This window comes from Pleurodeles waltl, chromosome 10, assembly GCF_031143425.1.
Source record: "Pleurodeles waltl isolate 20211129_DDA chromosome 10, aPleWal1.hap1.20221129, whole genome shotgun sequence".
Lineage (NCBI taxonomy): Eukaryota > Metazoa > Chordata > Amphibia > Caudata > Salamandridae > Pleurodeles > Pleurodeles waltl.
In genome coordinates, this window is record NC_090449.1 from 913488068 (window position 1) to 913560156 (window position 72089).

Consider the following 72089-nt stretch of genomic DNA (forward strand, 5'->3'; position numbering starts at 1 on the left):
GTCAGGGCATTTCTAATGTAATCCTATTAGAAGGCAGCATTCACAACAGTGAGAAACCAAACAGGCTGTTTGACACTGCCAGGACAGGCCAAGCTACCAGGCTCATGTCCTGACTTCTACATACATAGCACCCTGCCCATAGGGCTATCTAGGGCCTACCTTAAGGGAGACTTACATGTAGTAAAAGGGGAGTTCTGGGCCTGGCAAGTAAATTTAGATGCCAGGTCCCCTGTGGCAGTAAACTGTAAAAACAGGTCCTGTGCTAGCAGGCCTGAGACAGGTTTGAAAGGCTACTTGTGTGGGTGGCGCAAGCTGTCCTGCAAGCCGACTAGTAGAATTGAATTTACAGGCTCTTGGTATAGGGATACCACTGTACAAGGGACCTACAGGTAAATTAAATGTGATAATCATACTACGTTCACAAGGGAGAGCACATGCACTTTAGCACTGATTAGCAGTGATAAAGTGACCAGAGTGACATCATAATGTCACCCAAAAAAGGGTAAAAAAAAATAGGAGGAGAAGACAAAAGGTTTGGGGAATGACCTGTTGTGAGAAAACAGGGCTGATTGCAGAGGCCCCCTAACTTTTTGCCCCCATTTTCCAATTTATGCTGGTGTTTTCCTGACTCTGATGGTGCCCTGGGTACTGCTAACCAGTCCCAGGGCATGTGCTCTGTGTAAAATCAATATGCAAATTAGGCAAATTATAATTGGCTTAGTTAACCTACCTATAAGTCCCTAGTATATGGTAGGGCATGTAGGTTTAGGGACCACAGCATAGGTGGTGCACACCTAGCTGCACTGCTGAGGTGCCCAGTGTCATTTTAAAAGCAGGCCTGCCTTGCTGGCTGCTTTTAAATTAAAGTTATATGCAAATTCGACTTTGGAATTAAAGGTAGTTCCAAAGTCTTAAACTACCTTATTTTTACATATAAGTCACCCCTAAGGTGTGCCCTATGTGCCCCTAGGGCTGGGTACCATGTAACTATAAGCAGGGACTTTATAAAAATAGATTTATAAGCCCTGGTGAGGTAAAAACAGCCAAATTTGTTTTTCCCTCATTGAAGTAAATGGCCTTCATAGGCTAGAATGGGGAGACTTTATTTTAAATTTTAAAGTCTCCTTAAATGTTGCATACCAAGAATTTGGTATCAAATTAATTGTTGTAATAAATCCCACAACTTCCAGTTGTTGGATTTAATATAACTTGTTCAGGTAAAAAGTTTAGACTTTACCTAAAAAGTTGCCAATTTCAGCTCTGCATTGTTTTTGCTGCTGTGCTCTGATTGGCCAGCCTGCAGCAGCTTTTGCCAAGCTGCCTTGATGAGGTGTGAAGTGGCCTGGTTTCACACAAAGGAATGTGCTTGGGGGAGAGAATCTCCCCTCAGCAGATGGTGAGGCAGGAAGGGGGAGGGCTGCCAAACTGGTCTTCAAAGGCAGAGAAGGACATCTGGAGCACCCAGCAACACCCCCACATCCTGCAACCCCAGACAACTAGGTGCCCCCTTGATTAGATTAGGAGAGGGCAGGAGAGGGGTGTGTTTATGATTTTTAGCCACACCAGTGGGTGGGCTCAGCCAGATGTAACCTCCAAAAATCAGATTCAGCCATGTTGGATTTTTAGAGAATGTTGCCTTTTGGGATGGATTTTTGCCACACTTCCCAGGAAGTGGTCATCACAGGGGGACGACCCTGTACCTGATTGGAGAACCAGGACCCCCCTGCTTTTCACCCAGGAGCAAGGATAAAACTGGCAGACCTGCCCCCACACCTCAGATCCCTGCCAGATTTCAAGAAGAAAAGAACTAAAGGAGAAGAAGGACTGCCCTGCTGGACCCCTGGCCTGCACCTGGAACCTGCACTCAGAAGGACTGCACCAGCTGCACACTTGGGCTTCACCACAAGAAGGACTTTGCCTGGCTTCAACTGGTTCAAGGAGGGACTCCCTGTTTGCTACAGGTAAAAAATTGCTATCCAGAGTCCCCCTGCACCAACTCCTGAAAAGTGACCAGCTGACCACTGTCCAGTGGCCAAAAAGGAGTTTGCGCCAGGTGCATTCTGGGAGTTGAAGTCCGCACCCCCCAAGGACCATCACAGAACTTCTGGACCCTTGGGGTGAGCTGTGGACCCCAAAAGAACCTTAAAAGAACATCTGGGTGAAGCCCCAGAAGTTTGGAGAAGATTTGAGAATTTTTGAAAAAAAGCTCCAGAGAGGGACCGACCCGCCGCGGAAATTCTAGCCGGCTTGCCTCAACCGCGACCCGGCCTGATTTGGTGGTTCGTCCCGGTAAAGAAAAATCTCAGAAAAAGAGACTAAGGTGGTCATTCTGACCTCGGCGGTAAAAGGCACCTACCGCCGGTCAGAAATCCTCCATAATTCCGCTGCGGTCGCGGTAACCCGCCACGGTCATTCTGACCCGCAGCAGCCAAACCTCCGAAAATCCGACAGCCACAACAGACCGCCAGACCAGCGGTCGGCGGAAAAGTGGAGGTGACCAAACTCCACCGTCACGCCAACAGAAATACGCCCATGCCATTACGACCCACGAATCCACGCAGCGGTCTTTCAAACGCGGTTTTCCATTGGCGGTACACACAGCCGCGGACAGAATACACACAAACAAACAAAACTCAGCCACATTGGCCGATTTGAATTCCACACACCTGATACACATACACACATCACTCCCACACACACAATACAATATAAAACACACACCCACATCACCCACAAACCCCTTTGACCAAAATCCAAAAAGAAGCACTGAGAGACACAGCAGCGATCACAGAACACCATCACACAGAGGCACACTACACCATCACCCACACAATATCCACACACAAAACAACACACACCACCACACTCAACACACTTAACTACACATACTCCACCCCACACATCATACACACCACTCCATGGCACCCCAAAGACACCCCCGCTTCTCAGACGAAGAACTCAGGGTCATGGTGGAGGAAATCGTTCGGGTAGAGCCCCAGCTCTTCGGCACACAGATCCAATACACCAGCATTGCCCGGAGGACGGAGCTATGGCAGAGGATTGTCGACAGGGTCAACGCTGTGGGACAGCACCCTAGAAATCGGGAAGACATCAGGAAGCGATGGAACGACCTACGGGGGAAGGTGCGTTCCATGGTATCCAGGCACAACATCGCCGTGCAGAAGACTGGCGGAGGACCCCCACCTCAAACCCATAATTTACAACATGGGAGGAGGAAGTCTTGAACATCCTGCATCCTGACGGCCTCGCAGGAGTCGGCGGAGGAATGGATTCTGGTAAGTTGAAGCTTCACTACTGCTTCCCCCCCAACTGCATGCCAAATCATACCCCAACCCTCACCCCCATCCTCGAACCCCACCCTCACCCCCACCCCCATCCTCACCCCCACCCTCACCCCCACCACCATCCTCACCCCCACCACCATCCTCACCCCCACCACCATCCTCACCCCCACCCCAGCACACCTATTCCCTGCCAATGTCTCACCATCACAACCCACACATCCCAAAACCTAGGCCTGCATGCGTCCACTAGGCATGGACACCCATCACCAAAGCATGCCCAATGCATATACACATCCCCCCCACAAGCCACCCTCACCAAAGCCCCCACACACGAATGCCAGCACTTGGGGACACGGGAACCCACAGATACACCCATATGGCACACATTGAAACTATAACCATACCTCTATACCCCTGCAGGACCCGACCGCCAACACACCGCCACGGAGGGCCCAGAATTCTCCACACCCCCCACCCAAGAGGCCGTCAGCGATGACAGCAGCTCTGTCGACCTGGACACTGATGACCAGCCCGGACCATCGGGGACCTCTGGACAGTCGGTTCCCCTCACACAGGCACAGGCCACTACAGACCCAAACCCCTCTGGGAACACCAGCACAGCTCCCACCCAGCGGGCCCATGCCTCTGTCTCCAGGGCGCGTCAATCTGCGGTGTGTCTACCACTACAGGGCACCCAGGATAACCCACCACCCCAACAACAACAGGGACCTGGGGGCAGTGGTAGTGGGCACACCGGCCAGGGGGCAGAGGCCCAGGGAAACAGGGCAACTCGGAGGGCAGCTGTGCGACAGGGGGGGGACGGGCCCAGGGAACCCACTCTCCACGAGGCCCTCACCACCATCATGGGAGCATACAACCGCTCCCAGGAGACGATGGCGACGGTACTGGCCAGGTTCCAGGAGGTCCAGGTACTGCAGGAGGAACACTATCGGGGGTACAGGGAGGACATCAGAGCCCTCACCTCCACCCTAGTTACCATGGTAGGGCTGCTGCAGGAACTCATCAACACCAGGACGGACACTCAACAACAACAAAGGGCCCCTGCCACTAGCCTGGACCAAGAACAGCCAACCACCTCCGCCGGCGCTAGTGGACAGGAGGCCCCCGCACAACAGCAGCCCACCAGACCCCCACCTCCTGCAGGAGAAGAACCACCCCGCAAGAGGGCCCTGAGATCTCGCAAGAAGACAGAGTAGGATGTCAAGACCCCCGCCAGCAAAGGATACCACCTGATGTCATCCCACTGTCCCACATTGTCACCCTGTCCATCCTTGAACTGCCCATGCTCCATCTCTCCACAGGCCTATGGACAATGCACCTGTGTGACTGTTACTCTGGACTCTGCCATGGACATTCCTTCACCATAGCCCCCACCCACTTGAAACCACCCATCCCATTTTGAGCACTGAAATAAACACCTATTTTGCACAAAACTATCTGGAGTCTGGCTGTGAATTCAAAATATTGTAATTGACATGACAGTGCAAATATGTCCTTGTACATAGTGAAGTCAACAAACAGCTGCCACAAAGCTGTAGTCCATGGGGAAACGAAGCACAGGACTCGTAGTGGGGACCCCAGATCTGAAATAGGGAGGGAAAAGCCACAACTCAGTCATCATACACTGGGGCAAATAGACAGGCAGCAGAGATGCAGGAGAGTATTTTACATTTACAAAATTATGTTTGAATTGTTACCTGTGTCCTATTGGAAGTACTGTGCAATGATTCTGTCCCTGTTGTCTGTTTCATCCCGTCGTCTTCCTCCTCTTCACTCTCCACAGGTTGCACAGCTGCCACAACACCACCATCTGGACCATCCTCCTGCAGGAAAGGCACCTGGCGGCGCAAAGCCAGGTTGTGAAGCATGCAGCAGGCCACGATGATGTGACACACCTTCTTAGGTGAGTACATTAGGGATCCACCTGTCATATGCAGGCACCGAAACCTGGCCTTTAGGAGGCCGAAGGTGCGTTCGATCACCCTCCTAGTACGCCCATGGGCCTCATTGTACCGTTCCTCTGCCCTGGTCCGGGGATTCCTTACTGGGGTCAGTAGCCACGACAGGTTGGGGTACCCAGAGTCCCCCAATAGCCATACACGGTGTCTCTCTAGCTGTTCCATCACGTAAGGGATGCTGCTATTCCTTAGGATGTAGGCGTCATGCACTGACCCAGGGAATTTGGCATTTACATGCGAGATGTACTGGTCAGCCAAACACACCACCTGGATGTTCATGGAATGTTAACTTTTTCTGTTCCTGTACACCTGCTCCCCGTCTCTTGGGGGAACCAAAGCCACATGGGTCCCATCAATGGCACCAATGACGTTGGGAATATGTCCAAGGGCATAGAAATCACCCTTCACTGTAGCCAATTCGCCCACCTCAGGGAAAAGGATGTAGCTCCTCATGTATTTCATCAGGGCCGACAACACTCTGGATAACACCTTCGAAAACATGGGCTGAGACATCCCAGAAGCAATTCCCACTGTTGTCTGAAATGACCCACTTGCCAAGAAATGGAGTACTGACAGGACCTGCACCAGAGGGGGAATCCCTGTGGGTTGGCGGATGGGGGACATCAGGTCGGGCTCCAGCTGGGCACACAGTTCATGTATAGTGGCACCGTCAAGCCGGTAGGTCAGGATAATGTGGCGTGCTTCCATTGTCGACAGGTCCACCAGCGACCTGTACACGGGAGGATTCATCCGTCTCCTCGCCAAACCCAGCGGACGGTGCCTAGGAGGGACAACATGGAGCACACAGTCAAGCAACCCACAGGTACGTACTCACAGCTTGCACAGTAAACGATTCTCCATGCAGTGAATGGCGTGTCTGAGTGGCTATGCAAGGCCTGTGTGACGCAGTTGAAATTGAGCCATGTGGACCCTCGAAATGGCGGCTGCCTGACCTGTGAAGTGTGACAATGGGATGTGAGGTCAATGCGCTGGCGTGGCACACCGCGGCGGTTGAAGACCGCGGCGCGAAGCCACATTGGTTAACATTGAAGCCTATGGGTTTCAGGAGCCAATGGCGAAGGGCGCCGGCGGTGGCGGTACGCACCGCCGCGGTACGCACCGCCGCGGGCGTGACCGCCATTTTCTATCTACTTATTCACTCGCGACTTGAACTTTCACAGGAGAGGACCTATACTGCAAGTGTTGCTGTGACCTCGGTCTGGAAGGGACAATGGCTGCTGCGCCTGGGGAAAGGGCCCCTGCCTTCACTGGAGAAGAGTTGGAGAAACTTGTGGATGGGGTCCTCCCCCAGTATGCGCTACTCTACGGTCCTCCAGACCAACAAGTGAGTTTAATTCAATATGGATTTGGGGCCACTGGCTGGCTTGGGGGCCTGGCGGGGGGCCTGGCGGGGATGGGGGGCATGTTGGGCCTGGCGGGGGGGCCTGGCGGGGGGCCTGGCGGGGGGCCTGGCGGGGATGGGGGGCATGTTGGGCCTGGCGGGGGCCTGGCGGGGGGCCTGGCGGGGACGGGGGGCATGTTGGGCCTGGCGGGGGGGCCTGGCGGGGATGGGGGGCATGTTGGGCCTGGCGGGGGGCCTGGCGGGGGGCCTGGCGGGGATGGGGGGCATGTTGGGCCTGGCGGGGGGCCTGGCGGGGATGGGGGGCATGTTGGGCCTGGCGGGAGGCCTGGCGGGGGGCCTGGCGGGGGGCCTGGCGGGGATGGGGGGCATGTTGGGCCTGGCGGGGGGCCTGGCGGGGGGGCCTGGCGGGGATGGGGGGCATGTTGGGCCTGGCGGGGGGCCTGGCGGGGGGCCTGGCGGGGATGGGGGGCGTTGGGCCACTGGCAACGAAAATGCAGACAAACTTGAACGTGGTATTTCTCCCTCCCTGTACGTGTCACATAGGTCCGCGCCCATGAGAAGATCGGGATTTGGCGTGCCATCGCCAAGGAAGTCCGGACCCTGGGGGTCCACCATCGACGGGGCACCCACTGCCGCAAGAGGTGGGAGGACATCTGCCGCGGGACCAAGAAGACCGCCGAGTCTCTGCTGGGGATGGCCTCCCAACGTAGGCGGGGTGCCTGCCGTCAACTGACCCCCCTGATGTTCCGGATCCTGACGGTGGCCTACCCTGATTTGGATGGGCGCGTGAGGGCAGCACAGCAGACACAAGGGGGTGAGTACAAGCATAATCTACTCTGTTGTCGCGCAGTGGAGGTGTCTGGGTGGGGGAGGAGGGCTGTGGGTCCCCCTAGGCCAGGGCGATATCTGTAGGCTGGGCACCCCCGTAAACCCCTGTGTCCCCAGCCACCACCCTCAGTAGTGTGACAGTACAGCCATCCCTGGGCCGTGTCATCCATGGGTGCAGTTGTCAACTCTAGGCGTGTAGGGCATGTTCCACGGAATGCGTAGGGGACCCCAAGTGCGCAACTTAGTGCAGGGGGCATCTGTGTCTGTCATGTCCGCTAACTGTACCGGTGATCCATGTACTCAAAATCTCTTTATTTCTCTCTCCCCCCCCTTTTTGTTTGTCTTTCTGTGCTTGTGTGCATCAGCATCATCAGGCGGAGGAGAAGTGGCATCGGGGCAGGAGGGAGCTGCATCTCACATGGCCCAGGAGGGCCATGCCACAGAGTCTGACTGGACCAGTGAGACGGAGGGCGAGGGGAGCTCCACAACGGGGACGACTGGACCCTGCAGCGACACGGACACGTCCTCGGAAGGGAGCTCCCTTGCGGGGGTGGCACCATCCGTGCCCCCCGCCATTACAGGTACAGCCGCCACCCAGCGCACCATCTCCGCCCTCCCAGCAGCCCCTCAGCGTTCGCCCCGTGCCCGCTCTGCCAGGAAGCCGGGCATCTCCTTCGCCCCAGGCACCTCAGGCCCTGCCCCTGTTACCCCCACTGCCCTCAGTGAGGAGGTCATTGACCTCCTCCGAACGCTCATTGTTGGGCAGAGTACCCTTTTGAATGCCATCCAGGGGGTGGAGAGGGAGGTTCATCGCAGCAATGCGTACCTGGAGGGCATTCATTCGGGTCAGGCTGCCCATCAGCGATCGTTCCAGGCTCTGGCCTCAGCACTGACGGCAGCCATTGTCCCTGTCTCCTGCCTCCCTCTACTAACTCCCTCCTCCCAGTCTCCTGTTCCTCTGCCTGTCCCACCCACACCATCAGACCAGCCTGCACACACCTCAACTCCCAAGAGCAGCTCATCCAAACATAAGCACCACAGATCACGCAGACATTCACACAAGCAACATTCCGATGCAGACATGCCAACAGTCACTACCACCTCTGTGACCCCCACCTCCTCGTCTCCCTCCTCCCTCCCTGTGACGTCTACACTCACACCTTCATTAACCTCACCATCAGCCAGTGTTTCCATCACCAGCACACCCTCCAGTACAGTCCGCACACGTGCAGTCACCACCCCCACTGCCATTTACACGTCCCCTGTGTCCTCTCCCACTGTGTCTGTCACCCCCTCTTCCACACCACACAAACGCAGCCACCCACCCACCCAACAGCCATCCACCTCACAACAGCCTCCCGCTCCTGCACCTGCACCCAAAGACAGCAAACTTGTCTCGCCTACAACCACATCCTCTCCCTCCACTCCCATACCCACTGTACCTACCACTATCCATTGTCCCAGGAAAATCTATCTCTCTACTGCTACCTTCTTTCCTGACCCTGAGCCCCCCCCTCCTTCTCGTCGGGGTAAGAAGAGCACCTCAGCCACCACCAGCCCTGCAGCCCCCTTGACAAGGGTGCAGGGGTATTGGAGCCAACCAGCCCGCAGGTCTGGATCTTCGCCCAGCAGCAAGGGGACAGCCAGCCCACCCCCTGGGAAGAGGAGCAGAAGGCGGAAGGGCCGCCGCAGGAGCCCGGGTTCTATATCCCCCCAGGACACTAGCCAGCCACCGTCAACAGCCACAGCTCCAAAGGGAGGAAAGGGCCACAGACTCCCGACTAAGGAGGGCAAGGGCAGCAAGGCGGAGAAGTCAGGCAGCAGGCCTGCTGCCCATGGAGGACCCGTCACAGCTGCCCAGGAGGAGCCCGCAACCCCCATAGCCGCTGCCCAGGGAGGAACCGTCACAGCTCCCCAGGGAGAGCCCACCACCCCCATAGCCGCTGCCCAGGGAGGACCCAGCCCAGCTGGCCAGGAGGGCCCCACCACCCACAGCCCAGGTGGGCATTGAAGGAGCACCATCCCCGCTGCCCAGGAGGGCACCACCAGGCAATGAGCAGTTGGCCATAGAATGGCCGCCGTCTCCAGCACCGCTCCGCTGGGGACCGCCGTCTCAAGAACCGCTGAACTGGGCCCTTCAAGGCAAGAACCGCTGAACTGGGCCCTTCAAGGCAAGAACCGCTGAACTGGGCCCTTCAAGGCAAGAACCGCTGAACTGGGCCCTTCAAGGCAAGAACCGCTGAACTGGGCCCTTCAAGGCAAGAACCGCTGAACTGGGCCCTTCAGGCAAGAACCGCTGAACTGGGCCCTTCAAGGCAAGAACCGCTGAACTGGGCCCCACCGTCTCCAGCACCGCTCCGTTGGGGACCGCCGTCTCAAGAACCGCTGAACTGGGCCCTTCCAGGCAAGAACCGCTGAACTGGGCCCCGCCCTCTCCAGCACCGCTCCGCTGGGGACTGCCGTCTCAAGAACCGCTGAACTGGGCCCTTCAAGGCAAGAACCGCTGAACTGGGCCCCGCCCTCTCCAGCACCGCTCCGCTGGGGACCGCCGTCTCAAGAACCGCTGAACTGGGCCCTTCAAGGCAAGAACCGCTGAACTGGGCCCTTCAAGGCAAGAACCGCTGAACTGGGCCCCGCCGTCTCCAGCACCGCTCCGCTGGGGACCGCCGTCTCAAGAACCGCTGAACTGGGCCCTTCAAGGCAAGAACCGCTGAACTGGGCCCCGCCGTCTCCAGCACCGCTCCGCTGGGGCCAGCCGTCTCAAGAACCGCTGAACTGGGACCTTCAAGGCAAGAACTGCTGAACTGGGACCTTCAAGGCAAGAACCGCTGAACTGGGCCCTTCAAGGCAAGAACCGCTGAACTGGGCCCTTCAAGGCAAGAACCGCTGAACTGGGCCCTTCAAGGCAAGAACCGCTGAACTGGGCCCTTCAAGGCAAGAACCGCTGAACTGGGCCCTTCAAGGCAAGAACCGCTGAACTGGGCCCTTCAAGGCAAGAACCGCTGAACTGGGCCCTTCAGGCAAGAACCGCTGAACTGGGCCCTTCAAGGCAAGAACCGCTGAACTGGGCCCTTCAAGGCAAGAACCGCTGAACTGGGCCCTTCAGGCAAGAACCGCTGAACTGGGCCCTTCAAGGCAAGAACCGCTGAACTGGGCCCCGCCGTCTCCAGCACCGCTCCGCTGGGGACCGCCGTCTCAAGAACCGCTGAACTGGGCCCTTCCAGGCAAGAACCGCTGGCCCTTTGGCATACGTGGCAGGGCAGGATCTGTCTCGGGCAGGGCTGCAGGATGTCCTCTGGCCAACATGCCTCCTCCAGTGGCAGTGGAGTCTGTTATGGACTGTTTTTCTTTCTGATGCCCCTGCAGTGTTCTCTCCGTGGAGTTCTTGTCGTGGGACTGGGCCTTGCCCCTTTGCTCAGGACCCCTGTGGTCCACGGACAGTGGTTGGACTACATATAGTAGATGTATATATTTTGTACATAGTTTATTTATTTATTTGGATTACTGCTGTCCATTTTTCAATATATCTGCCCGTTTAAGATCTCTTCTTTTGGTCTTTGCATTATTTCGGAGGGGGGGGGTTTTGGGTTGTGACAGTGATCTGTGGGAATGCATTGATGTGTGTGTTGTAGTGGGTGTGGGTGGGTGGGTGTGTGCCGGTAATCTTTTCCCTCCCCTGTGTCGTAGGTGCAGTACTCACCGATGTCTTCCGCGCCGCCGGGCGTGCTCCTGGTACAGGAGCAGGTATAGGAGTGCGGTGATGACCTGTAACTCGGGTTCCATACTGCCGGAATCTCGCGTGGAGTATGTGGAGGTGAGCGTTTTCCCGTTCGTAGTCTGTTTCCGCCGTGTTTTTATCGGCGGTGCTCCCGCCCCGGAAAAGGTGGCGGATTGGTGGGTCGTGATAGGGTGGGCGGTACATTGTCTGCCGTCTGGCTGTTGGCGGTGACCGCCGCGCTGTTTGTTTGTTCCGCCGTGGCGGGCGGAGTGTTAATGCGGCGGGCTGTGTTGGCGGTTCCCGCCAGGGTCAGAATTGCATATTTTGGACCGCCGGCCTCTTGGCGGGTTGGCCGCCGCTTTATCACCGACCGCCAGGGTCAGAATGAGGGCCTAAGTCCGAAGGTAAAAAGTTGACCGGGACCTCCCAGACATCGTATCCGAGAGGGGCTCCACGGACGTCGGATCAAGATCCAGGTTTACCCCGTTCGAAGGATTTTCATCTCAAAAAAACGACTAAGTCCGAAGGTAAAAATCTCCACCGAGGAAACCCACATCGCGTATCCGGACAAGGGCTCCAGGAGGTCGGATTCAACTGGCAGGTTCGTCCCGGTGAAGAAAAACTTCAAAATAAAGACTAAGTCAGAAGGTAACTTTTTAACCGAGGCCTCCCGCGACCTGTAGCCGAGCAGGGCTCCATCGCGGTCGGCCTGAAACTTTGACTTTGCCCCGGTCGAGGTGCAACCAGATGACCCGATTAGCGCTTTTTGTTTCTAAGCGCTAGAAAAGTAATAATTCTTTAAAAATTCATATCTCAGGTTCCCTTTATCCGATTTTATTCGTTTTTGTGTCATTTTAAAGATAAAAATATAAACTATTTTTATAAATTGGTTTTGGATTTTTAAACTGTTTCCAGTGTTTTATTTAATTACTGTTTTGTGATATTTGAATGCTTTACACACTGTCTCCTAAGTTAAGCCTTGACGCTCGTTGCCAAGCTACCAAGGGTTGAGCTGGGATTAATTTACTGAGACCTAACTGTACCTAGGTGGAGGTTAGTGGCTTGTTGCTAGGTGTATGTACCTACCTGCCCTTACCAATAACCCATTTTCCAACATTTTTGGTGGCAGCGGTGGGATCCTGTACTTGTGTTCAGTATCACGTTACAGTTTTAAGTAAAACAAATTAAAAATCCTTTAAATTGTCCTAGTGCAAACATTTTTTTTTTTTTTTTTTAATTTGGATTAATTTCAATTATTGAATTTTTGTAATTTTTCTAAATTCTTGTTTCCAATTTTTGCAAAAAGTTTTTGTTGACACAAAACTAGGGAACCATGGAGCTTGATCTGGCTAGCCTACCCACACTGACAGTAGTCAAGCTTAGGGGGTTGTGTACTGAAAGAGGGTTGCCTGCAACCACAGATCTCAGGAAGCAAATCCTGATCAAATCCCTGACAGCATGGGCTGAGGCCCAAGAGGTAGAGTCAGAGGAAGCTCCAGAGGAGGGAGAAAAAAGGGAGGATGCTAGCTCTAACCACTCAGGGGAGGGAAGGCATCTGAGCCTAAGTGAGGATGAGGAAGAACGGTCCTCAGTAAATACGGTCACTAGGGGCAGACCCAAAGCTAGTGGTGGGAGAGGGGTCCTTTCAGGAGGAGAGAACCCATCCATCAGAGAAAGAGAGCTGGGGGCCCAGCTAGCATACATAGCTTTGGAAGCGGAGAAGCTGGCCCTAGAAAAGAAAAAGTGGGCAAACAAAGAGAAAAGAGATGGTGGCAGCGAGAAAGAAGCTGAGGTGTCCCTGGGTGGGGGTTTTTCCCCCAGATTACCCAAGGGGGTGGTTCCTGCCTATGTAGAGGGGGATGACATAGATAAGTGGCTGGGGGCCTTTGAGAGGGCCCTCCAGATGAGGAGAGTCAAGCCTCAGTACTGGGGTTCACTTCTTTGGGAGTTAGTTCCCAACTCTGGGAGGGATAGGCTCCTAACCATGAGGGGGGAGGATGCAGACTCATACCCCAGTATGAAGAGTTGCTTGACTAAAAAGTTTGGTCTGACCCCAGAGCAGTATAGGCTCAAGTTTAGGGACACCCAAAAGACAAGCACCCAGTCCTGGGGGACTTTGTAGACACCTCACTTAAGGCACTGGAGGGCTGGATTATTGGTAACAAAGTAAATACTTATGAGGGGTTATACAATCTGATCATGAGAGAGCACATCTTGACCAATTGTACCCAAGAAAGGTTACGCCAGCATCTAGTGGACTCTAAGCAGACCAACCCTAGAGAGCTAGGGGAGGCAGCTGATGAGTGGTTGAGAACCAGGGTGGTTGTCAAATCCCAGGGGGAGACTCCAAGAAGGGGGGGTCAGGTCCCCAAAAACCTAAGGAGGGAGGTGGTAAACCCACCACAGTGACTCCCTCTGTACCCCAGAACCCTAAGAAGGAGGAGAGTAAATCCCACTCCCACTCTGACAAGCAGAGACAGGGAGACCCAGGGTTAAAAAAGCTCTTGGACAGTAGGGCTTGCTTTGACTGTCAGCAGACAGGTCACTTCAGAGGAGATGCAGCCTGTCCAAAGAAGGTGGTTAGCATTGGGCTGTCCAGTGTAGCCATGGAAGAGGACTCCTCAGATGATGAAGTCCTCCTAGCATTGAGCTGGGAGACAGGACCAGATGGTAAGCTGGTGATCCCTGAGGGTGGAAGTAGGCACTTCCACCCCATTCAGGTGAATGGGATCCCTACCACTGGCCTGAGAGACACCTGTGCCAGTCACACTATAGTGAGTGACCGGTTAGTGACCCCAGGCATGTATGTCCCAGGAGAGACAAAGAAAGTCAGGATAGCCACAGGGGAGGTCACCTCCAAACCTGTAGCCATAGTGTCCCTAGAGAGGGAGGGTATCCTTGACTGGTTTAGGGTGGTAGTCAGTGCTGACCTCCCCCTAGATTGTGTCCTGGGCAATGACCTCCCAGAGGTGGGTCTGGTCCCAGATGGGGCGGTCGCCCAGGGCGCCCCCCCAAACCAAAGTCCTGGGGAGTCAGTCCCTACAGTTAGGAGACAGGGGTCCCCAAGAAAAGGAAAGAAGAAAAGGAAGGATAGGCCACTCTTAAAGAGAGTTCCAGGGAGCCAAAGGCCTTCTGCCCCAGTAGGGGGGGAGCCCAGAGTTGGCACTGGTGAGGCCTCCCCTGACCCCAAGGAAGTCCTGAGTAGTCAGGCAGCTGTCCAGATGCAGGGTGTTGCCCCTGCACTGACAGAAGGCAGAGTGGAAGGAGGGTGTCTGCCACATGAGGTGGTAGCCCCCCACTCTAGACAGCAAGGGAGGTGCCAGGACCCCACAATGGCCCCTAAAGCAGCTCAGCCACCTGTCAGTGGAGAGCTTAGGGTGTGGTTCTGGGTACTGACAGCTGTCAGTAGCCTCTGCTGGGTGCTAGCCTTCCTGGCAGCACTGTACTTGGCCTGGGAGGCAGACCCAAGGGCCAATAGCAAAGTAGCCCCCCTAACCCTATTGGTCATGGTGGGGTTGCTCAAGTGTTGGGTGACCTCTTTGGGTAAGCTAGGTGTTGCCCTAGCAAAGTTAGGAGTAGGGGAGGTGGGCACCTCACTACCCAAGTTGGCAGAGAGAGAGGAGGAAGACCCCCCTAGAGGGAAGTTTCAGTTTGAGATGGGTCCTTTCATTGTTGGGGTGGGATCACTACCCAGAGGGAGTGACCCTGACAGGAGGATGTAAGGCAGAGTAGGCCCTGCAAAGGGACAGCCAGTTTTCTTCACTGTCTTCCTCGCCTAACAAGCCAGGAAGACTCTCCCAGGGTTGGGCTGAGTCTCCTGGGCGTGTGGGCTGGGGGGGGGCTGTGTGAGAAAACAGGGCTGATTGCAGAGGCCCCCTAACTTTTTGCCCCCATTTTCCACTTTATGCTGGTGTTTTCCTGACTCTGATGGTGCCCTGGGTACTGCTAACCAGTCCCAGGGCCTGTGCTCTGTGTAAAATCAATATGCAAATTAGGCTAATTATAATTGGCTAAGTTAACCTACCTATAAGTCCCTAGTATATGGTAGGGCATGTAGGTTTAGGGACCACAGCATAGGTGGTGCACACCTAGCTGCACTGCTGAGGTGCCCAGTGTCATTTTAAAAGCAGGCCTGCCTTGCTGGCTGCTTTTAAATTAAAGTTATATGCAAATTCGACTTTGGAATTAAAAGTAGTTCCAAAGTCTTAAACTACCTTATTTTTACATATACGTCACCCCTAAGGTGTGCCCTATGTGCCCCTAGGGCTGGGTGCCATGTAACTATAAGCAGGGACTTTATAAAAATAGATTTATAAGCCCTGGTGAGGTAAAAACAGCCAAATTCGTTTTTCCCTCATTGAAGTAAATGGCCTTCATAGGCTAGAATGGGGAGACTTTATTTTAAATTTTAAAGTCTCCTTAAATGTTGCATACCAAGAATTTGGTATCAAATTAATTGTTGTAATAAATCCCACAACTTCCAGTTGTTGGATTTAATATAACTTGTTCAGGTAAAAAGTTTAGACTTTACTTAAAAAGTTGCCAATTTCAGCTCTGCATTGTTTTTGCTGCTGTGCTCTGATTGGCCAGCCTGCAGCAGCTTTTGCCAAGCTGCCTTGATGAGGTGTGAAGTGGCCTGGCTTCACACAAAGGAATGTGCTTGGGGGAGAGAATCTCCCCTCAGCAGATGGTGAGGCAGGAAGGGGGAGGGCTGCCAAACTGGTCTTCAAAGGCAGAGAAGGACATCTGGAGCACCCAGCAACACCCCCACATCCTGCAACCCCAGACAACTAGGTGCCCCCTTGATTAGATTAGGAGAGGGCAGGAGAGGGGTGTGTTTATGATTTTTAGCCACACCAGTGGGTGGGCTCAGCCAGATGTAACCTCCAAAAATCAGATTCAGCCATGTTGGATTTTTAGAGAATGTTGCCTTTTGGGATGGATTTTTGCCACACTTCCCAGGAAGTGGTCATCACAGGGGGACGACCCTGTACCTGATTGGAGAACCACGACCCCCCTGCTTTTCACCCAGGAGCAAGGATAATACTGGCAGACCTGCCCCCACACCTCAGATCCCTGCCAGATTTCAAGAAGAAAAGAACTAAAGGAGAAGAAGGACTGCCCTGCTGGACCCCTGGCCTGCACCTGGAACCTGCACTCAGAAGGACTGCACTAGCTGCACACTTGGGCTTCACCACAAGAAGGACTTTGCCTGGCTTCAACTGGTTCAAGGAGGGACTCCCTGTTTGCTACAGGTGAAAAATTGCTATCCAGAGTCCCCCTGCACCAACTCCTGAAAAGTGACCAGCTGACCACTGTCCAGTGGCCAAAAAGGAGTTTGCGCCAGGTGCATTCTGGGAGTTGAAGTCCGCACCCCCAAGGACCATCACAGAACTTCTGGACCCTTGGGGTGAGCTGTGGACCCCAAAAGAACCTTAAAAGAACATCTGGGTGAAGCCCCAGAAGTTTGGAGAAGATTTGAGAATTTTTGAAAAAAAGCTCCAGAGAGGGACCGACCCGCCGCGGAAACTCTAGCCGGCTTGCCTCAACCGCGACCCGGCCTGATTTGGTGGTTCGTCCCGGTAAAGAAAAATCTCAGAAAAAGAGACTAAGTCCGAAGGTAAAAAGTTGACCGGGACCTCCCAGCCATCGTATCCGAGAAGGGTTCCACGGACGTCAGATCAAGATCCAGGTTTACCCCGGTCGAAGAATTTTCATCTCGAAAAAACGACTAAGTCCGAAGGTAAAAGTCTCCACCGAGGAAACCCAGATCGCGTATCCGGACAAGGGCTCCAGGAGGTCGGATTCAACTGGCAGGTTCGTCCCGGTGAAGAAAAACTTCAAAATAAAGACTAAGTCAGAAGGTAACTTTTTAACCGAGGCCACCCGCGACCTGTAGCCGAGCAGGGCTCCATCGCGGTCGGCCTGAAACTTTGACTTTGCCCCGGTCGAGGTGCAACCAGATGACCCGATTGGCGCTTTTTGTTTCTAAGCGCTAGAAAAGTAATAATTCTTTAAAAATTCATATCTCCGGTTCCCTTTATCCGATTTTATTCGTTTTTGTGTCATTTTAAAGATAAAAATATAAACTATTTTTATAAATTGGTTTTAGATTTTTAAACTGTTTCCTGTGTTTTATTTAATTACTGTTTTGTGATATTTGAATGCTTTACACGCTGTCTCCTAAGTTAAGCCTTGACGCTCGTTGCCAAGCTACCAAGGGTTGAGCTGGGATTAATTTACTGAGACCTAACTGTACCTAGGTGGAGGTTAGTGGCTTGTTGCTAGGTGTAGGTACCTACCTGCCCTTACCAATAACCCATTTTCCAACACCTGTAGAAAGGGCCAGGTCCAACACTTGTACATAAACGTATTGCATGTCAAAAGGGATTTTTCTATTTTTTTTTTGCATGTCTGGGACAGAACTTCAGAAAGAATAAAAGAATGAGGTACTAGGAGGTGAAAGAGTGGCCACTTCAAACCTTGTTTTAAATTTGCAATATATTGACAACTTTGTAAATGCTGCATTAACTTAAGCAGATGCATATTGCACAGACAGTGCTATTGTACTGCTGAATTGAACCACACTAGTTACATCATAGTAACACAGGTGACCAATGGGGAGGCAGGTATGATGATGGGTGGGAGGATCCATACCTGTCTTGCTTGACAACTAAAATGAGTTAAGGAAGTAGACAGAAAAATATAAAACCTCCACTTTTAACCAAATCTTTGATAACCATGAAAACCAAGCGAGGTAGGTAAGCATACGCATCCCTCTCCAGAAGAGGTCTGTTATTTCTTGATCCAAGCAATTAACCATTCATCTTTTCATTCATCTATTCACCCTTTGATACATTCCATTTAAACTTTACTCTCTCTCATCCAGTCTTTCACCATTCCAATCCAGCCATCCATATATCCACTCGTCCAACCATACACTCACCTATCCACCCATTCAACCACTCTTTTAACTATCCATCCATTTACCCATGTATCATTCATTACCATCCACCCATCCCACCAGAGCATTGTTTTACCCATCCACCCTTCACCTCCACTGAGGCATCCTTTCACCTCTTTTATCCTTCCTTTTACTCATGCACGCATCCCTGATTACTCACCACACATCATTTCGTTTCACCACATATCCTTTCACTCATATGCCATTTCACCCATTCTTTGCTTTAGCCGTCCATCCTTCACTTTTCTATCAAGCCATCATTTGTAGAGTCCATTCATTATGAACTTTTGTCTTCTGGAGCTGCTAAATCAGGGGGTTCACAAGCAATGCCTTTGTACTGAGTATACTAGTAATTGTCAATGAGCAAGAGCAATATGACTTACCAACGCCCATCCTTGCTGCCAATGGCACACTGGTGCTGCCTCTGGTCCCTGCACTGGTAGTCAGGGTAGCTAGAAAAACATTACACATTTTAGATTTGAACAAAATACAACTGCAATAGATCACTACTGTTCTATCTTCCTTTATCGTTCACTTTAGGAATGTTTTTGATTAATTATGTTAGAAAAGCCAGGTAGACAAATTAACCACAAATATTTCATAATGGAAGAGCAGAGTTAAGTCACTGAACTAAATATTGGAGTGGAATATTTTGGTCATTCCAAGAGGATCTATTTTGAGGTCTTGGTTGGCTAATGCAATGGGCATGTGCGAGGCAAAGAAAACCTTCACAAACATGCGCAGAAAAACTGTCTTGGGCATGCAATCCTATCAGTAGAGTACCTGTCCTAAAAATCAGTACTTTTAGTATTAAACTACCAGTCTGCAAGATACATATGAGGGAGAAAGGAATGCTAAGCTTAGTAACAAAGCAGAAGAAAGCTAGTACAGACAGGAGGAAGTCAGTTAGAGAAATATGAAAAATAGATAAATACATCAATACCAAGAATTTAACAAAGCTTAGATGGAATGAAAATAAGTATTAAAAAAAGTTAGACAAGCACAGTAAAAAATAAAATAAAAATATTCATAATGGAAAGAGGTGCAACTTAGGGAAATAATAATAATAATAATAATAATAATAATAATAATAATAATAATAATAATAATAATAATATAACAGGAAAACTTACTGGGGCCAGCAGGTATGCTAGCTTCCACACTGGTGGTGGCACTGGCACCCTTGTCTCTTCCTGGACCCCCCATGGATGTTGCCCACTTCTTCACCTTGTGTGCTGAAGTAAGAAATAAAGAAGATAAAAGTCAAAATTAGTAATCTCCCCAAACATATTTTGAAAGGCGAAGGCAAACACAGTAACATTGCACTTTTCTAAAACAGATTGCTTAGAATCGACTCTACTCGAGTTGACCTATTATTTTTACTTTCCTAATTTCTACACCTAAGCCCTACTCCAAATTTCCTAAACTACATTTACAACTGCTTACCACTAACAGTGCATTCATATTGCAATGAATGATCTTTCCTTCTCAACCTCCTTTGATGGGGCAATATAGCCTCATTTTTTTTCAATGCATAGATACATACTATGATGATATCATACTACATGTCACCAGTAAATTGCGATTAGGAATGAGTGCATAAGCTACACAAAAAGGCACAGAGACGGGAATGCTAACTCACTGGTATTGCTTATTACTACTACCACAATTGTATTCTTGGTGACAGGAGGAGTCTCAACCGCTGCTGGGTGTGCTGCACCCCAGTGTGCCAACGCACCAACTGGTTCACCCTCCTCCACAGCAGTTGTCACTTCCAAAGAGGATAACCACTCCCAGGCCTGCTGCCTATTACAAGCATGGAGGGGAGGTGGCACAGCACAAAAAAGACAAGTGCCGCCACCTCCACCTGTGTGAAAATGGGGTGGGCCTTGGTAGCGCTGATGTCCACAAGGTAAGCACCTAGCAGCCAGACCCACACCACTACTTCGCTCTGCCGCCCTCTGCCATGGCCATGGTGATTAGGAGGGACTGCATAAGCTACATAAAGAAAGGCACAGAGAAGGGAATGCTAACTCACTAATATTACTTACTACTACTATCACTATTGTATTCTTGGTGAAAGAAGGAATCTCAGTTTGCATGGCTTCTCATATAATCAGCCCAAACCTGCACCAATAAGTACAATTAGAACGCACTGACAGAGCACGTGGCTAGCTCAAACTGGATCACACTATATTAATTGGAACATAAACTTATATTACCTCTGAGAGTCAGCACTCATATTAGAAAAAAAATAGCGTTGTGGAACATACACAACAAATAAATAACTATTACTTGCAAAGCTCCGACACCTCGACGACTAGCAGGTCGAGCAGGTCCTGTTCACGGTCCATTATGTCTTCCAACTGGTATGTCAACTGCTGCTGGGGGCGCTGGACCCCAGTGTGCCTACACACTAACTGGCATACCCCCCTCCACAGCACTCCAGAAGGGCATAACTGCTCCCAGGCCTGCTGCCTACTGCCAGCATGGAGAGGAGGTGGCACTGAACAAAAAAGACAAGTGCTGCCACCTCTACCTCAGTGAAAATGGAGTGGGGCTCATCTCTTGGGGGCACCTACATACACAAGGTAAGCAGCAAGCAGCTGCACCTGCGCCGCCCCCCCCTTCGGCCACCTTCTGCCATGGTGCTAGTTGGAAATAGGAGAAGGGAAAAATTGGAAGGAAAGAAAAAAGAAAAAAAATATAAAGAAGCGAAGGGAAAAGCAAAACAAATAAAGTATTCAAAAAGTCACAAGAAACACACCAAAAAAATGACAGAAACATAAAATATACAAACACAGCAAACATTGATGAAATAAAGGAAAACAAGGGGTGAAAAATTTAGAAAAGGGTGGGATTAGTTAGATTTAGGGAGGATTACAATTTAAACCCAGCACCATGCAGAGGGAGACAGACAAAACAAAATGGCCGCACCTGTGCAAACTGTGTTTTGTCATTTGCATGATATTTTTATACCTTGAGAATGTGCATTATACTCCTAAACCCGAAAAACGGAGTACATATGGGTGCAGTACGCAACTCTGCCCAGTGGCAGAATTCTGCAGATCTCACAGAGTTTTTTAACAACTTTGTTTAATTCTGTGTAGTGGGACTCCATGAGCTCCGCCCACTCCTAATGAGGACCTCCAGTTTAAAGTGTTTGGTGAAGCACAGCACTGCTTGCATTTAATCTGGTCCAGGAGGCAGTTCACATTCCAGGTCATCAGTTTAAACAAGGGCCTGGTGGACTACAGGAAGCATGTGAGAGGATCCGGTGAAAGACCCAGTATGGAGCAAACATGCACACTTGTGAAGGATGGGGAAGCAGAGGACTAGGAAGCTCCCACATGAAGTGAAATGCAAATGCAAGGAAAATCAGTGGTAGTTGAAACGCAGACCAACAAAAAACCCCAATGAACAAACCAATCCCAAAATTCCCCCAACTCCCCCCACCCTTTAAACAACTGTTGCCTTAGCTAGACCTCAACGGAGATGAAGAAAAGAAAGAAATGAAAGGGCAAGATGGAAGCATATAATGAGCGCAGGAAGCCCCAGAGAAACCCCCGTTGGGAACAACACTGTGCCAGAGTAAGATAGAGTAAAGGCAAAATACAGTCTGGAATGGGCAAACCCGGCAGCCACAAGAGACAGCCGTCCAATCATATAGTACCAGGACCATCTACACATGATCACACAGGGGCTGTCTGAGAAACCACTATCTCAGGGGCATGTGTCGGCGAGGCCCCACTCAGTCGGTCCCCAGTCCCCAATGTCTTGGATGGAGAGGGCTCTGATTCCAGGCCTGACGAGTCACATTTGCCATCATCATGGGTGTGTGTGATGTAGGAGCAGGCAGGCCTTTTCTTTTGACGGTTGACCCCTCCACTGCAGGTTTTGCGAACAGGGACTTGTCTGTCTGGTGGGGTGCAAAGGTCCCTCTTTCCTCAACCAATTCCCAGGCCTGCTCAGGAGAGATGAATAAAAAAGACTTTGAATTAAAGAGGTCTTTAAGCTGTGCTGGGAATAGTAGCATGTATTGAAGATTTAGCTTCCCGAGTATTTGCACAGCCCTAGTATGGTCTGGAAATAGCATAATAGTGTGTTCTGAAAACAGAGTTCTGACCGCCCACCTGTCTCCTTGAGAATTGTCTCTCTATCACAAAAGGTAAGGATCCAAGCAATCAGAAGCTGTCCCGGGGCCACTGGGGGACACTGGGCCAAGGATCTTTGGTCTCACTCCACAAAAAACCAAGAGTAAAGAATTGAATCTGGGACCCATGAGCAGAACCAATCTTCTAGGGACTTTGCAGCACCCAGTATGTACAAGCCCTCCAGGAAGGCCATTAGTCACAGATTATTGCAGCAGGAGCAGTTATCAGCATCCTCCACCCACTCCTCCAAGGCCTCTGAAGAGGAAAGAAGGCTTGACTCTTGCTGCTTCAGGATGGACACCTTGTCTTCCACAGAGAACACCAGAGGCTTACCCTTGCCAACTCTGGCAGCCACAAAACAGAGGTCTTGGCAGAGAAGCGCCACATCAATCTGGACCTTGCTCACCCTGTTCTCCAGGACAGTATTTTAGTCATTTATGGCCTTAAGGATTGTGGCCAAATCAGGTTGAGCTGGTCCAGCAGTGTCCGCAGCTCTGGAGGGTCCTCCAGAGCCCATAGGCCTGGTTGCAACATAGTGAAGCAATCTACTTTTGTCCGAGCCGGGGCAGGTGGTGAGGCCTTATCGTTACCCATAGTGAGCAGAGTGAAGTCATGTTTGCAGAGTATTACCAAAGGAGAGTCCTTATCTGGCCCGCTTACAAATTAGCAGCATGAGAAGTCTGGAGGTAGCAGTTGCAAGAAAACGTGGGGCGAAGGAACTGGGAAAGTAAAGGTGAGGTGTAGGGATGTCCCTCCTGGCCCGCTTGCCTCGTGGCAGCACAAGCAGCCAGGTCGTCTTCAGGAGTGAAGTGAGGGATTGAGCAGTTAGTGGGTGACTGCACACAAAAAGCGTAACCAGAGAAATGTTGTGTAAGTCAGCACATTTTCTGTAATGCAGTCATGGTGTGATAAATGGGAATCTGCTAGGACATTCATGGGTGCAAAAGTGAACCTACACAAAGGCATTGATCAAAATTAGGAAAAAGCTACAAAATTTAGTCCTTTGCATGGTGAATTTTCAGTTTGCCTCTAAATGATGTCCTTGCCTTTTTGCAAACGGAATAATCTTAGAAAATGGTCCAATGCTAGTCGATAGGAGCAGAACACACTTGGTGAGATCATTGATTATATAAACGTTACCTTCAGTTTATTTCTCTAAGCCTCTGAATCCTGTGGCTCACAGGGAGATACTGCAGAAGTCAGGACTTTTTGCCTGTGTTGCTGATCAAAGGTGGATGCAGAACTTGCTGTGTTGAATGACCTTTAGTTCTATACCCAGTAACTTGCGCTATAGATGAGCTCTACGACTGTTACAAAAAGCTAGATAAATTAATTACTGCACTTGCACATTCCTCCTGGTCTGGACTATGCTGCCCACAATCCTGTGGAGCCCTACCTGTGCCTGGAGGCTGGACTTCTTGTTGGGTGCCTTTTAAGTCATTGTGGCTACCCCAGCATGGGCTGCGCTTGCATATTCCTGGTGGCCTGGACTTCATTGCCCACAATCCTCTGGGGCCGTAACTGTACCTAGAAGCAAGACTTCCTGTTGAGCACCTTTTAAGGCATCATTGCTTCCACTGCACAAGGTGCTTATGGGACAAGCCCGGTGTTGTCAATAAGATGAATGCACAATGTTGATAGATTAACAGAGTTTATTTATCTCATGACGCCTCTAAGTCCACACACTATCCCCATCCAGTTCCCTTGGTAACATTCTCAGTTAGATGCCCGGACATGCGATTGAGAGGGTGGATGCGGGGGGAAGGGAACAGACCATGACTACAGAATAATAACTAGGGGAAAGGAGTAAGTAAATTATTACTTGTTAACTTATACGTAATAATACATAAATATAATATAACATGAACTATGTAAATTATGACACCCGGGTAAAAACAGGGTCAAGAGTGGGCTAGTCTGTACCTGTCTGTACCCGTATGAACCCCAATGAGGATGGGCTGGGTTATATCTCTTGACTTACTGCTTTGACACCTGAGGACATAACTTAGGAGGAGGTAGGTGGTTATTACCATTCATTATGGGGAAAAGAAAAGCCACTTCATTTAAAGGGAGTAAGGAGGACTCACACAAAGTTACTTCCTGCAATTACCAATTATTAAACATTGGTTATGGGGGTAATAAGTTGTGAAATTGAAAATGTCGAAGAAAGGATAGACTCTGTGCAGTCCTAACCAGTGCTTTTGGAAGCTCACGTGAATGTTGCAAATCAATTGCCTATTACTGAGGAGGGAGTCAGAGGTTGTTTGCACAGCATTAATGTGAGTAACTTGAAAAGCCCTTTTGAAGTTACATTGCACAGCTCATACGAACTCAGTACTATTATGAATGTGGTCCTTGAAGCAGTAGAAAGGGATTTGACCCTTTTGAGCTCCCTTCAAACAAGAATAAGAGAAGGGAAAGAGTAATACTTACTTGTAAGAAGCCGATATCCCAGTCCGTTACTATTTTTTTCAAGAGGCAATACTGTTATGTTAAATAATCGTGTAATTATGTAGTATCTGGAAATTACGAGATAACGTCCAAGCATAACAAAATGATGGACCATTGTAAGCATGTTTTTTCAAAATTAGAAGCTCCTTTCCAAACTTTTCATACTAATTTGGAAACAGTTGTCTCTTTTGGCAGCTTAAGATTACTCGCCATTTTCAATCAAGTCTTCCTAAGGCCAGTTATACTAACGGCCACGGTATGAAGATCCTCTTCATCGCCCCTGGCCACCACTATACACACTTGTTCTTCAGCGGTTCCTTTGGAAAGAAGTTCAACTCTTGAGGCCCAGCTGGCAGTACTGTTAAAAAGGGCCACAAAAAAACTTAGTTCAATCTAATTCACATAGGAACAGTAAGGTTCATTTGAATCATTCACAGTGTAGCAACATTTTGTATTTACGGCCGGAATATACCCCGTACAGTTTTGTTTTTAAGAATGTCTCACCATTAGGATCTGGTTCAAAAAAGGATGGGATGTTTTTGACGCACAAAGTTGTATATTGGTTGAAGAATAACTTTGGGAGGCGGGTTGATCTCTCTAATTAAGTTCTTTTTGCACGAAGTGTCGAGAGAGTTGGCTGGAACCCCAAAAACATCTAAAGAGAATTGTGTGAAGATCAATTTTAATAATTCCCAAATTGTCAGACATTTAATTTTGTGATTGAGACAGTAATTACCAACCACAGCGGAATTCATGTCTATCCTCTGGGCATTTTAATAGGCCACAGCCTGACTTTCTTAATCACTATTAAAATTAAATGTCAACCAATAAGCACCAGGATAGTTATAATGTTGAGATAAGAAATTGTTATGAACCCTTAGCTGTTCACAATGACATTGATTGACTATTAAATCCTATAAACAGTGCTGTTGATTTACCATTGATGGACAGCAAGTTCTGCCAGAACTCCACATATTTTCTTGGCTTGTCCAGAATGATTACCAAGTGATACTGTTTCTACTAATGCAGGCGGGTGGAATTTCATTTAATGGAACTTAGCCAGTGCCCACTCAAGTGTTCAATATAGACTGGCTGATGTCTATTAGCAACTATATTATCTGCTGCCAAGAGTCATGGATGTCTGGCCAATTGCACATTAAGGGTTGTTTTTAGCTTTTTGCCAACCAATCATAGACTACACCCTGCAGGTCAAAAGGTGGCCTGGCCATGTTTAAGTCTATCAAACATTCCTCTGTTCACATGGAGAAAATCTGGAGTTCACTTTTTTTTACTTGCATTATTATCTTTTCTGGGTTATTTTGATATTTTACTTATACATTTTTACCACAACATTTTTCATCAGTGGCTATCTGAAGTGATTGATCAATTCTATATTTTTTGGATAATTTTAGTTTGAGTCATAAGCACAATACTCATTTTGTTTGAAATTAGGTTTGTAATATCGCAATATGTGAACTAAGTGACAAGTCTTTATGTGGCTTCATAGATCTAAGCTTAGATGACATGGCGCATTTTAGACGCTGGGTTTACGGGGAAGGGATAAACAGTTTAATATTGAAACATTATTTATTTTTTGTAAGTAAAATGGGAAAAGGGAAATTCTCCTCATCCCAACCTTTGCCATTAATGCCAAGAGAAGTACTATTTACTATATTTCAGTTTCTGATTATCTTTCTGCTTTGCTTAATAATTTTCAAGTTATCAGAAAATGTATTAGTGTTCACAATCTGGTTGTAATCTCTGAACTTAAATTTGTAAAAAAATAATGCTGATAAGGGCTAATTGCGTACTCAGAAAACAAGGGTGGAAGGATAAACTTGGATAAAGTCGACCCAAGAGTTTTTTATATGAATTAATTACTGAAAATAATGCAACTTTTCACCCATGTTTATTTTTTAGGTAGATTGCCGTGCAATTTTAGAAGGTTTAGATATCATTTGCTCTTCAATTTCTACCATGCTAACTGTTTAATTAGCACCAATCATGATTTTTCCATAGAGATGAGTTAATTCAACGTGCTCTGCAGCAAATAGGGTCCTTAAAGAAGCATTACAATCACACCCTACATTCAAATTGTTAGATGTTATAAAGGCACATTGGGAGAATAAAACATTTCTTGCAGGACGGAAAGCAGAAATAAGAACTGAAGCGTAGGATGATCTATTGGAGACAGGAAAAGCTAAAAATACCTGGAGGTTTTGGGAAGTATTTAATCGTCCGTTTTTGCTGACTTTTCAACTCCGACGTTTAAGGCCTTAATCCAGTTGGAGTTGTGGACAAGGCATTATCCTAAAATCTTTTCCTCTGTTCTGATTGAGGGGCATCTCATTGAAACAAATTTTAATGTACCTGTGGATATTGAAGGACAGTGTGCAAGAATTTTGCATCTCTATTTCTGTTAATGAGTTAATTTTAGCAATCCAACTGAGCTCATCAGGGAAAGCACAACAACCTGACAGTGTCTTTATAAATATATTTATAGATATTTTTATTCCATAAAGGAATGTTCCTTTATGGGCACCGCTTATTATGAATGTCTTGAGAGCAGTGGTCATTGGCCCCATCCCAGATTCTTAGAAGGAAGCTTTTATAGTCCTGATTTTCAAGAAAGGTGACAGGAACAAAGGTAGCTTCCGCCATCAAATTTATTTATTGGACTCTACAACTATGATCTTGGATTGAGTCCTTTTGTCCGACCTGAAACATTCAGTGGCAGAACACAATATTTTATCAGAGGTCCAGTTCGGGTTCCACCCAGGAATAAGTAAAGAAGAGCAGTGTTTTAATCTCTATTTGTTAACTGGTAAATATGTCACTGCTAGGTGAAGAACCTTCTAATTAGCTCTTATGGATCTATCCTGTACCTTTGACTTGGTCAACCATTTCAAACTGTGGAGAATAATCGAGAATATGGGGGTATAAAAGGAACTTTTAAACTTAATTAGAAAGTTATATTGTGACACACAGTAAGGGTGTGTTAAGGTCCACAGGGGGAGTTTACTTCACAAATTAATTTAAATAGAGGTCTGGGATAGGGCTGTACTCTAGCCCCATTTCTGGTTTTATCGTACATTAACGGGGTGGAGCATTTTCATCACTTAGAAGAAAGGACCGCCATCAAATGGGGAATCGTCCCATACCAATTTTGCTTTGCACAGCGGACAACACTATCCTCACTGCAAGAACATTAAACAGCTTACAGTTGCTTCTCAGCCTATTCCTGTCCTTCATGGAAGTCCAGGACCTAAAGTTAAAATTTGCAAAATCTTTCATTATAACTTGTGGTCCTTGTAATACTAAGTTCAAACCTTACACAGCAGAGGGCTTCAGAGTGGACAAGGTAAAATCGTTTGACTATTTGGCAGTTATTTTTACATCAGCATTAAATTGGGCTTCACCTTTTAAACTCTAGGTCACAAAAAGTTAACAGAACCATAGAGGCCGTCTTCTGATTTTCCCGCTAGCCAGGTAATAAACCTATCTGTGTACTGCTTCCAAGCTACATGAGAAATCGTTAACTGGTGGGGCTATTCAGGTCGGGTATTTGGGACTACAGTAATCCTGTAACTTTACAAAGAGTCAAGAATAGTTTTATTTCTAGACTTTTATCAGATCCTGTTAGTCAGCTTCTTATATTGGGTATGCAGGTATAGGTGTATATCACCTCAAATACTATGTTGGACTAAGTATTCTATTGTTAGGGATAACAGCTTGAGCAAACCTGAGGCTGGCTTGGCACTGTTATTGCCAAAGGATAGTCAAGACTTACATAAAAATGACCAAATTTCCTGGCTTGCCTAGGTGTTGCAAACATTAAGGCCCAGATTTATACTTTTTGATGCAAAAATGCGTTTGTGCAGTTTTGCGTCACAAAGTACAGCACTGCCTTGCACTATTCCAGGATACCAGCCGGGCGCCATATAAATGGAATGGCGCAATCGGGTGCAAAGGGTGGGCTAGCGTAAAAAAAAATAACGTTAGCCAGGTGGGAGTGATGGTATGAGAGAATGGTGTTTTGCACCAAAAAATGACGTTAAGCTGGTTAGAGTAAAAAAAGATGACTCTAACCAGCCTAGCATCATTTCTTGATGCAAAACCATCCATACCACATGACTCTTGTATTATAAAAGACAGGAGTCATGCCCACCACCCCAATAGCCAGCACAGGGGACAAGGGTCCCCTAAGCATGGCCATTGCACCCTACGCCATGCCAATGCACTTTAAAAATGTTCTAAACTACCGACCTCTACTTACCTATCCTGTGGTGTCCCTCTGATGTGGGTGGGGGTGTTCCTGGGGCTGCCGGAGGGCACCTGTGGGCTCTTTCCATGGTGTTTGACCATGGAAATGGATCCACAGGTCCCCTAACGCCTGCCCAGGTGTAAAATAATGGTGCTAAGTCGGCTTAGCGCCATAATTTAGGTCAGCCTCCGTCCCTTGCACCATTTTTGCATGGGAGGAAAGATAAGGCACTACGGCCTTAGAGTAATTTTTTGGATGGGAATGCACACCTTGCATCTCATGGACACAAAGTGGTTTCATGCATCCAAAAAAATGACTTTAACTCCAACATTTTGGCGCAGGACTAGTCTAGCTTCAAAATATAAATATGGAGTTCAGTTTGCGCTGAATTAGCATAAAAAATGATGCTAATTCAGCACAAACAGAATATAAATCTGGGCCCTAATACATTGGTTACACCTGAGTTGTTTATAAACCCTACTTGTATAAATGAGATCTCAAAAAAGTGTGTTAAATCAGTTTATTATAGCTTTTACTCCACAGAAGGTTGCTGTTTCTAACACTCAGGAGTTGGAAGTCCTTCGTAGTTCTCGTTGTACAAGATGTGAACATTAGGCATTATAAAACTAAGATGCTTTTTAACAACAACTAAGTTTGCCACATATTTGTTGTTAGACCATGTTTTTGATACTGTTTTGCTGGTTTTAATACTCCACTGCTAACCTGTGCTAAAGTGCATATGTTCTTTCTCTTTAAACGTGATGACATTGGATCATACCCAATTGGATTATTTAATTTACTTATAAGTCCCTAGTAAAGTGCACTACATATGCCCAGGGCCTGTAGATTAAATGCTACTAGTGGGCCTGCAGCACTGATGGAGCCACCCACTTAAGTAGCCCCTTAACCATGTCTCAGACCTTCTATTGCAAGGCCTGTGTGTGCAGTTTTACTGCCAATTCGACTTGGCATTTAAAAGTACTTGCCAAGCCTAAAACTCCCTTTCTCTTCATATAAGTCAACCCTAAGGTATGCCATAGGTAACCCATAGGGCAGGGTGCTGTGTAGGCAAAAGACAGGGCCTGCTCCTTTCATAGGCTAACATTGGGGCTAACTTAGAGGAAATGTGTAAAAGTATTTGTTCAACAATTCAAGCTGTAAAACAGTGAAAACACCATACAAAAAGAGTCTATACAAGGTTATAAACATAGAACTTAATCTGATAAATAAAACAAGACCAAACTGACAGAAATCCAATAAGTAGAAGTTGTGATATTCATTTTTAAAGAATAAACTGTAAAATAGTGCTTAGAAGCAAGAAGAGCCAGCAAGGGATATCTAGTCACGACAGACACGGACAAAGTCAAAAGTTCAGGCCTACCATGATGGAATGTGGGCCGGATACAACGACCAAGTGAGGCCTGATGAACAAAAGTACCTTATTCCAGGTTGCTTTGATGTTAAAGAAATGGGGTCCAGCCGAAGCAATGCGCTGGTGTCAATCCTCGCAGCTGAGGAGATGCATTGATTTTCCTGATGCAGTAGATCAGATGCATCAAATTTCTCCATGGAGCAGTGGTGCTGCATCAATTCTGAGATGCGGTGGGATCGAAGGTCTTTTCCTGCAACATCGTCGATGCAGTGAAGTTGAGCAGAGCATAAGCAAAGAGTCCCTCCCAATTCACACAACAGGGCAACGCACGGATTGCAATCCCCGCAACAGGAGTGATGTGCAGGGTGTGATCCACACAGCTATGTCAATGAGTCGGGTTGACAGCTGATGCACTGCTTCTGCAGGAGGAGCAGCTTACATCCTAGTGGCCGTCAGAGTCCACGTGCAGAAGTTAGTTGGCTGGGAGTTTTTTATGTCCCCGAAACTTCAAATCAGGAGGCCAGTCAGTTGGTCCTTGGAGTCACTCTGGGTTTGAGTGATGCAGGTCTAGTCCTTCTCACCCAGGCTGGGGAACAGCAGTCATCAGGCAGCACAGCAAGGAAGGAGTCCAGCAAAGCAGCAGTCCAACAGAGTGGCAGTCCTTCAGCAGCAAAGCAGCCCTTCTTCCTTACAATGTAGCCACAGTTTCAGAAGTGTAGTTGGTGGTGTCAGAGATCCAATGCTTACACCAAGTTTGGACTTTGAAGTAAGGGAGACTATGGAACAGCCCTTTGTGTGGGGACAGGACACAACCGATTTCTGTGTAAGTGAGGCTGTTGCCAGCTCCTCCCTCCCATTCTGCTAGGGTGGCCCATCAATGCCTATTAAGTCACACCTAAGCTCTCATTGTGTGTGTTGTCTTGGGGGAATACACAATATCCAGCTGTCAACTACCCTAGATAAGGGATCAGAGACTGGCAACAGGCATCAAATGGATAAAGTAAGAAAAACCCAGCTTTCTAAAAGTGCCATTCTCAGAACTACAACTTAAAATCACAATCAGTGTTGCATTCACACAAGTAGCATTTAACTTACAGGCCCTGGGCGCATGTGGTGCACTATATTAGGGATTTATGTTATGAGGTTCCTACACAGAAAATAGGACTGCATGTTTAGGATGGCAGAACGGCAATGTGTGGGAGACTAAGGGCCTGATTTAGAACTCTGTAGACAGAATATTCTGCAAAGTGTTGTGTCCGGGAACAAACTCCTTTTGGTCTGTGTACAGCAGCTCTGGGAGGACCTGAGCATACTGAGCCATCAGGATTTTAACTAGAATTTTATCATTGACTCCGAGAATGGCAATGGATCTGTAGGAGGGAGGGGTCTCTATCCAGTTTAGGAAGGGAAACCAGAAAGGACTCTCAGAGGGACTGAGCCAGCTCACCATTGTGTAAAGCCACATTATACATTTCTGCCAGCTGTGACACCAAGAGTGAGGTGAAGGTGGAATCGTACTCCAAGGGCAGCCAGTACAGTCCCGGCGTCTTGAAGAAGGCCAAGTTGCAAATTGCATGTTTTACATCTATATGTGTGATTTCAACTTCCAGAGATTGCCTGCTTGAGGTTGGAATACGCAGGAGATCTATCTCTGCCAGGAAAGCTGTGATGTGGTGGGGACTCTATTGATGGATGAGTTATAGTCCTAGACGGCGTGCAAGATGTCAGGTTGCGTGTGGACAATGACACCTGCCAAATTGACCACTTCAGTAATGGATCAGTTTTCAGAGTTTCACCTGCATAACCAGGCCAAGAGCCTACCAGACTTTCCTTCCTCATGATGAACCCTTGCTATGTGCACTGTGAAATTACACAGTGCAGGTCTTCCAAAAGGCCCACGTAAATTGTTCTTGCATCTGCTAGGCACAGGACAGTGTGGGGTCAGTGTCCGCAATCTTAGTCGCCTCTGCCAAGGAGTGTTGAGCTGGGGCTACGTCCCATGTGGTAGCGGGGGCGGCGGAAGGAACCACCTGAGGTCCATGATGTGCACATCCTAGTCAGATACTATACATCCTAGGTAGTCCATGTGTTGAAGTAAGGGTACATATGAAGAAGAGAAGAGGAATTGATTGAGCCACACTTGCAGGTTTTGTGGGATGGAGTGAAAAGAATAGAGCTTGGTTCTCAGATGTTCTCAGATGTTGAAACCGCCACATATCTGTGGGTAACCAGTGGAGCAACCAGCTTTGAAAGCAGTCCATTTGTGCATGCAGGGGGAAGAGGGGGATTGGGTGGTTGCATTTATCTAGTGGTGGATCTAGCACACAAATATAGCCTCCGCCAAGCACCCATGACATAGTGGTTTTAAGGGCCAGCCTGGTGGACAGGGTATCCTAGAAATTCCCCTGGTCAACTTTGGGTGAATAGATGCTACCAAGAAAAAGAGATTTGCCATCCAAATTGCCCTCCAGGAGCACATATTGGCCCTCCTTGTCTATGGCTCTGCCAGTTTCACAGAAAGGTACTGCTGGATGCACGCAGATCATAGCACCTATCATGTACATTGCATACGTGGTGGCTCAGAAGAGGCCTCTCCAAAGCCTGGGCAGGCGTTCAAGTTCACCCATTGTGATATGAGTCTGTTGTAAAAAGAAATTTGGGTCCACTGCGGGGAAATCGTACAACCCATTGATCTTTTTATGGTGCAAAGATTTATAATGCCCTTATGCCACCTTGCGCCACATTAACGTAACTATTTTTGGCATTAATGTGGCCCAATGAGGCCGAAATCCCCACGCCGTATTTACAGGGTGGTGCAATCCATGCATTGCACCACTCCGTAACCTTTTGCACTACATTATGCCTGCACAAGGCATATTGTATGCAAGGGGGCGTTCCCCCATTAGGGGAGCCAGAAAAATGGCGTTAGGAAATCTATGAGATTTCCTTGCTCCATTTTTATGGCACATTTAATGTCTGGTCAAGAGCAGGCATTAAAGGGGGTTTCCACTCTTTAGAATGGGGCTCTATCAACTCTGCAGGAGTACTGCCAACATTTTGGCACTACTTCTGCAGAGTACATCAATAGCACCATAAGAAATGATGCTATTGCCCCCTACCCTTCACCATGGTGCAGCATATTTTAAATACGGCACACACATACTGGGGTGGAGGGGTGCAGGGAAAGTGTCCCATAGTTTGCGGAATCCCCGAAATCATAGGCGGTGAAACAACCATGGGGACACCTTGAACCTTAGAGGGCCAAACTCCACACAAAAGGAAAAGGTACTCTTTACTTTGAAAGATTTATATTTTACTAGGGATCCAAATAAGAGAATAATGTTTTAAGACACTGAAAGACTGATACCAAAGCTCCCAAGTAAATGGGACTTTCTTTAAACTGAGACAGAGGGCTATGCGAATTATTGGTGCTTCACGGTTTGCATTAAAATAGCAGTATTGGCAACATGCACCTGAACAATTATTTAACAAGTTTCCTTTTTTCAAAGGTAGCTCATGGGAAAATAGAGATTATACTGAGTTGGGCACAGATTGTAGGGACCTGCACTCTTTTATAAATGAAATCATTACAAGTACGCTTTCCATTCAGAGCATATTCTAGACACAAACACTTAACTTCGTGCCAGATGGAGCGAGATTGAATGAGATTGAAATGTAAGTACTCTAGCGACATCGATTTTGAAATGTAGCTAAACCTGAAGAATCACAAAATTGTAGCTGCCTCCAAGTAAGAGAAAAAAAAATCCGGTTTTGTGTCAGTTTTTGTAAAACGTTCCGATGTAAACATGGGACTTGCTTTTGAACTCATTTAAACTCTGCACTGGGTACAACATGTGATGTTCTGAATGCAATTAAAATACAAACAGATTGGTTTTACTTCTATAACAAATAAAGTAGGATGTTCTAATACAAACTGATTCGCAGGTCCTCTTTAATGTTTAGAGTTGAGTTTTAAAACGCTCTGATGATATGACAAAAAGGTGCTCTTTACTGAGCCCAGATAAATAAACTGCATCATAAATATTTGTAAATTGGATTCGCTATTGAAAAAGACTCAATAAAACATGGTAACAATATTCTTTGACCTCACCCGGTAGCAGGTATCCGATGCATAACCCTATTTCCTCTGCCTGTTAAATCGGTTACTCAATTAAAAAAGATCATTATCCCTTTTACCACAAATACATTTTTGGGGAAGATTCAGACAGGAGAGAGAATTCACCAGTAGTCTGCTTAACTCTTTCCTGGAGCTGAGTACTAGTTCTGTTACTGTAGTCTATGGGATCTTTTCACAAAATCGGTGTCAATTTAACTAAAACGTAGCTGTGCAATAAGGGTCATCTGCAGCTGTAAATCACAGGCATTGCTTTAACAAATCAGGCTCGAGCTACATTTTTGGAGGGATTAGTAATTGGCCCCTATACATTACAGATAGTGCCCCTGGGTTGCTAAGAGCATGTGCACCCATTTTCTCTGTCCACGGGTCACTGTTGTGTTACAGAAGGGGACACTGACACTTTTGCTGCCCCTTCTGAATTACTGATAGCGCTGGTGCACATATAGAACTTGTGCTATTTTGAGAGGATGTTCTTTCATTTGCATTATGACTTGGTCATAAGACAATGAGGTAAACACTGTAGGGCAGATGTAAGAGCCCCTAACGCCACTGGAGTGTCACTTTTGGTGACGCCCCGGTGACGCTAACCACTGATCCATATTTGCAAGGAGGTGAAATGCCACTTTTTGTGGTGTTACGCCCCCTTGTAAATATGAGCCCCTCTGATTCAGTTTTCTGCATCAGAGGGGCGTGGAATGGGTGTTGCAGTGGGCGTTCCACAGCAACATCCATTGCTTTTGACGCTGAACTAGATTTACAAGAAATCATAAATCTGTGGCAGAGTCAAAAACAACAGGGGTTGCGTTAGCATGGCAAAACGAAGAGGTATGCTTTTATTAGTCCTGTTTTTTGCAGCACATATAGACAGAGCAAAATGCCATGGATGATTGTTTATGTGCAGGAAGATATCCCTTCCTGCACATAAACAATCATTCCAATATGACGCTTTGGTACCTCTATGTGTGCTGCATTTTGCAGCACACATAGAACTGCCAAATCGCCATTATAGATTGTTTATGTGTAGGAAAGGACACCTTCCTGCACATAAACAATCTATCCCTGCAACACAGACTCCCTAGCACTATCGTGTAAGGATGTCTGTGTTGCGCAGGCAGCATAATTCAGCGCCGGCGCAGGGAGAAACGCAGAGGTGTGCCGTATTCCTGTAAATACAGTGCATCCATCTGTTTCAAAAGTGGCGCAGCAAAATGCTGCTATTTTTGGCGCAGCACCTTACTGTGCCCCTTTGGTATAAATCAGGGCCTTAACCTCTGAGCTTATACTGTATAATGGATGTGAACGTAAAGGCAAAGAGGCTGTCAGGTGACAAAGTGACAGTGCTCCACAAAAAAAGTGTTGCACAGTCAGTGCATCTCCTGAAGACAGCCTTCTGGAGTGGGTAAAGGATAGACTCCCCTGATGCCCTCCCTGCAAGTGATTGCAGTCACTCACTGCACCCAATGACAAAGGGATCTCTGTCCCCGTTTGACAAACAGGTTGCGTTGTCACCTGCACAGAGAAAGATGGACAGGCTGCATCAATTAGCCTGTCCATCTTTGAATAATGTCCTGCCCCCAAACTGCCTGACTTTGGGATGCATTAGGGATAACACATTATGTTCATCTAACTAGATGCACCCGGCGTGCCTAGAGGTGATGGGAGGTGTGCTGCTGTACAAGCAGAGACAGTGCGCCCTGTCATTAATAGGTGCCCAGGACATTACACTTGGATGGCCTCTGTGAACCCCAAAGGCAGAATGCTTTTGGTACTGAGAAGCACTCCCAGTGTTTTTTCTCAAAATAAATGCACACAACCTCACTCCAAAAACAAAGGGTAGAATAAGCATACATTTAAAAAGTGAAAGTGCAACACTTACCCTCATATTTTCAGGTAATATGTTGGAAGGAATTTTTGCTGAAGACAGAATGGAGAAAAGGTGGAGATGTTTATTTACCCTCTTTCTAAACTTGTATACTTACAGAGACTCTAAAGAGGTAATCTCAAAGAAGAGTACAGCTTTCAAGCTCTGATTTTTTTATTTCCAAGCGTGCTCCTTTTTGTCAACCTAAGACATGATCGATTCTACAAAAATGATTGATTTACACATATTTCTTGTAGAATTATTCTTTTTATAAAATTGGCACCTGCAGCATTGCAAATATGTATGTCAGAGGCTATTGAAAATGTAACATATTAATGCTCTATCGCGCCAATATGTTTTTAACATAGGCTTCTAAGCCACAACATCACATAAATCACAATTAGCATTAAATACCAACATCTTGAAATAAACTTGTCAGCAGAGAAATGCAATTCTGCAGAAAATAAATTTTTCTTATGAATTACTTACTTTGAAATTGGCACTGCTAGTCTAGGAGAGGTAAATATCAAGGTAAAAAGTCTATGCTTCGATCAAGATGAAACTAGCCGCTCTTATAAAGATCCTATCTGTGATTATTACAGCTTACCTAGAGGAAAACATGTTAAATGGAAATTTACATTTGAAAATACACTATACATTAAAATAATGTATACAGTAAGTAAAGTCTGACAGAACAGTGCTAAGAGGGTAGTTTGCCATATCAGCAGCCAAGAAGATTTATTGTCTCCCCTAAAGAAGGATAATGTCATCCATGACCGTCTAAAAAATTCTGTTAGGTTAATGGTACACGTTGCACTCAGAAGCCCTGTGTCACTAAAGGATTTTAGTTACATATTTTAGATTCTGGTCTCAAATGTAGGTATGGTCTGTTTTATCTGTTAGCCAGTGACGCGTCTTATACTATATGGTATTATGAGGCTCCCTTTCCCCCATGTTAGTCACATTTCTGTGTCAATGTGCTAGGGGAAATAGCTAACACTTTAGTGGATTTTGGCCACATTTGTGAATCCTTCGTAGGCCTTTAGCCATGTGTTATATGAAGTTTTCAAAAGATCCACACTGCCCTCTAGGTGTCTCAGGCATATATACATGCCATGCACATGCACACGTTGTGTGAGTTTACCTAGCCTCTTCTTGACCTTACACCAGAGCTGGATAAATGTGCACATATTGATTGCAATCTATTGTTCTGACTCATCAGCTGCTCTCCGCCATATGTAATTTCAAGTTCCTGAATTTTAACTATTGCCGGGAGGGCACTGCTTATAGTTGAATTGACTACCAAGCATGCGAGTTTGTGCAGATAATACGTTTTGGGGGCTAATTGATAACTTTTCTTGGCTAAGACACCTACATCTTATTGGTCTTTTAGCAGTAGGGATATCTACTGTTTGTGGTTGGGTGGGACAGACAAAATGGAATAATCCCTTGTAGACTTTGGATAGGCAGCGATCTTGTGAAACAGCCTTTACAAAGGTGCCTTTAACACTCATGCCTTTACTACACACTGGAAGTATATTTGAAGTATGTAGCCTGGTCAGGCCATTAAGAGTGTGGGGGTGTTATGGTTATGGTCAATCTTTCAGCACTGGTTGCAAGGGTTTGGAATGGTAGAGTTAACATGTAACCTGCCTAATGTGGCAAGAGAGCTCAGATAAGGAGAGACTAGAGAAAGGACAAAGAGGATGGAGACAGTTGGACTCCCTAGAGAGCAGCATTTGAGTGTCATAAAGAGAGAGGACTTTGTTGTAGTTTAGTCAGTGAAAAAGTTGAGACCCTACCTGTTTGAGACCCAGTTCCGGGGTCAAACGGACCGCAGACCTCTTTGGTGGCTAATGCAGATTAGAGAACCCCAAACTTTTGCAGTGGCCTATTTTTAATGTAGCAAGGCAGTCTGTCCTTATAGAAACACTGGGAAGCAATAGTAAATATTAAGGGCCATATTTATACTTTTCGACGCACAACTGCGCCAACGCAGTTGTGCGTCAAAAAATCTAACGCCGCTAACGTCATTCTGAAGCGCCATGCGGGCGCCGTATTTATTCAATGACGTTAGCCGGCGTTAGCCGGCAGAGCTGCCTGGTGTGCGTAAAAAAAAATGACGTACACCAGGCAGCGCCGGCGTGGGGGAATATGGAGCTTGGGAGCCAAAAAATGGGGCAAGTCAGGCTGAGGCAAAATTTTCGCCTCAACCAGATTTGCGCCATTTTTTTTTACTGCCAACCCCCATTGAAATGACTCCTGTCTTAGCAAAGACAGGAGTCATGCCCCCTTGCCCAATGGCCATGCCCAGGGGACTTCTGTCCCCTGGGCATGGTCATTGGGCATAGTGGCATGTAGGGGGGCACAAATCAGGCCCCCCTATGCCACAAAAAAAACCAACAAATACTCACCTGAACTTACCTTAAGTTCCCTGGGATGGGTCCCTCCATCCTTAGGCGTCCTCCTGGGGTGGGCAAGGGTGACAGGGGGGGTCCCTGGGGGCATGGGAGGGCACCTCTGGGCTCCTTCCGAGCCCGCAGGTCCCTTAACGCCTGCCCTGACCAGGCGCTAAAAAACGCTGGACGTCATTTTTTTTGACCCGCCCACTCCCGGGCGTCATTTTTGCCCGGGAGTGTAAATACAGCGCACATGCCTCGGAGTCAATTTTTTAGACAGGAACGCCTACCTTGCATATCATTAACGCAAAGTAGGTGTCCACGCTAAAAAATGACGCAAACTCCATGGACTTTGGCGCTAGACGCGTCTAACGCCAGAGTATAAATATGGAGTTCATTTTGCGTCTAATTTGCGCCAAAAAAACTACGCAAATCCGGCACAAACGGAGTATAAATATGGCCCTAATAGTGCTATCCTGAATAGAGACTAGGTACAAATATGATCAAAGCACTATTTCTAATACCTATTGAAAGCCCAATTCAATGATGAAGTTGTATCTTTGATAAATATTAAAAAAGTAACTTTTAGAAAGTTGTGTTTCCCTGCCTGAAGATCATGGAAGTTAATTTGCTTTAGGTCCAAACAGTGTCCCAGTGAGTGCTTTCGCTGATGAGATGTCCTGGAGCGGAGACAAAGGCATGTGTGTGTTTTTTGTTCCTCTGATGGGAAGACCAGCTATGCTGCACCCAAATACAAATGTGTTTGAAATGATCCTCCCATATCACAAGCAGATGTCAGATGGCAAATGGACAGTGCCCTTCTTTTGTCCTTCCTGCCAGGCAGGAATCCAACCCAGTGGCGGAAGAGCTGCCCTAGAACTTATTTGAATGGCCTCAATGGAGGGCTGCTCTTTACCCTAGCCACACATCTGAGTGAGCACACAGCCTCTGCACAGTGGAAGAAGGGGTTCTCTATCTTGGATTTAGTGAGTGAACACCACCATGGGATTATTTCCAGTAGGACACACAGGAACTACAGAGAATGTGCATAGGATTACCCCTGGGAACTTTTGCCGTTTTGGTGGTGGAGGGGCCAGACATCACTCCACCACCACAAGCTAGTTAGTACCTGGTATAAATGAGGCACCACAAAACACCTTCATCAGAACACTACCATATCTGAAGAGGACTGAACCTGCTGTCTGTGAAATAAGAGGAGTCCTGAAAGGCTGGACCTGCTACATCTTGTACCCAGGACCAAGAAATGGACTCTAATGGTCAGTTGGCTGTTTGGCTACCGGAACACAAAATAATGCAAGAGGCCTTTTGCTCCCAACAACTAGCTGACAAGTTTCAACTGGACCTGACCTTAACCCTACTGGCAACTCTGCTGGAGTGAGTCTCCCAATCTGATCTGTCTAGGGCGTGACCTTGCTGATCTAAAGAAACAATTTTCCCCACTCAGAGCTTCTCTGCAGTAGCAAATATGTTACAGCACGACTTCAGTGATAAGGTATCTAGAACTGGAAAATCCTCTTTGGACACAGTCCACAGCATTGCCCCACCATAGGATTCTGAGCTATAAAAACTAAAAATGAAAATAAGTCCAAAGGTGGAAACCTTGACTGGCAAAGGTGCCAAAGGTATCCAACCTGTTAGAGGACATCCATGAGCACAAAATGTTTATTTCTTCTTTTCTGATCTTTTCCCACGAAAAGCAACAACATCACCAGGACCTCGTTGAATTCCCAACCAACATCATCAAGCTCTCTTCGGTTACAGCCAGCTGCCTTTCCCCACTGATAAATGTTGACTTCCAGAAAAAATACTAAGGGCCTCATTACAAGTTTGGCGGTCTGACCATAAGACCGCCTCTCAGGCAGCTTGTGCAGTATTATGAGTTACACAGCCAGGACCGCCAAAATCCAGCCAAAACTCCACAGCTGCCAGCACTGTGGAGGGTGGGAAAGAGGCGGTCCCACCACCAGCACCTCCAGCCCACCAAATAAATTACCAAACCTATTACGACCCACAAATCACAATAGCGGTTCTTTCATGGCGGAAGTCCTGTGGCGGTACAAACTGCGGCGGTCACCACACTAATGCACCACACCACATTGGATAATTTGAAAACTCCACACCAGACACACATCCAAAAAACCTACACACTGCACTATAAAAGACAACCCTTCACATCCCACAATCATTTGCAACCAGAACACCATAGACAGCTCAAAAAAGGTAGCACTTCAATATCAGAATCCATACATTAGGCACCCCTACACACTTCACTTAGCACACATCACACACCTGCACAACACACCCAACACAACAATATGTACCCCACACATCGAAAACTACGGGTCATCCACTCACATCACAGCACCTACACTTCATCACCAATTCTATTTCCCTATTTATTTTACTTCCTTACCGTCACGTCCACCATTACTATGTCCTCACAAAAGCATCCCCATTTCATAGATAATGAATTGAGGGTCATGAAAGATGAAATCATCAAAGTAGCAAACATCTATTGCCAGGAAAATGGAGATGTGGCAAAGAATAGTTGACAAGATGAATTATGTAGGCACCTATCCACGCACAAGGGAGGACATCAGAAATAGGTGGAACAAACTCAAGATGAAGGTGTGTTCCATGGCTGCCAGGCACCACCTGGCGGTCCGCCAGACTGGTGGTGGTCCATCACCTCCTCCCCCTACTTTCACATCATGGGAGGAGAAGGTCTTGGACATCCTGCATCCTGAGGGCATGACAGGAGTACCTGGGGGAGTGAAGTCAGGTAAGTCACAACACCTATGATATCACCCTTAACTTTTGTCTTGCATAATCGCTGATCACATTTTGAAATCTTAACAGCCAACCCACTTACCACCCCTGTGTCGAATTGTCCAAATACCCCTCTCTGCCATCCCACGTCAACTAAACTCACCTGGGGCCCCAGTGTCTATGTGTGGCATGGGTAGTACAGGAACTGATAGCACTACAACTCCCAGCAGGCACTGTTCTACAAGAAAACCAGAACTGTGTACTACAATTAAAATTGCCTTGCATGTTAAAGTAACAAACAATCTAACCCACCTGAATACTCCACATTTTTACAGCCTATGGCAAAGACAGCAATGCTATGGGCATCTGAAAGTACAATACCATCCAACACGCAGCTGCAGTTGTTTTCCCTGCTAAACTGGCCTTTAAATTTCCATTCAAACAATGTAATGTACTCACCTGGGGGGCACACACTTATTGGAAGCTGGGTGTACTTGGAGTACACCCATACAGAGGCCCAGGTAAAATTGTTACTCCTATACTGTTGGCCAGCTCTTTTTCCATAGCTCATTGAGCAGCTGTTAGTTGACTCAATGATGCTATACACATAACTTTGAGATAACTTTGAAATATAAAGTCATTTAGCAGACAAGAGAGGAGCCTATGAACAGACATCTAACCACCAAGATACTGCAACATCTTGTAGCAAGGTGTATGATATAGGAAATCTGTTTCCCATAATGCTCTAACCCAGATGTGGATGCTGGTGTCAATGCCATATCAGGGGATCAAGTATAGGCTTTGTGTGCATGTCACATAGCATGTCAACCGGTCAAAGTTTGATATCACTTGTTGCATTACTTTCAGTAGCTGTGTGTTCCACTTATCCTACAGGTAACCTACCCATTGTGACAATGGAAAGGACACCAGAGAAAGTCACTTCCCCTCTGGATGAAGCCCTCAGTGAGGAAATCACCCCTGGATGTGTGAACACTGAGGATGACTCTGGCCCATCTGGGACACCTGGTCAACAACTGTCAGCCTCACAATCCCTACATCGACTCCTCCGAGCCCTGTTGCTTCAACATCTTTGGCAGCCATTCACACCCAATCCTGTGTCAACCATCATGTGCCCCCCAGTACAGGTACCTGAGTCACCAGTTGTAAACTTAGACAATGATGGACCTGGCACTAGTGGGAGTGGGCAAACAGTACCAGGAGCACAGGCATGTGGGGGTAGTGTGCATGTGAGGGATGGTGTTGGCCCAAGGATGGCGGCTCCTAGGAATACAACTGGCCAGGACATTATCTCTCAAGTCTTGGGAGCTTACAAGCAATCCCAAGGCGTGATGGGCCAGGTATTTACCATGATGGGGGAAATCAAGCAGCTGCAGAGGGACAGAACCACCAGGAAGTGATACAGCAGTCGGAGGCCCAAAATGCCCATTTGGCTGCCATTGCAGCGGGTGCTGACAGACATGAATACCACCCTGAGTAGGTCATATCCACAACAGCTGCTCCCTTCCACTATCAATGTGACATCTGTCCCTTTTACATCTGTGGTGGCTAGTGGAATGGAAGCCCTGCCAGGGGAGGGACATGCCTCAGGCACTCTCTGCCTCTGTAGCTGATGAACCCCCCACAAACATGGATGTCCACCTAAACATCCAGGAGGAGCAGATGTCAAGACTTCAACCACTGCCTGGAAGTGAACTTCTACTGATTGGTTCCCCTTGTGTGTCACTGATACACCCTGTTGACTGTCCTACAACCAAACTCAATTTTCCAGGGGTACAAGAACACTGGACTTGAGACTCCAACAGTTGTAGCAGCTACCCCATGACTGAACCCTTCACTATTGTTATACATTGGATTTGATCTAATTCCCACATATGAATGTGCACTCCTTAATAAACACTACTAAACCACAGCTCATGTGTGAGAGTAATTTTTCAGCTATATGTAACTGTTAACTGTAATACCTCTTGCACATTAAAGATATGCACAAATGTACCAACTTAGTAAAATCCCACCTCATATGTACTGTTTAATCAGGGTAGAATTTGAATTTGATGATACTGATGGACAAACCTATGTTCACCTTCATTGCACTTTCCTACATATAGGTTGAGAAAATGCCAATGATCACACAGTGAAGTACTGCTGCTCACTTTAGTGAATCAGTATAGGTGTGAAGTACTAGCACCCCACAGACCACTGAAGTTAGGGACATGTATATTACAACAAGGTATATTACATCTGCAGCCCGGCCACATTTTCTAGCTCCATGCAGAAAGTGCTGCTTCATTCAAGGTTTTTTCTTAGTTATGTTTCTTCTACTATAAAACAGGAGTACAAGTCTTAGAATTCAAAGGACTATAGCTGCACATTACACTTGCACTTGGAAAACATGGAAGCTATAGAACTAAAACTGCCCTGGACGACTGGGTTTGTCTATGATTGGTAGTAAGCCCTATTGGGACTTCAGTCACTGTTTGCTTTATGAAGATGCAAGTAGTGAGCATTGGCAAGACCTTGTCCAGCTAAACACCTACCTTTTTTTGTATATCTCTGATTTAATTTCGTTCATGTTTTTTTTTGTAAAACTGTCTTTTTACAGCTGTCGCGATTAGTCCTGAATTTGGAGTGCTTCCAAAAAATTTAGATTGTATATAATTTTATTTTAGAACCTGTTTTAAAAACTTTTAATAAATTAGTAGTAGAATGTGTTATCGGTTTCTGTTTAACGACGACCGATTCGTTACTAGCACTCATCACGATTAATCGTGAAGTTAGAGTACTTTCAAAAAGTAGAAAGTACATATAATCAGATATTTAACCTAATCTTTCACATGAGTATTTCATTGTAGTGGTATAGAAACTTCTAAAAGTAATTTGTGATGATCATGTGATCTTGTAATGAAGAGATTTTATTGGATAAAAGAGAAAATAGTTTCATTATAGTAAGAACCACAACCAGTCTTCCCATTTGGATTCAACCTGCAGACAGAGAGGGAGCTCTTTTGGCTGTGCTGCATCCAGTCTTGTTCTGAATAAGTTGTGTTTTTTTCGTTATTTGAAAATAAAATGGCATCTACTTCATGTGAGCTGCCCGAGGAGCATACAGAGGAAGAAACTTCTTCAGATCCAGAAATTACCCCAAAAAGTAATCTATAGCAAGGAAGTTTTTTGTTATGCCTTCAGGGGAAAAACAGGAGCAAAACCTCTGGAATGTACTCTCTGTTGCAAAATAATTTCACAAGGATCTTGTAAGAAATACTCCTGCCCTACAACATCTATGTTGTATCATCTCAAGGCATATCGCAACCGGCACCATCAAAGAGCTGTGAGAGAGGAGAGAGGTAGGGAAGAGTCACTTCTACTACTGCATGACGATCTGTGGGAGACATAGTGCCAGAAGAGTTAGAGAGTCTGTTGTAAGACCTTACTTCAGAATTTAATTGAGTGGGGACCTTCTGTTTGGATTGTAAAAGTGTACTAATAGTTGAGGTGCAGTCAGTTACTTTGATGAAAAAGCTGACAAAGATCACAAATGTTATTTTTCTTTTTCTTTTGTCATGTCTAGGCTCGGGCAGCACACACGGAGCTGTACTCCATGGAATGCCGTGGTGTTGGTAAAAAACTCGGGTCTGAATGCTGCTGGGTCCAGGGTCCCTGTTGTCATCAGCCTGGCTCAGCCTGGCTCGCTGCCTCCCTCTGCCACCAGCTCCACAGCTGCTGAGGACAGTGAAAAAAAGGAGGGTCTGGAACCGGAGCTGGTGCCTGTGCAGCTCCTCAGCACCAGCTTGCAGCAGCAGATCGATGCTGACCAGCAGAGAGCAAAGCCTCAGGTAGGGCTTCCTCTCTCCCTGCACTGGTGAGCTTCACTCCGCTGGTGGTGCTAGCGGAGTTTTTTGCCAAACTCCATGCTCCGACGGATTGCAGACTTTGAACGCCCACCCCTCGTCATGTTCTTTTCCTGTTTGGCTAGTTGCCATTTCATTTAAAAAATAACAAAAAATGCACAAAACTTCCTGAAAAATACAAAAATATTTAAAAGGTTCTAAAAACAAAAAAAAGGTTCTCTTTACAACCACCTTTCCATTGTTTAGAAAGGAATAAGATATATATGTGTGTTTCTGTGAGTAGATGTATTGGTGAGTAAATGAATCTATGGGTGGTGTATATGTGAGTGACTGAGAGTATGAATGTTGCATGGGTGACTTACTGTGTGTATAAGTCATGTGTGGAGGAGTGACAGAGTGCAAGAGTTGTGCATGGTAGCTTCAGTGAGTGCATAAGTGCGTACAAAGATGCATGAGTGAGTGCATGAGTGATGATATGGCTGAGTGAGTGAGTGCATGAGTGCATGACTGTTGTATGCGTGACTGAGTGAGGACATGGGTGCTACATAGGTGAGTTAATGAATCTGTGAGTGGTGTATAAGTGAGTGACTGAGGGTATGAATGTTGCATGGGTGACTTACTGTGTGTATAAGTCATGTTTGGAGGAGTGACAGAGTGCAAGAGTTGTGCATGGTAGCTTCAGTGAGTGCATAAGTGCGTACAAAGATGCATGAGTGAGTGCATGAGTGATGATATGGCTGAGTGAGTGAGTGCATGAGTGCATGACTGTTGTATGCGTGAGTGAGTGAGGACAATGGTGCTACATAGGTGAGTTAATGAATTTGTGAGTGGTGTATAAGTGAGTGAGTAACTGCACAAATGGTCATTGTTAACTGAGTGTGTGTGTGAGTAAATGTATGGAAGAGTGAATGATTGCATGAGTCGAGTCTGGTGCATTGAGTGAGTGTATACGTGCATTTATGGGTAAGTGAATGAGTGTGTAAATGGTGTATGGATGACTGAGTGACTGCATAGTAGTGTATGGTTAAGTGAATGTATGTATGGCAGGTGTATACATGTGTGACTGAGAGTACAAATGTTCCATTGGTGACTTACTGTGTGTATGAGTGCATGTATAAATGAGAGAGGGAGTGCATGAGTTGTGTATGGTAGCATGAGTGAGTGCATGAGTGTGAATATGGGTGAGTGGCTGAGCGTATGAGTGCAGTATGGATGAGTGAGTGGGTGCATGAGTGGTGCATAGTGCACTGAGTGAGTGCACGAGTGCATGTATGGGTGAGTGAGTGCATGAGTGATGTATAAGTGAGTGGATGTAGAAGTGCTCTGTGGGTGAGTGAATGAATATCTGGGTGGTGTATGCATGAGTGATTTAGAGCATAAATGTTGCATGGGTGACTCATTGTGTGTGTGTAAGTACATGTTTGGAGGTGTGATGGAGTGTAATAGTTGTGCATGGCAGCTTCAGTGAGTGCATGAGTGCATATATGGATGAGTGAGTGAGTGCACAAGTGCTTATAGGGGTGAGTGAGTGCATTACTGTTGTATTTGTGAGTGAGTCAATGCATGAGTGCTACAGGCGGGCCCAATGAATCTGTGAGTGGTGTATAAGTAAGTGAGTAATTGCACGAATGGTGCATGGGTAACTGAATATTTGTTTGAGTGAATGTATGGATGAATAAGTGAGGGCATGAGTGGTGTATGGTGCATTGAGTGAGTGTAGAAGTGTGTGAGAAAACTCTGCTGATTGCTAAAGTCCCCTAACTTTTGCCTTGATTTTAGACTTTTTGCTGGTGTTTCCCTGACTCTGATGGTGCCCTGGGCACTGCTAACCAGTCCCAAGGCCTGTGCTCTGAGCTAAATGATTATGAAAATTAGGCTAATTACAATTGGCTGTGTCAACCTACCGATTAGTCCCTAGCATATGGTATGGCATTTAGGTTTAGCGACCACAGCATAAGTAGTGTACCCATAGGTGCGCTGCTGAGGTGTCCAGGGTCATTTTAAAGGCAAACCTCTCTTGCTGGCTGCTTTTAAATTAGAGTTAACCCCAATTCGACTTTGGAATCAAAAGTACCTCCAAAGTCTTAAAGTACCTTATTTTTACATATGTCACCCCTATAGTGTGCTCTAGGTGCACCTAGGGTTGGGTGCAGTGTAACTATAAGCAGCTGCATTTGTTTCCCCCATTGTAGTGAATGTACTCCATAAGCTAACATTGGGAGATTTTATTTTAATTAATAAAGCCTCAAAAGGAGCAAGCTATTTCAAGTTTGGTATCACAAATATTGTTATAATAAATTCAACAATTTGCCATTGTTGAAATTGATATAATTAGTTCAGGAAAAGTGTTTAAGAACTCTACATGAAAATTGCCAACTTCAGCTATATAGTGCCCTCCTCTGATTGGCAAGCCTCTGACAGCCAGGCTGCCTTGAAGAGGTGTGAAGTGGCCTTGGCTGATGACAAAGGAAGTGCCTGGGGTAGGAGATCTGCCTCAGCAGATGGTGAAAAAGGATAGGGGGAGAGAAGCCAAACTGGACTTGAAAGGAGGGAAGGACATTTGGAGCAGCTCAGGACCTCCCCCAGTTCCTGCAAACCCAGACAACCAGATGCCCCCTTGATTAGATTAGGAGAGGGCAGGAAAGGGGTGTGTTAAGCAATTTTAGCCACACCAGTGGGTTGCTAAGCCAGATCTAATGTCCAAAATTGAATTTCTGCCATTTTTTAATTTTTAAGAAATGTTGTTCCCTGGGATTGATTTTTGCCACACTTCCCAGGAAGTGGTCATCCAAGAGGGTGGTTGCCTGCCTGTGATTGGACAGTTGACCCCCTGATTTCCATCCCAGGAGCAATGAAAAACATGGCAGAGCTGCACTCACACTTCAGATCCCTAACAGGAACAAGACAAGAAGAAGAAGGAATGGCCTGCTGGATGCACCTGGACACTGCACTCTGAAGGGCTACACCAGCTGCACACTGGGGCTTAGCACAAAAAGGGCTTTGCCTGGCTTCAAATGGTTCGAGAAGGGACTCCCCATTTGCTACAGGTAGAACATAGCTAACTGGAGTCCCCTGCATCAAAACCTGAAGAAATTGACCAGCTGACCAGCTGACCACTGTCCATTCTGGAGTTGCAGTCCTAACTCTCAAGGATCAACTCAGAGCTTCTGGAACCTTGGGATGAGCTGTGGACTCCTAAAGGGACTTCAAAGACCTTCTGGAAGAAGATCCAGAAGTTTGGAAAAGTTTGGGAAAAAAAGGTCCAGAAAGGGACCGACCCAACGTTGTGAGTCAAGCCGGCTTACGTCGACTGCAATCTGGCCTAACTTGCAGGTTTGTCCCGCTAATAAACTCCGGGGCCCCAGACTTCCAGGATCTCACTGGGGGCTCCTGGAAATGCAATCTGATGACGTTGACTCAAAATCGGCTTGCTGTGGAGGGTCTTCGGACGTCAGAGAGAAGACGCCCTAAAAAAGTGATAAAGGCTGAATGTAAAAAGTTGACCCGGACTTCCCGCACAGCGTATCCGAGGAGGGCTCCAGGGACGTTAGATCCAATTTCAACTTCGGCCAGGAAGAAGATTTCCATCATGAAAAATTGTCAACGTCCAAAAATAAAATTCTTCACCAAGGTCTCCTGTGACGGGTATCCGTAGAGGGCTCCAGAGAGGTTGGATCGGATTTGTGATTTCGTCCTGGTAAGACAAATCTTCAAATAAACTGAGGACTTATTATAATTTTGACGGACAGAAAAGTCTGTCTGCTGAAATTCCGACAGGGAGGTTGCCGCCATTGTGGCTGCCTCACCACTGGGCCCATTATGAGTTTCCTGCTGGGTCAGTGGGTAGAAACCTCAGTTTCCAGCCACTAGCATAGCGGGAAACAGCCTACAGCATTGTCTCCGTCTCGTAATAGAGACAGGGGCAATGCTGTAGTGCACAGGGTGCCCCAGCACCCTTGCAATGTTCACTGTCTGCACAGTGAACATTGGGTCAGTGCTGGCCGGGGGGGCCCTGCACTGCCCATGCAAGCTGCATGGGCAGTGGTGGGGTCTCCTGGGGCCCCCTGCACATGTTATTCTCATGCCTTTTAATGACGGTAAAACTGCCATGAAATAACTGGTGAGTAGTAATCCACAGGGCAGCACTGCTTGCAGTGCTGCCCTGGCGGATTTAACTGCCGGGACCACCAGACCGCCAGGACAACTAATCCTGGTGGTGCTAGTAGTCCGACCACAGCACAATCGCAGCGGTGGAAATATGGCGCTCAGAGCGCCGCATTGGCGGTGGTCCGACCACCACCGCGGATGACCACCAGCTTCGTAATGAGGGCCTAAGTCTGAAGGTAAAACTTTGATCGAGGCCTCCCGCTCACTGTAGCCGAGCAGGGCTCCACCATGGTTGGCCTCAAATTTTGACTTTGCCCCTGTCAAGTATGACCAGATGTCCAGACTGGCGATTTTAATTTTTATGCGCTAGAAAACATTTATTTAAAAAAAATCATACCTCTGGTTCCCTTTATTGGATTTTTGTTGTTTTACTGTCATTCTAAATATAAAAATATAATATTTTTTTTTTGTGTTTTGTGCTTTACTTGTTTACTGTTTTGTGATTTTTAAATGCTTTACACACCTGTCTCCTACGTTAAGCCTTGATGCTCGTTGCCAAGCTACTAGGGGTTGGCTGGAATTAATTTAATGAGACCTAAGTGGACCTAGTGGGGGTTAGTGGCCTATTGCTAAGTGTAGGTACTCACCTGCCCTTACCAATAATCAATTTTCCAACATTTCTTAGTGGCAGCGGTGGGATCCAGTACTTGTGTTTAATATCACAACAAAGTTTTAAGTGAAACAAGCTAAAATTCCTCTAAATTGACCTAAAGCAAAAGTATTTTTTTATTTGCAAAATTTTGACACATTTTTTTTAATCACTTCATTTTTTATTTTTCTAAATCGTTCACGTGGTGCCAATGTTTTGTAAGTGACACAACACTTAAGGGATACCTTGGAGCTTAATCTGGCTAGCCTACCTACACTCACTGCAGCTGAGCTTAGGGTGTTGTGTTGATGGAGGGGATTACCTGCTGCTAACAACCTTAGGAAGAATTGAATGATTCAGTCCCTTGAAGCCTATGCAGATCAGTTGGAGTCAGAGAAAGCTTCAGAGGTAGAAAGTAAGAGGGAAGATGTCCTTGCCAACCTCCAGGAGGATGATCATCTGTTTGTGTGATCAGTAATTAGGGCCCCATTCAGAGCTAGTGGGAGGGGAGAGTCGGTGGTGTCAGACCAAGAGGAAGCAGAAATGAACGTCAGGGTGAGGGAACTTGAGGCCAGGTAGCCCTCATAGCTTTAGAGGCAAAGAGGTTGGCCCTAGAGAAGAGGAAGTGGGAAATGAATGAACAAAGAGATGGTGGCAGCAATGTAAAAGTTGAGGTGTCAAGGCATGCTGGGTTTTGCCCCAGAATACCCAAGTTGTTTGTTTCTGCTTATCAAGTGGTGGATGACATAGAAAAGTGGCCGACAGCCTTTGAGAGTGCTATCAGGATGAGGAAAGTTAAGCCTCACTACTGGGGTTCATTCGTATGGGGTCCCATTATCTAGAAGTGATAGGCGGCTGAACCTAAGGGGGGAGGAAACAGAGTCTTACTCCAATAGGAAGAAGTGCCTCAACCAGAAGTGTGGTTTCACCCCAGAGCAGTATAGGATAAAGTTCAAGAAAACCCAGAAGGACAATACCTAGTCTTGGGATGATTTTGTGGACACCTCAGAGAAGGCACTAGAGGGCTGGGTACAAGGTAACAAAATAAATACTTATGAGGGTCTATACAATGTTATCATGAGGGAGCACATCCTGACCAATTGTATCTCTGAGAGGTTATGCCAGCATCTAGTGGATTCTAAGTTGACCAACCCCATACAGCTGGGGGGAGGCAGCTGATTCGTGGTTGGGAACCAGAGTGGTTGTCAAGTTCCAGGGGGAGACTCCAAGAAGGGAGGGTGTTTGGTCCACAAAAACCTAAAGAGGAAGGTGGTAAGCCCACCACAGAGACTCCCTCTGTACCCCAGAACACTAGCGAGGAGAAGAATAAATCCCACTCCCACTCTGACAAACAGAGACAGGGAGACCCAGGGTTAATAAACCTTTTGGAAAACAAGGTCTGTTTTGACTGTCAGCAGACAGGTCACTTCAGAGGAGGTACAGCCTGTCCCAGGAAGATGGTTAGCACTGGGCTGTCCAGTGTAGGAGTACTCCTCATATGAAGAGATCCTCATACCATTGGACTGAGAAACAGGTCCAGAGGGTAAGCTAGTGATGGCTGGGGTGGGACCAGGCACTTTCACCCCATTCAGGTGAATGGTATCCCTACCACTGGACTGAGAGACACATGTGCCAGTAACACCATGGTGAGTGACCCGTTGGTGTCCCCACACATGTATGTCCCAGTGGAGACAAGGAGAGTCAGGAAAGCCACAACAGCTCCCAACCCAGCTACAGCAAACATCATCCACCACAACCTCTGTACCTAGCACAGTATCCATTATTATGTGTCCCCCAGTCCTAGATCGTGATGTGACAATCACCACCCTAGTTACAAAGGAGCCAGGAACAAGAGCAAATAGGCACCCTGGGCCAAGTCCACAGGCATGTGGTGGTAGAAATCATGGGAGGGTAACTGGTCACAAAGATTGAAGCTACTGGAGACACTCACACCCAGGACACCATCGGCCAAGTTTTGGGAGCATAGCAGGAGTCCCTAGGCATTATGGATCAGGTACTCACTGAACTCAGAGAGATGAAGCAGCTGCACAGGGACATACACAATGAGATGGAGGCCCATAACAGTAACATGGTCTCATTAATAGGGGTGCTGATGGACATCCATACCCACCTGTGCAGGGCTTTCCCAGCACCATCTACCTCTGGCCGTGGGGTCCAACTGCATCAGGACTATCTTCATCTGCTGCAGCAACAGGAAGGGAGACCCTGCCACAGGAGGACACACCTTCAGACACCCCTGTGCCTGCAGGTGTGGATCCCTCCCACACTGCCCAGCAGGGACGTCCATGCAAATTACAAGGAGGTGACGATGGCAAGACCTCCACCAGTGAAAAACCTCTAACCTAATGCCCTCCAGTGTGTGATACATATTCACCCTGTTGACTATTTCTGGACACATTTAGCTTTCTGTCAGCATCAGTCTTTTGGACTTTGGATTCCAAATAATGTGGCAACTCCAACTATGGTTTCATTAATCATGATTGACTTCTTCAGTTTTTATTTTTTCTTGTTTGAATTATCCAATTCTTTTTATCCCTGTTCACTAAAATAAATCTACCAGTATTGAACTCATTGCCTGCTGTTATACATCTCAAATCTAGGAATGTTTGCATGTACTTCAACATGAGCTTGACAATGGCACAAAGATCTACTTGTGCTACTATGGATATGTTGGTTATGTACAATGTTTCGCTCAGGACAACAACCATCTTGCACCCACACATACATACAAGTGTGTACTCATATACCAACTTAAGTAAATTGCAGCACTAATAGTCAGCCTTCATGTCAGAAAATTAGCAAATCAAACATGAGACATAATTGTGAACAGTGCTCACAATTTATTTTGCAAACATGCACAACATGGAAGAAGGGCATACATCTGACAATTTCATTGTGAATAGGCAAACCTCAATTGGTCCATGGTGGTGCCATCCCAATTAGCCCAAAAAGGTAATCCCTCAGGATTAACACCATAGGCATACAAATGGCAGTACTACATTGTATTAATTACTTCCACCATGTCACTGTGCACGCTTACCTGGTACAGAATTTCTATCCCCAAAGTATGTGTCTATCATACCCAGGAACAACCATTGTCCCCAGTGTACAACCAAACAGCACCATACACTCACATGTCACAACTCTGAAATGTCCAAAAGATGATGCCATGGTGAAGGTTGCTGAAACAGATAAGAAATTAAAATTAGCATGCAACACATACAGGTGATAAAATTCAGGTAGTCAACTCCAGGAGTACACAGTCCATAACAAAATATCAGAGCGCAACAAAGCAACACAAACATAATCACCACGTGTCATGACCTTGTTTAACAAACAAATTCTACCTAGATTAAGCAGAACTTGCCCTCCATGATATATTCCAAAAACATATTCCTGTAACTATCACAGCAAGAGTTGCTGTTACAGTACAAGTCATGACATGTTACCAAAATACTTACACTCATGAGAAGTTGCTGATGAGGTCTTGCCGCAAGTCAGCTCTTTCCAACTCACCACTATTATCATCATTTGGCATTCCAGGATCCTCACCCACTGCCACTTCAGGGGCTCCATGCTCTGCTATATAAGGTATGTTCCGTCGCAGGGCTAGGTTGTGGAATATGCAGCAGACCACGGTGATCTGACCCTCTTTCCCGGATGAGTAGAAGAGGGCTCCTCCAGTTTTGATCGTCCACCTAAATCTAGCCTTAAGGAGCCCAAAAGCCCACTCCATCTGCCGCCTTGTCCTTCCATGGGCCTCATTGAAGCAGACTTCACCTGGTGTTATAGGATTCCGCAGTGGGGCCAACAGCCATGGCCAATTGGGATAGGCTGAGTCTCCTAGAAGGAAGGCAGTCAGAGATTAAACAATAAGTTTCACAGTGCTTTGTTTATACTACACAACATCATACTAACCAACAAGCCAAGCCCTCTCCGGTTGGATTTGAGACATCAGCTGGGGTACAGTGCTGTTCCTTATGACAAATGAACCATGGACAGATCCTGGAAAGCAGGCACAGACTTTGGAAATGTACACATCTGCCAGACAGACAACTGGGACATTGATAGAATGGAAGTTTTCCTGTTTCTGTAAACTTTTTCCCTGTTATGTGGTGGTACTACAGCAATACGTGCGCCACCAATGACTCCAGCAACATATGGTATACTAGCAACTCCATAGAATCCAGTATTCACATTGGCTAAATCCTCACTTCTGGGGAACCAGCTGTAGCTGTCCAGGTGTCTCATCATTGCTGAAAGCACATCTCTTAGCACACAAAAGAACATTGTTTGAGACATACCACCACATACTATTACTGTGTATTAAATGAACCTGTTGTTAGGAAATGCAAAACTGCAGCACTTTCACTATTGGTGTTACACACGTGGGATTTGTGTTTTGAGGCAGGAGATCAGGCTCCGACTGATGACATAGATCCAGTATGGTTTGCCTTTTCAATCAAAACTTCCGGATGATCTCCCTTTATTCCATTGTTTGAAAGTCTGGAAAAGGCAGGAACTTAAGAAGCTGTTGTCTTCTCCCTCTCCCAGGGTACCTATGAGAGAATTGTAAACAGTATATAAATGTTGGTCACAATGCCCACAGCAACATATGTGAAGTGTGTGCCACAACTCGTGTGACAGTGCATTACTGTTTCAGAAATCAATAGATGTTTATATCTAAATTGTGTATTGTGCAATATCAATCACAAATCCACATCATTGCCTTCACATGTCGTTTGTCCATTGATGTGTAAATTATACACCACTGGGTTTTATCTGAAGCTTCTCATATCTTTATAAAAATTGGTTTTGAATAAAATACAGTCAACGGCGGTGTACAGTGCACTGTGCTAATCAAGTCTAAAAGCACACTAATGCACCAGACAGGGGAAAAGTGTAACAAAAATATTTGTCAGTGTTAATTCATATGTTAAGAGATGTGATCCCCCCCATTTGTAGTGGTGGTGGCATAGTTAACAGTGTCCATTACAGCACTTATAACCACTATAATGGCAGCTGCCTGACCATGCATATTGACATTGTGCGTCTGATGCTGCCAGCGGACGTTGACAAGGCAATGGGCGGATGAGTCCACAATGAACACAGTCATAGGCTAACATTGCTGTTTGTGGCTGTTGGGGGCCAATGGCTATGTCCGTATATGCTGAGGACTGTGTATGTTGCGTACATGTGCACTGCAGTTTGGAAAAACCTCACTTGCCTCCTGTCACTGCTGCTATCAAGACCTCCTCCATTTTAGCTGCTGTTTATCATCTCTGGGAACAATCATGGCAGGCCATGCAGGTGAGAAGGCCTGTTACTTAGCAGCAGAAAAGCTGGAGCTGCTGCCAAATAAAGTCCTTTACCTGTATGGCCAGCTTTATGGCTCATTAAAGGAATGGTAACTCTCTCACATGTATATACTTCATGGTTTAACTCCATATTGATCCTTCCCACAGGTCACATTGTGCATCTGAGTCAAATTGTACAATTGGATTACTTGTGTAAAGTATTGTGCTACCAACAGAGAATAATAATGTCAGGGATTTGGTTGCACTATACATTGTGTACTGAACATCATCATTGGGATGTGTGAAGTATGCATTAAGCCCTATATTCCATTTGTGGTGTATGTAGACATATATGCATGAATTACTGAATGTAACTAATTTTGAATTCAGGACATGCTAAGTCTGCAAACACGTCTGGCCCTTACTACATGAGCTGTGAATGTATCCTGGACTAAACTGTTGAGAATGATGTTAGGTAGGTGTAAATTCCCACCTATCACTCAGTGTAGATCATATCTCAAAACATGTTGGGGGCCATTACAACCCTGGCGGTGGTAAGACCGCAAACAGGCCGGCGATAAACAAATGGGAATTATGACCGTGGCGGAAACCGCCAACAAAGACAGCCACTTTAACACTCTGACCGCCACGGCGGTACAGACAAACAGCGCAGCGGTCACCGCCAACAGACAGGCGGGAGACAAAGTACTGCCCACAGTATCACAACCTACCAATCCGCCACCTTTTCCGGGGCGGATTTACCGTGGATAAAAACACGGCGGAAACAGCCATTTCAAAGGGAAAACGCTCACCTCTACACACTCCACGAGGAAGGAGGACACCATGGAGCCGGAACTCCAAATACTTCCTGCACTAGTCTTCCTGCTCCTGTACGACCATCATCAACGCCGGCGCCGGAGACAACGGTGAGTACTGCACCTACGACATAGGGGAGGGGGAGGCAAAAGTCAGGGACACACACACGCAACACTCCCACCCCCACCCAGACCCTCACCCACTAAAACACACACACCAATGCATATCCAAACATTACAGTAACAACCCCCAACTCCCCTGGAAGAATGCAAAGACAAAAGGAAATGAGTTCAACCATTGTAATATATCAAAATACAGGAAGCAAATATATACAGATATATATACACATTCAACAAAATATACATCACGATTAGTAGTGCAGGTAATGCACCATTCATTGTCCCTGGACCACTGGGCCCAAAATGCATGGGTGAGGCCCACATCAGATACCTGATCAAAACGGAGAGAACACTGCCGGGGCATCAGATAGAAATACAACAGGCACCTCAGAGGGAAGGGAAGGGGGGGCACCTCAGCCGGATGAGTGCACCATGCCAGATCCACAACGGGGCTCCATGCCCATTGATGTACCCTGGGGAGTGCAAAGCCACAGTCTCTCAAGTCTCTACAGTGGGTGGGTTGCCCACTGGACCATCCTGGGGAGTGCAAAGCCACAGTCTCTCAAGTCTCTACAGTGGGTGGGTTGCCCACTGGACCATCCTGGGGAGTGCAAAGCCACAGTCTCTCAAGTCTCTACAGTGGGTGGTTTGCCCACTGGACCATCCTGGGGAGTGCAAAGCCACAGTCTCTCAAGTCTCTACAGTGGGTGGTTTGCCCACTGTACCATCCTGAGGAGTGCAAAGCCACAGTCTCTCAAGTCTAAAAAGTGGGTGGTTTGCCCACTGGACAATCCTGGGGAGTGCAAAGCCACAGTCTCTCAAGTCTAACAAGTGTGTGGGTTGCCCACTGGACCATCCTGGGGAGTGCAAAGCCACAGTCTCTCAAGTGGTTTACAATCTCCACTGGTTCTGGAGGGGGACTGGTGCCCAGAGTGCTTCATCCTGTGAAGGACAGAGGTAATGGATGCATGTCTCCACTGGTTCTGGAGGGGGACTGGTGCCCAGAGTGCTTCATCCTGTGAAGGACAGACGGAGTGGATGCATGTCTCCACTGGTTATGGAGGGGGACTGGTGCCCAGAGTGCTTTATCCTGTGAAGGACAGACGGAGTGGATGCATGTCTCCACTGGTTCTGGAGGGGGACTGGTGCCCAGATTGCATCACTCTCCCCGTGACGGTCCCAGTTCCGTCACTGGCCCTGCCGCTCATGGGTTAGTGGTGCTTGAGTTGGCGGTCCTTGCCCTGTTCAGCGGTCTTTGCCCTGTTCAACGGTGCTTGAGTTTGCAGTGTCTGACCTGTTCAGCAGTGCTTGCCATGGCGGTCTTTGCCCTGTTCAGCGGTCTTTGCCCTGTTCAGCGGTGCTTGAGTTTGCAGTGTCTGACCTGTTCAGCGGTGCTTGCCATGGCGGTCTTTGCCCTGTTCAGCGGTGCTTGAGTTTGCAGTGTCTGACCTGTTCAGCGGTGCTTGCCATGGCGATCCTTCATTGCCCAGCTGGGCTGGGGCTGGCGGTCCTTCATTGGGCAGCTGGGCTGTGGCTGGCAGTGGCCTCCTGGCCATTGACGATGGGGCTGCCCTCCTGGGCACTGACTCTGGCGGTGGCCTCCTGGCCAGTGACGATGGGACTCCCCTCCTGGGCACTGACTCTGGCGGTGGCCTCCTGGCCAGTGACGATGGGACTGCCCTCCTGGGCACTGACTCTGGCGGTGGCCTCCTGGCCAGTGATGATGGGGCTGGCAGTGGCCTCCTGGGCAGCGGGGTTGATGGTGGTCTTCTCCGCCGTGCTGCTCTTCCCAGACTTTGGTGATTTCTTCTGCCCCTTCCCCACCTTGGGAGGAGTCACAGCTGAGTGGACACTCGCCCCGGGACCCTTGTGAGGGGCTTTGCTTGCTGGAGTCTTCCCCCACTCCCGCCGGGCACTGTCCAACTTCTGGTGCTTCACAGGGGGGGGGGGGGCTGGCTGTGCTGTGGCTCCGTGTCACACTGGCTGCCCTGGTGCCCGGTGCACTCCACATACCTCTAACAGGCACCACTGGTACCGGTGATTTTTTGGCTCAGGTGCTAGTACGGGACCTATGAATTGGAGGGGGGGGTGGGAAGTGGTCAAGCTTGGTCAGGAAAAGTTTCTTTGGTACACTGGGACGGATAGCTGGAGAGGGTCTGGGAGTGGAGGAAGAGGAGGTGGTGGTAGGAGGTGTAACTTCTGTGGCTTTGGGTGCAGGTGCATGCGCTGCAGGCTGTCGTGAGGTGGATGTATGTTGGGTGGGTAAGTGCCTGCGTTTGTGTACTTTGGGAGGGGGCATCACAGACACACTGGGAGAGGACACAGGGGACGTGTAAATGGTAGTGGGGGTGGTGAGTGCAGGCGAGCGGGGTGTGGTGGTGGGTGTGCTGGTGCGGGACCTAGTGGCTGTAGTGGTAGTGCATGCAGGTGAGAGTGTAGACAACACTGGGAGGGAGGAGGGAGACGACGACGAGGGGGACACAATTGGATGTTGCTGTGTCTATATGTGTGTGATGCTTGCGTGAGTCCCTTTGGGATGTGTGGTGCTTATGTTTGCCTGAGCTTCTCTTGTGTGTTGAGGTGTGTGCAGGCTGGTCTAATGGTGTGCTTGGGATAGGCAGGGGAACAGGGGATTGGGTCTGGGTGGAGGAAGTTGGAGGGGGAGGCTAGAGACAGGGACAATGGCTGCCATCAGTGCTGAGGCCAGAGTTTGCAGGGTTCGATGAAGGGCAGCCTGACCAGAATGAATGCCCTCCAGGAATGCATTTGTGTGTTGCAATTCCCTTTCTACACCCTGGATGGCATTCAAAATGGTAGGCTGCCCAACAGTGAGGGACCTGAGGAGGTCAATGGCCTCCTCACTGAGGGCAGCAGAGGTGACAGGGGCAGGGGCTGAGGTGCCTGGGGCGAAGGTGATGACCACCCTCCTGGGTGAGCGGGCACGGGGCGAAGGCTGAGGGGCTGCTGGGAGGGCGGTGCTGGTAGGGGGGGTGGCGGCTGTACCTGTAGAAGTGGGGGGCACAGATTTTGCCGCCACCACAAGGGAGCTCCTATCGGAGGACGAGTCTGTGTCGCTGGTTGCAGATCCAGTGACCGCCGTGAAGCTCCCCTCGCCCTCCGTCCCACTGGTGTATTCTAAGTCCGTGGTGTGGCCCTCCATGGCCATGTGGGATGCAGCTCCCTCGTGCTCCGGTGCCACTGTACCACCACCTGATGATGCTGATGCACACAAGAACAGGGAGACCAAAAAAAGGGGGGGGGCAGAAGAAAGACAGGTTGAGTGCATGGCTTACCGCTACTGTTGGCGGACAATACAGACACAGCAGCCCCCTGCACTACGCCACGCTGTTGGGCTCTACAGATGCAATTCCTGGGATATGTCCTACATGGCTATGGTCAACATCTGCACACATAGATGACACAGGGGCATGTGTACCTGTATTTGGCACTCTACAGAGGTGGGATGGAGTGCCACATGGCCTGCTTTACGGAGGGGCCTAGCCTACGGAACTCCCCCTGGCCTAGGGAAACCCACAGCCCTCCTCCCCCACCCAGACACCTTCACTGCACGCAAAGTCAGCAGAATGATGTTTGACTCACCCCCTTGTGTCTGCTGTGATGCCCTCAAACACCCATCCAACTCAGGGTAGGCCACCGCCAGGATCCGGAACATCAGGGGGGTCATGGTGCGACGGGCACCCCTCCCACGTTGGGAGGCCATCCCCAGCTGAGCCTCCGCTGTCTTCTTGCTCCAGCGGCGAATGTCCTCCCATATTTTACGACAGTGGGTGCTCTGTCTCTGGTGGACCCCCAGGGTCCGGACGTCCTTGGCAATGGCACGCCAAATATCCTTCTTCTGATGGGCACAGACCTACATGACATGTACAGGGGAAGAAGAGAAGTCATTACCAACTGCACAGTCAAAGTGAGTGGCCCACATCCCTACCCTTGCCATGTGGCACATGCATTCACAGTCCTTCATGCACGCAGAACTGGGGCCCCTTCCTTCTTACTACCTGCCCCCTCCACTCAGACATAGCCCATACAACGTGCTTCCTGTGTACTTACCTGTTGGTCTGGAGGCCCGTGAAGTAGCATGTACTGGGGGAGGACCCCGTCCACGAGCTTCTCCAACTCCTGTGCAGTGAAGGCAGGGGCCCTTTCATCAGACTCACAAGCCATAGCTCCATCTTCCTTGCAATTGAGGTATACTGCACCTGTGCTCCAAATAGCTGTGGCTCTACCCGTACGATTTCCTCCACCATGACCCTGAGCTCCTCTTCCGAGAACCTGGGGTGTCTTTGCCGTGCCATGGGATGGTGTAGGTGATGTCTTGGGTGGTGTATGTGGTGATGAGTGTGGTGATATGTAGTGGTGTGTGGTGTTTTGTGCGTGGAAGTAGTGTGGGTGATGGTGTTGTGTGCCTCTGTGTAGTGGGGTTGACTATGCTGTCCTGTCTCTCTGGCCTTCGTCAAAATTTTTGGTCGTTGGGGTTTGTGGGTGATGTGGGTATGTGTTTTATACAGTATTGAGTGTGTGGGAGAGGTGTGTATATGTGTATCAGGTGTGAGTCTTTCGAAATGTCCAAAGTGGCAGTGTTTTGGAGATGGGTGTGTATTTTGAGCGCGCCAATGGAATACTGCGGTTGAAAGACCGCTGCGTGGATTCGTGGATCGTGATAGCATGGGGGTGTTTCTGTTGGCGTGATGGTGGAGGTTTTGTTTTCGCTAGTTTATCACTGACCTTTGGTGTGGCGGACTTGTGTGGGTGTCTGAATTTTGTCGGCTTCGAGATGTGGGTCATAATAGCTGTGGCGGTATTCCGCGGCCTAGGTGGTGTATAGGCGGTCTTCTGCATGCGGTAAGCGGCTTTTACCGCCAATGTTGTAATGACCCCCGTTGTCTGGTAACTACCAATAGCTCTTAGACACCTTCAGAGTGCTGCACAGTCTTGAGCACACACATGGAATTACCTCAAGTTGCAAAATGATATTTTGAAATGGTTGAAATGTGATGTTTATGTGAGAATAGTATGTTCTTCCTCCAGTTAGCAAGGCCTGTGATTGAGTTGTGGCCAGTCATTACCATGGGCCAGGCTACGGCAAGAGTTGTGTGGTACTACAACTGATGACAAGAGTATTGTCCCAGTAGATCTCTAAATCCTTGGATGAGCACTGAAAGAGCCTGAACACATATTAGAAGGCATGATTGGACATATAGGGAATACAATTAGAATGGTGACTGAGATATCCCCTTTGACCTGGTACCTCATTCCATTGACCAACATTGGCAGTGTGTTACATTTCATGATGACAGGCCCCTCACACCTCCAGTTCTGAATTCTATTTTCCATAAATAACGATTGCATTAAACAGGCCTACTGCATTTGTTATACATTTACAGCGCAAATATTTATTGGGTTAGAAGTGGTTTGATATATGTATCAATAATGTATTAACATCCATCCACACCAAAGACATCCATGAAATGTTGATACAAACTATACATACTCAAACATATGCAGTATGATGTTACTTTAAGCTGTCCGCATGTCCGCAAATCAGCACAGAGGAAACTATCACTGGTCATATGGGAAAGGTTGTCACAAGTCTTGGGATGTAGTCTGTACTATGCTTCCAAGCTGTATAAACCATATGCATCGAGGCAATAGGCCTGGCTATAAAGGTGCCCAATGAAGCAGATATAGGTGGTCATTATGAAATTGGCAGTCAGCTGACCACCACGCCGGCGATGGCCGTAGGTTCATCGCCAGGCTGGCGGTGAATACAGCCAAATTACGACCATGGTGGTGATCCCTCTGATAAACTGCCAAAGTACTACCCAAACCACCATTGCAGTCCATCCACTGACCACGGCGGTTGCCATCTTCAGGCTGGCGGAACACCACACCCCGCCCACCATATTATGTCATAGCAGACCACCAGTATTTCCGGGGCAGGACCACCGCCATGAAAAGCCTGGTGGAAACTAATCATATAAAAGGAGACACTCACCTCCAGGGACACAGAGGAATCCACGGCCGCCATGGAACTAGAACTGGAAGTCCTGCCAATGCTGTACCATGTGATGGCAGTCCAGGAGCAGCAACGCCACCAACAACGGTGAGTACAGCCGTCTAGCAAATATGGAAGGGAGGGGAGAGTGACACACCCACATGCACAACACACACCATACACACATACCACACACCGAGAACAATCTGAAGAGAAATCCAACAACAACGTGAGCCAGGAGAAAAGAAAGCCAGGACACCTACCTTTGGTTAAACCACTGTAACTCAGTAGGAACAGCGACCTCAATAAAATAAATTGTATATATATATATATATATATATATATATATATATAGAAACAACCATTGGCCAGTTCATCAATGTCTGTGTAAGCCCACAGGGCAACGTCCAAGGCCCAACTTGACTCCTGACAGCCCAAGCCACTCTACTGGGCAGGGACATCATACTGATGGTAGGCGGGCACCTCAGGGGGTAGGGGATCGTGGGGGGGGTGTTTTTCTTGGGAGGGGTGTCCTTGGACTGGGTTTGGGAGGGAGGTGGGTCCTTTCTCTGTTGCTTAGGGGGCAGAGGTGTTGGCTTGGAGCGGGGGCCGGAGTGCCACTCTTGTGCCCATTAGTGGCATGTTTAGCAGGGGGAGGGACATGAGTGGGGTGGGAGCTAGAGGTACTGGGCTGGGGGAGAGGGAGCTTCCTCTTAGGGGCAGGACAAGGGGAGGAGGAGGGAAGAGGTCAAGGCGGGAAAGAAAAAGTTTCTTAGGTCCATTGGGGGGGTTGTGGGAGGAAGTTTGGAAGTGGAGGTAGAGGGAGTGGTTGTAGGAGGAGTAGGTGTGCTGTGCTGGGTTGCAGGTGTATGCACACTGTGCATGTGTGAGGTGGATGGCTGTTGAGTGTCTGAGTGGGAGCGTTTATGTGTCCTTGGAGGGGGTGGGCAGGCAGGGTGGAAGAGGACAAACAGGACGTGTGTATGTATGTTGTGGTGGTGTCTGCCAGTGAGGTAGGTGTGCTGCATCAGGTTGTGATGGTGGTGACTACGCATGTGATGAATGGTGTGCTAGTCTGCGTGTCTTCTGCTGTAGTGACTGTGGGCAAGGCTGTACAGGTGGTGGTAGGATCTGAAGATGCAGTGCTTGCAGGTGTGAGTGTTGCTGTGAGGGAGGAGGCGGAGGGGGAGACAGTGAAGGCAGTGGCTGTTGTTGAATGTGCTTCTGAATGTTGGCTGTGTGTGCTTGTGGAGTGAAGTGTGGTGCCTGTGCTTGTCTGTGCCGGTCCTGTCTGTTGTTTTGGGTGCATGCTGGTCTGATTGTGTGCGTGGGATGGATGGGGGAGATGGCTATGGGACTGGGAACAGGTAGTTGGGGGAGGGACAGAAGATCCAGGGACACTGGCTTTGATCAAAGAGGCCAGAGCCTGAAACGATCTCTGTAGGGTAGACAAGCCACCATGAATGCCCTGCAGGTAGGCATTGCATAGCTGCATTTGGCTTGCCATCCCCTGGATGGCATTCACTGTGGTTGACTCCTCTAAGGAGATTGATCTCAGAAGGTCAATTGCCTCCTCCTTGAGGACGACAGGGCTGACTGGGGCAGAGCCTGAGGTGCCTGGGGTGAAGGAGATGCCCACCCTCCTGGTTAAGTGGGCACAGGCAACTGGGTGGGGGGCTACTGGGAGAGTGGTGCTGGTACAGGGGTGGCAGAGAATGTTGTAGCTGGGGTGGTCCTAGAGGGGTCCGGCAACACCAGGGAGCTTCCATCGGAAGAGGAATCTGAGTCAGATGTCATAACTCATATCTCCCCGTGGTGCTCCCCTCACCCTCCAACACTCTGGTCCCTCTGCGTCGGTGGACTCTGCCTCCAGGATCCCATGGGCTGCAGCTCCCCAACTCGCCGGTGCCCCTGCTCCTTCACCAGATGTTGCTAATGCACAAAAGGACAGGATGAGAAAAGGAGAGAGGGTGGGGGAGAAAGAAAGGGAGCACAGGATCAATTACAGCAACAACAGCACATATGGCATACACATTACATCCACTCACTGGGACTAACACTGTGCAGTATGAACCACAATGACAGACCATTACCAGAGAACAACAACAGAAATTAACCCAAAGACTACCATCTGCACACCTACTGCGACTGTCTAAGCCATATCCGCCATGGTATGCCACCAACTTGCCAATTCCAAATATACATACCGCCCTACATTGCTAAGCAGGACTCCACAAGATTAGCTAAACCCGCATATTGGGCATCCACTGACTAGAACCTTCCACCCAATCACCATGGCAGGCAACAAAAAAGAATACCACACAGTGTGTACTCAGCCCCTTGTGGCTACTGTGCTGCCCTAAAGTGCCAATCAAACTCAGGATTGGCCACTGCCAGTATGTGAGCCATTAGTGGGGTCAGGATCCCACGGACACTCCTCCCTTGTTGGGAAGCCATCCCCAACTGGGCCTCCACAGTCTTCCAGGCCCAGCAACTCAGGTCCTCCCACTGTTTCCTGCATGCCACAACCCTTTCTTCTGAAGGGCGCTGACCTCCATAGTGAACACAGACAGAAGGATACCATGAACTCAACACTCCATTCTGTAACAGAAATGGCTTACATACTGCATAGATCCCACATAAAGCCCAGACATGACCCATACCTCTGAATACACATTGCATGCAGCAAAAATACACTCCCCAAATGACACACTGCCAGCACACACATATATCTTCATACAGCCATGTTGCATCCAACGTACCCATAAGGTACTCACTTGTTGGTCCGGAGGCCCATACAACTGCCCATACAAGGGTAGGACCCCATCCACAAGCTTCTCCAACTCCTCCGATGTGAAGGCTGGGGCCCTTTCCCCTGTAGCACAGGCCATCTCGGGTTCCAGACACAGGACACAGCAGCACACGCAGTAGAGGGATTTATCTGTAGAGAGTCAGGTGAAGTGGGACAGAGAAAATGGCAGTCACGTTGCATTGATCATCATTGGTTCCTGTGTTCCATAGACCTCCATGTTAACCAATGAGGAGTTGCACGGCGGTGCAGAACGCCTTCCACTATAACAACAAACGCAAGCGGAGTGAAGTCACTTTCACCTGTCCCTGCATGCAGAACAGGCGGTTGTCAATTCCTCATGCTGGTACTCATGACGGACAATTTAATGTCACACCAAGAGAATTCCAGTCTGCTACATACATACATGCTCTGTGTACTGTTATATTGTGTGTCCATACTTCCTGTAGTCACACACATCTCATGTTTGGGTTACTTAGGTACCTACCACGGTGGGGGAGGAGGCAAGCACCTGTGTACCGACCCCTAGTGGACTTGCCTACACTGGAGGACTGCACATCATTATCACCTATCATCTGGACAGGGCCACAATCACTGAGCTGTGTCAACAATTGGAGCCAGATCTGATTCCTACTATCTGTATCACTACAGCAATACCCCCTGCAGTACAGGTATTGTCAGTGCTCCACTTCCTGGCAAGTGGTTCCTTCCAGGTGACTGTGGGCTTGGCTACAGGAATGTCACAGGCATTGTTTTCGATTGTGCTTGGAATAGTTTTGGCTGCCTTGCTAAAACATATGGGCAGCTACATCTCATTCCCCCAGAGTGAAGATTTGCCCACTGTGAAGGCTAGATTCTACGCCATGGTACACTGATTGGGGGCATTGACGGGACCCATATTGCCTTGGTCCCTCCCAGGACATATGAGCAGGTCTACAGGAATAGGAATAGTTACCACTCTATAAATGTCCAGATGGTATGCCTTGCTAATCAATACATCTCCCACATCACTGCCAAGTTTCATGGATCCGTGCATGATGCCTATGTGTTGAGGAATAGAGTGTCCCACAGGTGATGGCCCGACTATAAAGAGTGAAGAGAGTGTGGCTCATAGGTGAGCTTGAGACTTCACCCAATGTATGTCAATGTATGCCACCTGAAGTTGTACTCTGTGCCATTGCACATGAGTGATGTGTGCCCCTTACTACTTCCAGGTGACTCTGGCTACCCAAACCTGTCCTGGCTGTTGACCAGTGAGGAATCCGAGGACAGGGGCAGAAATTCAGTACAATGAAGCACATGGGCGTACCAGAAGGGTTATTGACCGTACATTTGGGCTACTGAAAGCCAGGTTCTGGTGCCTCGATGTAACTGGTAGATCCCTATTCTACACCCCTAAGATGGTCTGCCATATAGGGGTGGCTTGCTGCATGCTACACAATTTGGCACTCAGACACCATGTGCCCTACCTACAGGAGGAATTGGGAGACAATTCATCTGTGGCAGCAGAGGACACTGAAGACAGTGAGGAGAGGGAGGAGGAGGAGGAAGATGTGGACAACAGACACATACGATACAGCAGTACCTCCACTGACACTCAGGTAAGACTGTACTACTGTTCATACCTCCATTACAGTTAAGTGCTGTGTGGCTGCTGTGTTGTGCCAAGAACTACCTTTATCCCTCAATTGGCTGTCACTTATGTTTTCCTTTTTGCAGATGTTAGTGTGGTCACATATTGTGTACTGATGTGATGACTACAGACTGCTTACACACATTTGTTGGATGGAGTCACACATTACAGGGCATTTGCACAGGATAATACAATTCAAGACATTGCATATTGTTGTATGATAAAGCACCGAAATGTCAGTTGTGTTCAAGGGTATTTATTGGGGAACATGGCGGCCAGTTAGAGAGCTGGTCCGCGAGCTCTCCGATGGGCGTTAGGCTTGCGTGCACTGTGACGCTGTGACGCCAGTGTCAGATGCAGAACCCGCGGATCGGATGCACTGGAGCGCAGAGGAGCAGAGTTGTGGAGCCGCGCATCTCCGGCTCCGGACGGTCCAGACGAAAAGACGGCGGGTGAGGTGGTTGAGCTGGGGAAGGCACGCGCTCCGGCAATAGCGGCTGAGGAGCGGTGCTGGAAGCACGCGTCAGAATCTAGTGTGTGGGCAGAGGCTGTGAGGGGTGTGCGTCATGGGAGACGCTACACCTCTCGTTGTTTCCTTTGTGGAGCACTGTCAGGAAGTCCTGGGCTTCCTCTGAGGAAGGAGCTAAATAAAAGCCAGAGGAGAGGAGTTGGCGACTGCACAAGTGCTTTACAGTGCATGTCACCAGTTAAGCGCCGCCCCAGGGGCGCTCGGGCTGAGGTTGGTGAGACAGGGAGCACAAGGAGAGGTAAGCCTGGCACCCTGGGGTCAAACATTATTTCTTTTTCACCCGCAACGGCTACAAACAAGAGTAGGGGTGAAAGTGGAGCTAGGATCTTTAGCGGGGCGGTGAGAGGAGGAAGGCTGAACCTAAAGATTTACCCCAGAGGGTCCTCAAATTGCCTCAAAGGGGGGCCTGGTAGGTCCTTCGGTGAAAAACATTAATGAGCTCCCAATTACCAGATACTTCCAGAACATGACCCTTCCCCTCCAGGGCGCAGCAGACACTCGATCTTCTCTAGGTGGTCTGGGGTCAATACAACAGCTCGCGGGTCCTGATAGTAACATGCTAGATCAAACAATTGAGGACTCTGTGCGACAAACGGAGGCCCCTTCTGCCATATCAATTTTGGCGGTAACTGAGTCTATCCCTTCAGTCTCCCCTGTGACTCACAGCCCAGATGTACAGGAGTTGCTAATCTCTCTCACTAAAGAGATTAGGGAGAAGTTTGAAATCTCAGAAAACAATCAAGCCAAAATTCGGTAAGCTTGTGAGGTATTGGAGAGTAAAATTAACTTGTTGGCTGACAGACTGGGCAAGCTGGAAGCTGTGGTGGAGGATCAGGAGGAGCAGCTGTTGGTGCACACTAAGGATATCTCACAGCTAAAACTTGGAGAGAAAATGTTGCAGGATAAGTTGGAGTTGTTGGAGAACAATATGAGGAGGAACAACATTAGGCTGTTTTGAGTTCCTGAGGGCTTGGAGGGGGAAGATGTTAAAGGGTATGCAATTTCACTGATCAGGGATGCTATTCCGAGTTTAGCCTATTTGAACTTGGAGGAGGATATCCAAAGAGTTCATCGGATCCGTTTAGAAAGAGCCCCGGAAGGAAAAACCCAAGGAGGATTTTGATAAACTTTGCTACATATACAATTAAGAAGAAAATGTTGGCTGAAGCCCTTAAAGTCGGACGTTTTTCTAAAGGAGACTGGTCTCTTCGTGTAAGATTGGATGTGTCTAGAGCAACGTTGGAGAGGCAGTGGGAACTGGGGAATTTTATGCAAGAGCTTCGATCCCTTGGGGCCACAGTACAGTTAAGGTTCCCGGCTGCTTTACGTATTATGTGGAAAAATAAAATGTACAATATGAGAGATCCGGGGGAGGTTCAGACCTTTATAGAACAGATTAAGGCATTTCAGTAGGAAATGGGAAGTTTTGCCCGACGGAGAGCTCAAACAGGGGTAACATGATGGTTATCCTAAAGGAAGTAGGGAGGGTTCCCCTTGGGTAGGGGTTTGGTTGGGTGGTTGGTTTTTGGGTGAAGGGGTGGTTTTGCACTGGGTGTGGGGGCATGTGGGTACAAAAAGATAAAAATAAGAGGGTCCTCATAATTTGTTTAGGTAGGAGGGTAGTGCTCAGACTTTCTTTTTTGAAAATGGTTAAGTACGGAAGCTTACAGTTGAAGATTCTCTCATGGAATGTTAATGGCTTAAGGGTGATGCAAAGAAGGAGGAAGATTTTTGAGTATCTTAGATTGGCTGAGGGGGAGATTGTTATCCTGCAGGAAACTCATTTGCGGCGAGAAGAGTGGGAGAGTTGGCTCAAGCGAATGAAATGGGTGATATATAGTGTGTGTTCTACTCAATCTTTTGTAGTCAAAGGAGTGGCAATCCTGTTTAAAAAGTCTATAGAGATGAAGGTGGGTAATGTGCAAGTAGACTCTAGGGGTAGATGGATAGTGGTGGAAGTGTGTCTATATGGGTATTGGATCAAAGTGGCAGGTTACTATGGCCCAAATGTAGATGATCTGACACCGTTTCAGGAATTATATAATCTTCTTCTTTTAGCTAGGTATCTGGTGGTGTTAGGAGGCGATTTCAATATATTGCTGGATCTCGCTCTAGATAAATCTACCCCTCAGGGTACTGTTAACTCGCCTAGAACTCGGTCACAGGTGAATCAGGCCATGTTAGATTTAGGATTGGTAGATATTTGGCAGTGGAAAGGGGGTAAAGGATCCAGATACACATTTTATAATAAGAAATATGGTCATAAATCTAGAATTGATTTCCTTTTAATACATAAGAGCCTGTGTGGAGATGTGATTAGGGTAGCTCATGCCCCAGCACAACTTTCGGATCATTCAGTCTTAAAGCTACATCTGAGTATTAGGGTGCAGGGTCCCGGTCCTAGGTGTACAATAAATCATTATTTACTTCTACAGGATTCAATAGTGGAGGTGCTAAAGAAAGATACAAGAGAGTATTTTGCTTTAAATTATGGACCAGCTAGTTTATGGTGTGTATGGAATGCTTACAAGGCATATATTAGAGGGAGAATGTTAGAAATGGGGTTTTTGGTTGGCAGTCAGGTTGCCCTCTGTCCAAGCAAGAACCCTCACTCTAGTCAGGGTAAGTCACACACAATCCAAAATCAGCCTGTGCTCACCCTCCGGTAGCTTGGCACGAGCAGTCAGGCTTAACTTAGAAGGCAATATGTAAAGCATTTGTGCAATAAATCATACAACACCATAGCATAACACCACAAAAATACACCACACAGTGTTTAGAAAAATATATAATATTTATCTGGGTATCTTCAGGTCAAAACGATCAAAGTTGCAATACGAATTTGTAAAGATATCACTGAAAAGTGATAGAGAGTGTCTTAAGTCTTTAGAAAGTAAACAAAGTCTCTTTCAAACACAAAGTACCTGGTTTCTGGTGGAAAATTCTCCTCAGAGGGCCACAAGAGAAGAGGTGCGTGGAAAAAGGGTGTGTGCGTCGATTTCTCCCCAGCACCCACAGACTTGCGTCGTTATTTTCCACGCGGGGAAGTCGGCGTCGTTTCCGGCGTGTGGACAGTCTCTTTCTGTGGATCGCGGGGAGTACCAGATGTCCCGGTTCTGTGCGTGGATTTTCCTGCTTGTTCTCCGGCTGCGCGTCGGTCTGCGGGGCTGTGCGTCGAAATTACGATCTCACGGCAGGCGTCGCGTCGATTTCTCCTTTAGACTTCGATCTGCGGGGCTGCGCGTTGAAATTACGATCTCACGGCAGGCGTCGCGTCGATTTCTCCTCTAGAGGTCGGGCGGCGTTGCCCTTGCGAGACCGTGCGTCAGATCTTCGATCGTCCCAAGAGCGTCGCGTCGATCAGCGTCGGAGTGCGGCGTTTTTCTCGCTGCGAAACAAGCTGTGCGTCGAAATTTTCGGCGCACGGAGCGTCCAAGTAAAAGAGAGAAGTCTTTTTGGTCCTGAGACTTCAAGGAACAGGAGGCAAGCTCTATCCAAGCCCTTGGAGAGCACTTTTACAGCCAGACAAGAGTTCAGCAAGGCAGCAGGCCAACAGCAAGGCAGCAGTCCTTTGTAGAAAAGCAGACAGGTGAGTCCTTTGAGCAGCCAGGCAGTTCAGCAAGGCAGCAGGCCAACAGCAAGGCAGCAGTCCTTTGTAGAAAAGCAGACAGGTGAGTCCTTTGAGCAGCCAGGCAGTTCCTCTTGGCAGGATGTAGTTTCTGGTTCAGGTTTCTTCTCCAGCAAGTGTCTAATGAGGTAGGGCAGAGGCCCTGTTTTATACTAAGTTGTGCCTTTGAAGTGGGGGTGACTTCAAAGAGTCTCTAAGAAATGCACCAAGCCCCCTTTCAGTTCAATCCTGTCTGCCAGAGTCCCAGTAGGGGGTGTGGCAGTCCTTTGTGTGAGGGCCGGCCCTCCACCCTCCCAGCCCAGGAAGACCCATTCAAAATGCAGATGTATGCAAGTGAGGCTGAGTACCCTGTGTTTGGGGTGTGTCTGAGTGAATGCACAAGGAGATGTCAACTAAACCTAGCCAGACGTGGATTGAAGGGCACAACAAGATTTTAGTGCAAAGAAATGCTCACTTTCTAAAAGTGGCATTTCTAGAATAGTAATATTAAATCCGACTTCACCAGTCAGCAGGATTTTATATTACCATTCTGGCCATACTAAATATGACCTTCCTGCTCCTTTCAGATCAGCAGCTGCCACTTCAACAATGTATGAGAGCAGCCCCAATGTTAGCCTATGAAGGGAGCAGGCCTCACAGTAGTGTAAAAACGAATTTAAGAGTTTTACACTACCAGGACATATAACCACACAAGTACATGTCCTGCCTTTTACCCACACAGCACCCTGCTCTAGGGGTTACCTAGGGCACACATTAGGGGTGACTTATGTATAGAAAAAGGGGAGTTCTAGGCTTGGCAAGTACCTTTAACTGCCAAGTCGAAGTGGCAGTGAAACTGCACACACAGGCCTTGCAGTGGCAGGCCTGAGACAAGGTTAAGGGGCTACTGAGGTGGGTGGCACAACCAGTGCTGCAGGCCCACTAGTAGCGTTTAATCTACCTGCCCTAAGCACATGTAGTGCACTCTACCATGGACTTACAAGTAAATTAAATAGTCAATCATGGATAAACCAATC